Raw genomic sequence first — 54,718 nt, forward strand, 5'->3', positions numbered from 1 at the left:
ATTTAAAAAAATTTCCTTATTTTTAAAACAAAAAACTATTTATAAGAATTTAAAAGGCCATTTGATCATTATTCTTTAAAAATGAAGTAAAATAAAGAACAACTTTTAGAAAATAAATAAGAGTTGCTCTTACCAATTTTTAAAAACAAAAGAAAAATATTAACCCAATTAACCATATGTTTTTTTTTAAAAAAAAAAACTTATTTTTAAAAACTATTTTTTATTTTTAATTTAAAAACAGTTTTTTTAAAATAATTTTATAAAACATGGCCAAATGGACCCTTAAACTATTGTTTTCAAAAATAAAATTTTCCAAAATCCCATAATACTCGTTATGTTAAAGCCAATTATTTCAATCTTCCCATCAAATTTTATTTGGATTTCCTTAGGTTTTTCCTGTACTTTGGCCCTTCATAATAAAAGGAATGATCTATCCAGATTGGGTGATAGTTCTTACGTCAGGGATTATGTCATCAAAATTAGTTTAATTAATTACTTAATCAATAAGAACCTTTACTGACGAGTTAAAAGATAAATAATAATAATAATAATAATAAATTAATTAATTAAAAAAGGGAAAAAAAAAAAACCATAAAGAAAGAGAGAGAGAATCGGAATGCAAGATTGAAGATTATTTTTGGTAATGAGGCAACATCTATAGTAGCAAAATTCCTAAATTCTAGAAATAACCCTCCGTTTTCAAAAACACAAAATATGACATTTTTGTAACAAAATATACTCCAATATTTTATACCTATCTTACATAAAATCATTTTTCATTTTGTTTGAAAAACAAAAGGACTTAAATTATCTCTATAAATTTTTTAAATAGGAATATTTTTTTAAAGAGGAAATTATGATCCCCTATTTGGTACCTGTATTTTAAAACAAGAAAAAAAAAATAGAAAGACACCTTTGATAAATTTATGTTTTCTGATTTTAAAATAAAAAAATATAATGTTTTCAAGTGAATTATTAAAAATAAGTTACTATATAAAAAATTATTTTTAAATATATTTAAAAACATAGAAAATATGTTCTTAAAAAGTATCTTTCAAAACTGTTTCCAAAAACTCTTTTTCCAAACCATTTGAAACCCTTGAAAACTTGTACAAGAAGAAAAGAAAAAAAAAAACAGATTTTTGAAAACTTATTTTAAAATAGGGTATTTTTTATAACATATTTTAAGGTTTTCCAATCAATTTTACATATTTTGTAGGGGTTATTTTAAAATTTTAGTCCTATAAGCATGAAAAATCATTGATAATATGAAATATTACAATAAAAGTTATTTTTTAAAAAAATATTGGGAATATAGAAAACTCATTAAGAATATTTTAAGTTCTCAAAAAGACTTTTATTCCAATTTTAAAACTATTCTTAAAAACTAAATTTTGAGAATTATTTTCAAAAATATTCTTAAACAGACATTAAGTTATTCTTGATTTTTAAACTATGTGGTATTAGACTCTTAATGATTTACACTATTTGATTTCCAAAAAAATTGACATAAAATAGGTGGAAAAGAAAATTGAGAGAAAAATGAAAAAAAAAAAAAGGAAAAAAAGAAGAAGAAGAATATAGAAAAATAACAAATAGATTTACAAGTCATGTGGACAATTAGATTATTAAGTTAATGTTAAATTATTTTTTAAATTATTAATAAAAAATATGAAAAAAATAATTCAATAAAAAATGAAACAAAATTGTTAAACCTTTATTGAAGTATTTATGTTTAAAAATATATTGCAGTATTATGACAACATTTGTTTTGTGATAAAAAATTTAGATATCAAATAAAAAAGAATTAAATTTTTATTAAATTAATTTAATCATATTTAATTTTTTACTATTTAATAAATAAATATATGTTATTATTTCTGGAAGCCTATAATGGTGAATATGTTCTAATTAAATAGGATTTGTTTAATAAGATTTTTTTCCTAAAATGGCAAAAAAAGGTACTAATAAAAAATATTTCCTTAACTTTTAAAAAATTAAAATAATAATCATATTTAAATGATTTCTAACTCTTATAAGAAAAAAAAAATTATACTTCAATAATAATCTTCTATTGAAAACTCTGGGAAACTAGAAGGCTTCAAAACAAGCAAGGAGGGAGGGAAAAGGCAATTGGAAAAGAGAGAACTAGCAGAAGCAGAATGAGTTCTGCATTTATGTTTGTACACACATAGACACAATATCATGCATGTGTGTATTTATCCATCCATGTCTATTTTAATAATTAATTATATTAATAATTATTTACCATGGAACTCTAGTTGAATTCTCTAAAGTTAATTACTAGATTATTTAACAACAAATATTGGACTAATTTTATTTAAAAATTGAAAACTATTACATTAAAGGTCATAAATGGATTTGACATAGGTAGTAGAATAATAAACCATGTTGGTGTGGCTTGAGTTTGGCGATGGTAAGGCAAATTCTGACATCCATCTAACAATCTACACCAACCTTAACCTCCTATGCAGTGAATGGATACATGCTTAAGAAATGCTGAATTCCCAGTATGAAAATAAATCACACAAATCTGTAATAGACTGCGTACCAGTTTCATTCCATCTACTCTGAGCCTGACAACTTCAATCCAGAAGTAATTGATATCAACCTAGTAAATTCTTTCTGCCGTAGAAACTGGGCGCAGGAAGATGACGATGACAGTGATGTTATCTTTGCTACCACGTTCAGCTGCTTCGGTTGCCAATCTCTTGGAGCACATTCCAGGCTCTTTAACAGTGTCCCTGATTATGCTCACAACCTCTGCATTGCTCACAACATCCCAGAGCCCATCGCTTGCCATTACCTGAAAAACAACAGTATAATTACTATCTGTTTTTCCAAGGGAAATGTGATGTTCTCACAATCATCTGTCCTTAAAAGAAGGTAGGAAATCCAACTGCCCATGGAATAGTGCTTTATTCACTCAGAACAAGATTTGGAGGACATTATCATAAGTTTCCCATGCAAGTTCCTCCCTTTTCCCATTGAACTTTCTATTTTCAAAATTTCAGTAAGTATGACCATGAATGTGTAAAAAAAAATAAAAAATGCATGAAGATGTAGATGAATTGCAAAGAAGATGCATCTGGAAATTTATTTTTATAACTTTCTTTCAATATTCTATTCTCCTGTACATTTTTTGTTAACATCATTCTCCCATGATATTATGAAACTTTGCCAAATTGGACGTTGGGTTAGTCATTTCTTTGAGTTATGAAACATGACAAGAATCTGTAACGACATATGCTGCTGGCAGAAGATTGTGCGATATCAAAACATGGATGTACATGGGAAATTGACCATTTCTTTCTGTTTGGAAAAACTTGAGGGCAAATGCTTACATGACTACAGTGAATTTATGTATATCCTGAAAATAATGGTCTTAAATACAGAATAAATGAATGTCTTCAAAGGGGACCTACCACCAGGTATTGCTTTAAAATTGAGGAAAAAAGATTCCTCTTTTAGATACTCTGAAGATTACAATAGAATGCATGGATCATGCCATGGCCTGTTCAGAAAACTATACCAAAATGCCACTTTGTTGAGGCCATTATGATATGATGATTTAGAATCAGTACAGAGAATAGTCAAGCAAGAAAGTCAAATTTTAATTATCTTTTCTTTGGGCCATGTATCTTGTTTTAGTTGGACTTAAAATTGTAGGTTCCAAATTTCTACTGTGAGAACCACTCAAAGCATTTGAAGAACTCCCTTGGTCTGACAACTGGAAAGGCTTCAGGATGGAGTTAGCTGGATATACAGACACATATTTCATCCTAAGTTATCCAGGTGCCTAAAGAAAATAAAAAAATTTCAATCATTATTTTGTTTGAGAGTCTTTGGAAATACAACTCTAAACTGACTAAAGTGATGCATAGTCCAGTTACATGCATATTGGCAAATTTTCCTTAAAATTTTATGCATAAGAAGTTTTTATTCTTTTGATAGGCAAAGAGAGGTATATATAATATATCTTATGCATAATAGACATCTTATTAAAACTTTTGCCATTTTTAATGATCATCTTGCACTCAATAGCAAATTTTCTATAATTTGATTTTGTGAGTTAGATTCCACGATTAACAATAAAACACAAGTTACCATCACTTATCAAAATAATGGTTTACCAGGAATTCATCCTCCACCGACAGAATAGTTTCAGTTATCTCAGGTTCTGCAGTTACAGCAGGCTTCAGATCATCATCACCTATGGAACGTGTAACCTGATAAAAGAAACCAACCAATACAACATTTTAAAAAGAATTTCCAATTCATCATATATTTCAAATAATGTTTTCACATATGTCAAAATATGGGTCCTGAAAAGGTCATACCTCCAGTGTCTAAACCAATGAAGAAGTACATCCCTCTAAAACAAAATGACACAAACTAACCAGAAACCACAAGGATACATCAAATGGGCAGGAAAATTTACAATAAATTATCAGCTTCAGCTATGTGCACATCTTTTATTACAAGTTTGTATTGTATGCATTAAAAGAGCTCTTTTAATCATCCCCTAAAATAGGTAGGAAGATCTTGAACAGTTTAGTGCATTATTTTCTTAGTACTTTTTTTCATACAAGCCCCATATTATTTTTCATGTAAAAGTGCCATGTATTTTCTTGCAGGTTTCTAATTCAGGGGCATCTTTTTGTCAAGCTTCTTGATGTTTGGAGTGAACATGCTTCTAGGAAGATGAACCACGGCATACATACTGGATATTCGAGGAATTATGAGTTTGGAATCCATGGATGATAGCTTTGACATTTTGCTAGCTTGTGGTTTCTTTATATCATTGGCTAAATTCCTTTTCAATTATTCATGTAGACAGCAGCTTGTATTGGCTCACGCTTCACCTTTGTACTTTTCCCTAAGAAAAATTACATGACCTGACCCTGAGGCAGAAGTGGGAGTTACGATGATAGAGGACTCCTCTTTTTCTTCAAGGAAAGCAATCATGTTTGGTAATTCATTCATGGAAATTCTACATTATAATTTTGAAACCAAGACTCCTACTAGACCTTCAATTAACTGTAACACAGATGCTAACATATGAAATCCCAAGAAGAAATTTCTTAGAAGAATAACATTATATCGTCTACATTCTTTCTTTCTCTTTTTCTCTCTCTTCCTTTTTTTAGCAGTGCCAAGTACCCCTAGTTGCTCCTCCTTGCTATGGCTGGCAGCCAATCCAACCAATGGCATTGAATGCCATATGAAGCTTCAACTTTTTAACATTTCCAAAACAAAGCTTAACCACATACCATCAGACCAACAAGTGGATGGTTATTATTACATTCTAACCACAGGCATTTGTTGCAGATAAGAGCATACACTCTATAATTTTATGAGGTTGCATAAAGAAAATGACAAAAGTGAAGAAGAAAACCTGAAGAGCAGCAGGACCAACCCTCCATGTATCAACTTGCCATTTGACTTGTCCCCCTGCATTGGTAACACGTTCTCGCTCCTCAAGACAGCTCGCCACATGGTCCTAATCCATAGTCAATTATTGGAAGAATAATACACCACCTTATAGTTAACTAAGAAAGCCAGACGGAATTTGAAGTCAAATTGTAAGGTCCTTGTGATCTCAGGTACCGTTCAAATATGCATTTAACTGATTAAATCAGTCTAAGCTCACCTTACTTAAAGCAAAAGCACAGCCAGCTCGACATAAGATTGTCCTGCAATCACCAGCATTAGCAACAAAAAGCTTGTTTCTAACTATTAGGGCAGCAACTGCAGTGCAACCAGGATGCCAGTCTTTCTGAATAACTCCCTTAGATTTACGACAGGAATCCAGTTCATTCCTAAATGCAACATCTGTTTTCACAAATGCTTCCAATAGTGCATCAGCAGGACTGCATTGAAAAATGCCAAAAAAAAAAAAAATGAAGACATACATAAGAAGTGGAATGATTGACAAGAAGACAAGAAAAGGAGAAACCTGCTTCTGGAACCCAGAGTTTTCAAATATCCAGGAAGAGCCCGAGCTGAAAACTCAGCCGCTGCTGCACCTGCAGATTTTCTTGTCACATGTAACATGTTATAATGTAACCAAATGCCCAGATATTAGGGTGCATTTGGAACCAATCTAAAGGAGAATGACTTCTGATGCTGCAGTACATCCTTAAGATGCCATTTTGAAGGGAAATAATTTCTTTATTTTAAAGAAAATGGACAACTAAAATTTCTCTTTCGACCTACAAACTGGCACTTGTGAACTTTCCTTGATGAGCTTGATGTTTTCAAGGATTCAGTTTATTTCTCCTCAAATGGTTCCTAATTGCCAATACAATCATTTCTCATGATTTAATTTCACGAATCATCAGTACTTTGCTTTTGCACTTCCTTCAATAACCAAATGGAGTACACCATATTCCTTTGGGAAAAGAAATATGACGATAATTTTATCTAAAACACAATATTCTAATCCGAAATTTCTAGAGTTGAAAATAAAAAGTTCAGCTCAAACTAAATCCCTATTTTCAAAGGTTGTCTTCTTCTAAGAGAAATAATCATGGAGAAAAATGAAAAATAATACTTGGAAAATAATTTCTGCTTTGCTTGCAGTCTCTACAGTTCTCTTTAAAATATCCCAAAAGGGAAGCTATGCCTGTTTCTTTTAGGAATAATTTCAACTGTTATGCCTGAGCCAATTAGATAATAAATTGGTTTAATGATTACTAAAGTATTTGCAGCTCTAAAGCCCATCAGAATGCATTCTTCCTCAAATTTAGTACCAAATAGACCCTTAGGATTGACAGTAAGTTGTGTTTAGGTTCACCTCGATGACCATCAAAGATACCAAAAACATGGATATCTTCCTCATTGAACATATTGGGCATAAGAAAGTGAGTATCCTCCATGGTCTCCCTCCTCCCGCACGTAGCGAAGGATCCCCAAGATAGTATTGGATGGTATGTTAAAGGATCATTTGAAGAATCAAACCACATTTCAACACCAGAATCAGCTACAGAAGAAGCTATCTTGGAAAAATTTTCCCCCTGAGCAAGCCAGTTAATGCTTTCCTGGTATGTTCGAAGATTAGTGGCATCATTTATGTGCTGGTCAGCAGGAAAAATAGAAGGTTCTCCAAGGATATTTTCCTTCTCTTTTACTGTCTTCCTGTGCTCCAATATTGGATCAAGTTCCATTACTATCTCATCAAAAGAAGGCCTATTTTGGGGATTCACGTCCCAACACCTCTGTATCAATGACAGTAACCTTTCTGGTGCAGCTGACTCCAAGCCAGCAAGAACTGGTCGCAATCCTTCAGATGCCACAGCTGCTGTAAGTTGCTGTTCAGTGTAGTTCATTTCGAGCACAGTGTGGGCCTGCCAGAAGTACATGTTATGAACTAATAAAGCACCTCCAAGCAAGTACAAAGCTGGGGAGTCAAACCATATAAGGTTATTTGGTAATGCTTAAGAAGATGATATCTTTGGATGGCCATCACAAACAAAACTACAACTGAACTTTTTCAGTAACATAAGCATGAAGGAGCCCCACCAAATGTCTAGAAGAATATTGATGATGATATTGAATGAATGTTTGTGCTTGACGGATGATTACAAGAAAGAGTATAGCATGTGATGCAAGTTTCAATAGAGTTTATGGAAATCTTGTTTCGCATTGAACAATAGCATAAAGATAAGAGATGATTTGAGGTGAAAGATGGATGATTGAGAACTTTAGATGGCATTTCAAGTTGGTAATATTTAGTTAAATTGAATGCTTCTTCCTGAGCCATCCAAAAGGAAACTTGTTAGCTTCCAGTTTGGTTGCAACAAGGAAAAGAAAAAAAGTTCTAAAATTTTTAAAATCTCACATTTCAAATTATCTGATTTTGGACTCAAAAGACAAACTATGCATACGCCTCATTCCAACTATATGGAGTTGCGAGCACAAATATTCTATAGCCCAGTCATCTCAGCTGCTCTGCATTGTGCCAAACCATTGTCAATAAACAAATGAAAAAATTCCTAAATCAGGACTAGGTGGTTTTGTGTTATTGTTTTCTGTGTAGTTGATTTTTTCTTTTTTCACCCTAATATGGGGCATCTTGTGCCCCTGCTATGTACATAGGATGCATCCCTTTTTTAGTCACTTTTTATTGAATTTTTGTTTGTCTATCAAAGAAAAATGTATGAAGCTTTATTATAATGGATTGAATGCTTACAACATCCAAAGAATGATTTCTAAAAATCATAAGATCCTAATAAGATAAAATCAAATCAAATTTAAATACTGATGAAAATCCTACAACATAATACAAAGATCAATTAATTTTATTTGGTGTACATTATCACAATGCTCCATAACATGATCTTTTCTAGACCAAAACTCAAACAACCATAACACCCATAAACCCCTCTCCCCCATTCCCACCCAACCAAAAAAAAGGGGAAAAAAACAACCTTCCAAAAGTACATTCAACTTTGAAAAATAAAATCTGAAAGTTAGAAGTTTGATCTTGACAAGTGATGTCTCATTTTATTGTTGTATTCCTTATTGTTCGGAGTTGCTTTTGAATCTCAGTTTTTCTGGTGGGTATCAATTGATGAAGGGACTCAGAACAAAGGAGAGCATCAAATGAGAGAAGACCTTACTGTGACAAGGGCAAGGTGGGGCCTTCATGAAACAATAAGCTTGGGGTTTCAATTGAATTCCTCATGCATCTCTCTTTTCTATTCTTCTTCATCCTCCAAATCAGCCACAGGCAATGCATTGAGGATCCATGAACAAGAACTGATGACATATAAGGGACTGGCTTTGAGAAAGGAGATTATTGGGATGAGGGGCTGCCATCCAATTGTTCCAGAAGACCCCTGCAGGATTTTCTCACACCTCTGTATCATGCAAGAAATGAGGAAATGAATGGAGCTGATAGCTGCTTCTGCTTCTCATATCAAATATTCAATTCCCACAAAACACCAGCACTTTTTCATAATTGTCTCACTAAGCTGCCTAAACAAGTAGCTGTGGGTCCTGTAATATACTTGCCTAATCAATATCAACCCATCCCTAAATGCTGGAAGCCTATGTAGAACCTGTGCTTGGAGTGGAGACCTCACGTAGTTGAATGATCCAAAATAAATTGAGAGCATAAAACCAATTTAGGCTGCAAAACAGGGGACAAGATAGCCTTAAAGCATAATTTTGTGCCCCGTGATTGAGATATGAGGCCCAAAATTGCCGGTATCTTGTTCTCTTGCACTGTATACCTCTTTCTATAAAGGTTTATGCTCACTGAGCTTCCTCAGCCCCTCACAAGTTTGTTTATGAATTTTAGGTATATGAAAAAAATTTATTTCCATTCTCTCTTTTCTGTAAAAAAGTAAACCACACAATGAAGATATAAGCACATTGTAGAAACAGGAGAAAGAGTGGACAACAAATACTTAGGATGGACAGGTAGCAAGTTTCTACCAAAGAATTGAAGGTGTTGAAGAAATTCAAGGCAATGCCCAAAATGTTCTATTATCACCAAGAGAAATGGAGTTTAAAGATTTATTTTAAAATGGTTTAGAGGTTTGCGATCACTCTAGGGAGGGTTTCGTAAAAACCACAAGACCATAATAAAACTAAATCAAATTAAATATGAACTGAAGTTCTAACCTTATCGAATCTCTAATTGATATGCTTTTCCCAATCTAAACTATAGTGATGAAGTAATCGCTTTTGATTTGGTGCATCTCACTCACATTATTACAATGCTCTGTGACATGATCTATATATAGAAAAGTAAAATTTAAAGCATGAAAATAATGTGATTGAGATACACCAAATTACTACAGGTATAAAACATCACAGAGAGAAGATATTAGATTAGGATTTATCAGATATTTAATATTTTCATCAACTTGGGAGTAGAAGATTTGTGTATCTTAGGATTTCTACACAATCCCTTCTCATAATTACAGCAAGCATAAGATCATAATCAATAAAACTTTATTTTTTGTGTTTCTTCATAGTATTAGAGTGGGTTGATCAAATCTTACTCAATGCTTCTCATCCGTTGCTTCTGCTTGTCCAACAGCAGACACTCAATTGCACATGCAGCAAAAGGCTTTTCTGCCTTCTCCACTTTCCTCTCTTTAAATCATGGATTGACTTGTCACCTTTGAAGCTCTCCAATGCTATCAGTAAGTTTTTTTTTTTTTTAATGTCATTACTAACATGATTTAGCCACTACTTCTTCCTTGTAGATGAGTTCAATCATCTCCAAGACTTTATAACTCACTTAGAGGAAGAAGAAGAACATTCCCTTAAGTGTTCCGAAGTTTAAGCTTAGCAGTCCACTGATGCCCCATTTGGTCCAAATAGGAACCCCATACCATAGGGATGCCCACTTTTTATGCCATTGGAGGGGCTCATCTAATGGCATAGCTCTTAATTAGTTAGGGAAGAAATCCCCTCTTTGGAAACCAAAACTAAGACTCTGTAAACAACCACAATCTGGAGCCTTCTGGTAGAAAAGAAGTGTTAATGAGCTATTTGAGTCATTAGTTCGGTAGTTTATTACAGTTTTTACTGAGTTTTAGTGCATCAGGGGAATTAGTTTCAGTTGAAGTGACTGCAGATAGTTTCATTATTTTCATGTCCTGCATCTTCATCCTCAATCATATTACTATCTGATTAATCACCACCAATAAAATGTCAATGCAGAAACAACTTTGAACAATACACATAGAGCATTAAGGTGATGCATCCTCCATCAGGGATCAAAATTATAAGGACTTTAATTTCAATTCCAATGAATGAATGAGCATGAGAAAGAGAGAGAAACATTTAAAGAATTGTAATAGTAGGAGCTAAATGCGCCAAGTCACTGTGTATCTCATCATAATATTCTTGACAAGGGCAATGATACAAACAAGGATTTCATGAAAAGTTCAGTTCCTTGATTAAGACATACAAAATTGATTGATGTTCTGATCTTTTAGGTACATGGATTCTACATAAACCTTTAGTTACCATCAAAATCATTATGAAAAAAAGCTCCACTTTTTTTTTTTTTTAACTCCTTTACATAGGTGCATTTTAATCAAAACAAGTAACAAACAGCATGCAAATAAAGAATGCTTACCTGAGCTTCTGCTCGAAGATCAGTATATGGCACAACACCAGTAAGTAGCTCACTGCAATATGTTGGAGCCAGAGATTTACATTTATAGAGGGGAAGACAGATATATACTTTAACTGCAAATAGTTCTAGATTACAATACAGAGATTTACATTTATAGAGGGGAAGACAGATATATACTTCAACTGCAAATAGTTCTAGATTACAATAATCCAAAAAGTGATCAATAAACATGACAAACTATTGTTTTTATCTTTAAAGTATGTACCGTTGTCTCAGAGAATCTAATAATGCATTAATTAGAGAAAAATCAATGGGGAAGTATTTGTTTCCCTTTACTTTGCCACAAGTGCACCGCCAAAGCCTCTATTAAAGACATTATAGTGTTTTTATGGATCATTCATATTTTCATAAAAGAAGTTCCTATTTATTGTTACATCTAGCTCAATCTACTCAAGAATTCAATATTTTAGTTCCAACCCTCAATTAGGCAAAAAAATGATATGGAAATTGTTTTTATTATCCTATTGTAATAAGCATACAAGACCTAACCAAAGTCCGAAGGAGCATAAATGCACGTGCGGTTCCACTTTTAGAAGAAAAAAACCACCATGTGAACTAATCTGTAATAATCTTGAAAATGTATGCCTTTGCAGTCTGAGAAGCAGGGTTTTGAATTGTAGTTTCAGCTAAAAACTTCAAAGGCCTGAAAAGGAAACATTTTGTTCACATTTAAGGAAGTTGAAGGAAACAGCCCATAAGACCCAGAAACTTTATTAGATCTAAGGCCAAGTCTTCGCATGATAATAATAGTCGCTTCATCCAAATCTGGATTATATTTTCCTTTCTATTGAGTTTTCAATCCGTCTGTCAACAAGCACATTTGAACTGGCATTAAAGAGAAAAACTATCGCCTTTCATTGATATGCTTTAGGCCTTCTCCATTGAACTAAGTAGTTATATGGATACCTGGATCCCCATTTCATTTTCTTCTTAAAGTTGGAAGATTCAAAACATAAATTGAAATTTTAGAAAATTACAAAGTAAACATCCTATATTTAATACTCATATTTAACATATCAACATATACAAATAAAATTTGATGTTTGTTTTTAAAGATCTATTATAAAGAAATTATCATTACATAAACCATGTGAACATGTTTGTATCATCAGATAAACATCAAATTTATATGTATCTGATAGTTTTTAATAATTTGAGAGCCTTTTGGATATAAAAACTGAGAACAGAACAGTAGAATGTGATTTTTCCGAAGCAATAACAGCACAAGATACTAGCAAGTAACTGAATTTTAATTTTCCCTTGAGTCAAGATATCGGAAATCATTGAAGTTATATAACACAAATCCTCAACTTGCTCAAGATTCTTACTTAATTGATACTCCAAAACTGTATACATCTGATTTTTCAGTATGTATCTCCTTCCTCAATATTTCAGGTGCCATATAAATTAGTGTCCCAACCATGTTCTTCTTATGGAAGCCACCAGTTGGCTTTCCAGATGATCTCCAATTTTCAGTGGAAACTTGTTTCAGATCTGCCTTGTATTCTGCCAAACCAAAATCTGCCAGGTGTGGGTAAATTTTTTTGTCAAGCTGCATCAGAAGCATTATGTTAGTTGAACAAGCTAACCAAAAAGATCACAAAAGTTTACCTACTCAGAACTATTAACTTGCAAAAAAAAAAAAAAAACACAAATCAACGCCAGCATAAGGCTAAAAATATACTGACTAAAGAAGGTTTTAGGAACATGTGATGGACATTACAAGAACATTTGCTGGTTTCACATCCCTATGTATAATCCCAAGGTTATGTAGATATTGCAGAGCTCTTGCTGTAAAAAGGAAGAAGGAGAAAAGAAAAATTGAAATATTATCATCCAACAGAAACTCTAGTAAACCTTTATCAGAGAGAAGAGATAAAACAAAGAAAAGGTTAGCCAGTCACCCAAAAGAAGTAGCATGAATGGATACACTGCATTCCTAATTAATCATGCAAAGACCAAGACAGGTTTAAGATGATACCAAAACAATCTAGACAACTTAATTCCAACTTACAAAAATAGAACATCTCAATCCACAATTCAATGTATATGATATAATTGATTTTTAGTCACCCTAAATTTTCTTTTCATTTGGAACATATAGATTCTTTTATCTAGTAACTTTTCAATATTGGTTATGAAATCCAATTGAGACCATATATATATATAAAATAAAAAAAGGAGGCAATATTCATAAAGGCAAATTGGTTTTAAATGATAGCTTTGAATACGAAAAGCAAGACTAGTTCATTAAGTTACCACAACAGAAGCTTTGGGGTCTCTCTATTATGTCATGTTTTGAAGTATCAGCTGATAACTATATTTCCATTTACATACTAGAGTTGGCATGGACCTATTCAGATTTAAAAGCTTTTACATGACAAGTTAGCTGTTTATGAAAGACAGGTTTGTCAAGTATCAAAAGAAACTTATATGCATCATAACAGTGATTTTTGACGCATAACTAACACATTTCTTTCATAAAAAACCCTAGCTGAAAAGAATGTATTCCTAACCTCACATGTAACAAAAGTTAGTTGAAAGAATAAATGATGAAACAATTAAATGCAAAAATGGTGTTTATTTTTGTTTTTGTTTTTGTTTTTTAAGTATCTAATATCTACGGACACCTTAGGATAGCTTCAAAAATTAAAAATCCAAAACTGATGATATGCTATCACATCACTGTGTTAGCTCATGTAGTGAAATTTTCATCACATTATATGCTTTGAACTGTGTTCTGCTTGTCTCAAGAGTTCCAATGTATATTTCCCTTCTTTCTATTTTTTCCTTTTTCTTGATTTTTTTTACAATATTTTTGTGTATCACAGCCTATTAGCTGTTATGGGATTGTACTGCAGGGTACTAAGTTGTGTTGGGTCCACAAATACCATGGTTAGTATCAATACTTAAAACCATGATATGCAAATCTTTGAAGCTAAAATATTACCAAATAATATTTTGCAAGCATCATATGTGTGTGCATATACATACACGTACATACATACATAAATACATACATACATACATATATATATATATATACAAAAACATATTTAATGCTTCCCTGAAAAGAGAATCATTCTTTAACAAAATTGGCTATAAGAAAAAATTAGGATTGCCAAGTAAGGGAATTCTGAAGTTTATCTGAATTTTTCAAAATTAATTAGGAAAACAATTCACAAATTAGGCATGTTGCAGTTACAGATAATTGATAAAAGAATTCAGAATCATTATGAAAAAAAGTAGGGCATGAATCTGAAAGAGGGAAAAGCAACCCTTCTCGGAAATGAAGCAGCATAATTCATCATTGTTCATTATGTTCAACAATTTCATAATTTTGAAAATTATTCACCAATTATTTTCAAAATCCACCAGTTTCCTAGGCTATATAAAAAAGAAAGAACATATCCAGAAATTCACATAATAGTAATAAGCACATCTCTGACTTTCTTTTCATCCAGATAGAAAACAGAACATGACTAACAAGATACTCTATTGATAAAAGGACCAACACCAAGCAGAACAACACTTAAAAAGCCGTCAAGAGAGAAAAAAAAAAAAATTATTTACCTAACTGGACGGTGATCATGAGAGCCTGATCGATACCCGGGCTCCATTCTTCCACATGTAGTTTGTCAGCAAGATTGCCAGATTCATAGAATTCAAAGAAGAACATGTAATTTGGAGGCTTTGCGTGTGCCGCAACTAGTTTCGCTATCCCCGGATGATCTAGCTTGCTGCATTATCAATATTGTCATATTTAAAATTCCAAATAAACCCATTAAGATTTTGAATATATATTCACAAAAAAGAAAAGACAGAAGGATAAAAATGTAGACCATAAGAGTTGCAACTCCTTGTGGAATTTATCAATGTCTTGAGAAGTAGACAAGATGGGTTTCTTGACAGCAACTTTCTTCCCATCCAAACAAGCTTCATAAACAACGCTCTCCGCCCCTGCACACTCATCACACCAAACAAAGAAATTATAAAATTCTGAAGAGAAATGTGTAGGTAAATTACTAAAGAAATTGATATTACCTCGGGCGATTGGGGAAAGGAGAGAGTAGAAAGAAGAAGGAAGACAAAGAGGAATTGATTCGCTGCTGCAACAGCCTCTGAAGCAAGTGTTTGGCTGCACAATTTCCACGCCCATCTCTTTCTCTCTCTCTGAATCAATGAAAATAGTAACTGAGAAAATGACTGATGAACCATCCGCTTGTAGGAAGAGGATGATGATATAGCTCCATGATAGGATGGGCCTGAATGATTAGCGGGAGGGCCCATTTTTCCATGTCATTTTCCGTTTTAGAAATGTAAGCCCAATCTCATTCTCAAGGAAATGAGCCTCATAACAGTGGAACGAGATGTTTCTTGGAAGCTTCTTCTAATCGGATTGCGTAAGGCAACGACTGGTTCGGGCGGGTCATCCCATCCCGACCTACCCGATTTTTTTAATCTACTCTTTATCCCATCCAGTCTATAGAAATTCAAATGGGTACGAGAATTTCCTATCATCTTCTCCTTTATTTATTTATTTATTTATTTATTTTTAGGATTTGAGTTATATTATATTTAAATAAATATTGTAAATTTTTATAATTTACTTTTATAAAAATAAATTTAGATTTTATATTTTTAATTTTTTTTGAAAATATTAACTTTTTATTTAATTATTATAAATGGGGAGATATCAAATATAAAAAAACTTATATTTGATTTATTTATTTATTTTTATTCTAAACTTATCTTATTAGGAGTGAAGTGATCCAATACTAAAACCAATGTTGGTTTTCATTTCATTTTATTGCGATGAAGATTCAAACCAAAGCCCCCTTGATAATTAAACTCAACAGACATGCAAAACGATCCGGTCTTGTTTGTGTCGTTTTGGTTGGACTTTGAATTGGGTTTGGGCCTGGGCTTGGATGCTAGCAAGAAGGAAGAATGGAAAGCGGTCCACTCCAGAATATCGGGTCAAATCCGACCCGTTTCAGATCTTGACAGCGAAGCCTTTGGTATTGCTTATAAACGAAGCAAGGCAACTCCAGAGACCGGAGAAGAAGTGCGTTGTCTTTAGGGGAGAAAAGCGAAAGGATATTTATGGAGCTCAATAGGTTGGTTATCTTGTCGCTGAGTTTTGTGCTGGTCTCTCAGATAGGGTTTTGCAGAGAGGACAGTTTCATAAGGATGCCGAAGACGATGAACCTTCTCGGTGGTGTTCGGGATTGTGGAGGAATCCAAAACAGCGCTGAGATAGAGAGCATCGCTCGATTCGCGGTGCAAGAGCATAACAAGAATCAGGTTTTTCTTTGCTTTATTTATTTTTTAAATCTATATTGGTCTGTCGTCTGTTTGGTTGTCGAGAAAATTCAAGAAGGAAACAGAAATATTTTTTATTTTTTATTTTTTTTTAATTGCTTACATGTGGTGTTAGGTTTAGGGTATTGTGTGTGTGTGTGTTCAGATATGAGATTTTGAGTACTGTTTAATAATTTATTATTTATTCTTCCCATCAACCCGGTTTAGGTTTTCTAGTATGAGATGCTCTTCTGTTTCTCTTACTTCGGCTGAGGGAATTTAGGGGGCCTAAAACAGAATTCGGAACATGTTACTAGATTCCCTGTTTTCTATCCTTTTACGATGTTTCAGCGATGGAACAGATATTTATGTTGCCTATTAGAAATTTAGGTTTGAGATTTTACTCCCTGTCTAGGATACTAATCCTTTCCGTTTGTTTGCCGGGAACATGTGGGAAAAGAAAATAAAACTTGGAATTTTGTAACATGTTCGCTTACGATCGACTGTTTCAAGATTCTGGGTGGTTTTTTTTACAGGACGCCTTTTAAATGAACTTGCTTCGATATGGCTGACATTTCTGACTTCTCTTCTGTGTTTTAAGTCAGAATAAAATTTTCGGAGATAATACAGCAAAATTGATTTATTTGGGTTTGTATTTTAATTGAAGCAATGTACTGTTGGCAAATTAGACTTGATGCCTAAAGGAAGATTTGGTTCCGGAACTTAGAAAAGTTTGCATGCTTATAAACAACTGAATATCAAAAAATAGTGGGTTTGTATTTTAATTGATAAAAACGATGAAATACCAGAACATTTAGCTTATATAAAAAAATAAAAATAAATAAATAAAAGAAATACTAGAACACCTATTTTATTTTTCTTTTTCAAAATTCTTGCAAATTCCAGAAACTATTTTCCATTCTTTAAATCTCTAAATTTTAATTATTGGAAGGTGCTAGTGTCAAATTTCTGCAGGGCGCTTTTTTTTTTTTCATGAGTGGCATGTAATTTCAAGGTTGGTCTGATTATAAAAGAGGATAAAATGATAATAAACTAATCCATCCAAGGATAAAATTCATTTCTGATTTCATGTACATATTCCTCTCTCCTAAACTTTTCTTTTGTATTGATCCTTTCATTCTAAATGGTTTGGTGGATTGCCTTTTTACACTTCTGTTTCTGTTGGATTTTTCATACAGAATGCCCTTCTTGAGTTTGCGAAGGTGTTGAAGGCCAAAGAACAGGTGGTTGCTAGCAAGATATACTATCTAACCCTGGAAGCCATTGATGCTGGTAAGAAGAAGATATATGAAGCAAAAGTTTGGGTGAAGCCATGGATGAATTTCAAGGAGTTGCAAGAATTTAAGCATGCTCAAGAGACCAAGTCATTTACCTCTTCAGACCTTGGTGTTAAACAAGGTAATGGACTATTCTAGGTATACTTGCATTACAAAGTTGTAATGGTGGTTTTGATTAATATCTACTGAACTATGGGCTGTTGTAGTTGATTTATTTCTTCTTGTACCACACTGCTCTTGCATGGAAAGTTACCTAATTGTTGATGTGTTTCTATGCTACATGTAAACTTGAAAATGCATGAGCCTGTGTCTAACCCAGCATGACTGCATGGCATGGTGAATAATATGGCTGTTCTGGAAACTTCGCCTTTCTGCACTAGGAGGAGAGAGATATAGCTCTAGTTATCTATATTTTCTCGTTGCTGCTGGCATAATTAGCTTTTTTTCCCCCGAAAAAAAATGGCAACAGGATCATAAATTTATATCTGATTTGATGTTTATTTTGAGTTTAATCTTTATCTTCACCATCTCTGGCATGCTATATTATGTGCAAACTATATTTGGTTCTGAAGCATAGAGCCAGATGATACTTAAATAACTCAACTGTGGTACACAACTCGGATATTCCACAGTATACGAACCGGAATAGAAGAAATAATCATCCCTGGGTTGCAATGCAGCCGAGCTGAGTTGAACATTTCATGGTCACACCCATGTTATCAATGCATGTCCGTTTGGCAAATATTGAAGCATTTCATCTGCCCATGATCATGTAACTCCCTGTGTACAGTTATAAGGATATATATGAATATGAAAGAAAAGGAGAAAAAGAATGAACATTCTCATCTTCCCAATGTTCTGACTCTTAGAAACCACATTCAGCCCTATCCCAGTGTTAGGAGCTTGGATGAATCTAACACCTCACACCTAGTCATTACCCTGTTTCTTTATGTTTCATTTTTTTTTTTTTTTTGTATGAATGTCTATGTATATTAGTTGAATATGATACTTTGATACACAGCAGGGTTGTTTAAGTCTTCTGGAAATCACAAATATTAAAAAGAAAAAAAAATTATAAAATCACAAATGTCATTTTTAAGTCTTTTAGAAGTCACAAATGTCCAATAACCCACTTCTAGAAATCATGCTTCACTACATGGTTATTTTAAAATATGTGATTTTATTCAAAAGAAATTTTGAAGGGAAGTAACTTTGAAATGTAATAAAGGTGTCCTTTATCTTAACACTTGCTTTTGGTTGCCTGCAGATTACTAATTTTGTTGAAATTAAGTAGTGTTGTGCCAAGTAACTGAACACTTGGTTTCCATGTGTAGCATGTGCCTATCTGACATTGTATATATGTGTTGGCTACAGAGATAATTAAAATGCCTGCTGATTCATGTGCCTTAGAATAGGAATGTCTCATGCTCCTTCCAAATCCTGAGTTATCCCCAGGAATCACATGACTGTTGAAATCATAGCCTAATCTTGCTTTTTACCGCAAAAAGCTAGTAATGTGTCTAAACCTTGACCTGATGCTAGCACGGCCTTTATTTGAAGTCCTTTTTTTAATCCTTTTTAAGAGGATATTCTGTAACTGATGGTTAACTGGGCCCATTCTGCAAAATCAGATGGCCATGGGTCAGAATGGCAAGTAGTGCCAACTAATGATCCTGAGGTCCAGGATGCTGCAAATCATGTTGTTAAAAGCATCCAGATGAGGTCCAACTCGATTTTCCGATATGAACTTTTAGAGATTCTTCTAGCTAAGGCCAAGGTTGGCATTTTATACTCTCCTTTCAAGTTCCAATCTTAAAATGTTCTTACAATCACATATTGGTTCCTTGTTCAAATGTAGGTCATTGAAGGTTCAGCCAAATTTGATTTGCTTCTGAAGTTGAAATGGGGAAGTAAGGATGTGAAGTTCAAGGCTGAAGTAAATAAGAATATTGAAGGAAAGTTCTGTTCAACCCAGTGGAAAGAAGATCATCTCTGAATCTGGTAATCATCGTCATTTGTTCGATATGTGTAAATCGATCAAACCTAGTACACAATGCTTGATTATACTGATGTTACTTTTGTTGGTGCGAGTTGGATAAGAAAACACCAAGTTCCATAATAGCAAACTTATATGTAAATATGTTTTGTGATTTATGTCAGATTGCTTATACCTATTATCATTGCTTAAACTTATTGCGCATTCAAATGTTTCTTTCCTTTATTTGATGGCACTTTCTTTAGAGTCGCAAGTTTGGGAAACTGTCATATGACAGGACAATGTTTCATTTAGAGTGGAATAGCTAATGAACCCTAAAATTTAGATCCCTGCATAGTGCTTGGAAGGAAAACTTATCAAGTGGGGGGAAGAAGTTTTAATGAACTTTACCCATGGTGAAGCATGTATTAATTCTTGACTAAAATAAAAATAATCATATTAAAATAACTTCTCTTTTAAATTTGCTTTTTGAAATTGTACGTAAAGCAAGCAAACGTGTTTGGAGCCTTCTAGCTTTCAGACATACCCAAGAATCCTTTTGCGTTATCACATAAGGACCACCAAAAATAAAGTTGTTTGGATGATAGAGAAATGATTTATTTAATAAAACTTTTTTGTATAATATATGGTGTGTGTGAATAATGATTCTTGATGTTATCGTTTGAAGTTCGGTGACATGTCATTTTAAATTTTTGCAAAACCTAAAACATTAATGCGATATTTAATTTGGATAATGATATTTAAAAAAAAATCTAATATTAATATTAACAATTAGAATATGACGAAGAAGATTTTAACTAATAGGTAAATACCCCACCATTGACCCTTCTGCCGACTTGGGTCAAATACTGCTAGTGCCCTTTCTTGAAAACCTCGAATGATCAAACTCATAGAACACAGTGTCTTTTTTATTTGATCCCTATTTTCCCATTAGGGTCATCGAACATTTTACAATCTCATTCAAAGTAATCCAAAAGCTTAAAAGGAGAATCCAACATCTTAAAAATTAAATATCCACAGCCATCCTTTTGTATAAGCTTGCAGGTAACCTTGAAGTAGGAATAGCCTGTAGCGGAGTCCTCATGTAACTGACCAATCCAGGGTTCTCCGACATGTCCAGATCCTCTGGGTTAACCCCCTCGGGTGGAGCCCAGTTAAAATGGTGCAGTAGGTGACCCAACATTGACGTAACCAAATTGATACCAAGTTGTGCACCTGGGCACACACGTCTCCCAGCACCAAAAGGCAGTAGCCTAAAATCATGACCCTTCATATCAACATCCTCCTCCAGGAACCGTTCGGGTCGGAACTCTTCTGGATCTTTCCACACCGCTGGATCACGTGCCACAGCCCATACATTTACATGAACATTGGATCCCTTTGGAATGTCATAGCCACCGATCTTAACATTGGCATTGGCCCGATGGGGGAGCATCAATGGGGTTGGAGGGTGCAGCCTCAGTGCCTCCTTGGCTACAGATTGTAGGTAAGGGAGGTTGGAGAAGTCAGATTCGCTCATGACGCGGTCCAGCCCAATTACATGGTCTAACTCTGCTTGAACCTTTTGTTGGACCCTAGGGTTCTTGATCAGCTCGGCCATGGCCCATTCAACTGAAATAGCGGTTGTGTCCATGCCGGCAGTAATCATATCCTACATTAAACAATAAAATCACAATCCCCAAAAAGTATTTTTCTTGCTTTTAAACATAACAATAAATATTTATAAATCTACTCACCCAAAGCAGCCCAATAATGGTGTCCTCACTTAGATCATATTTATCTTGGAGAGTGAGCAAAGCATCCACAAAATGCTGCTTGGCACCACCGCTCTTCTCGCGGGCAAGGGTGTGCTCCTCCATGATGGCTCTAGTGAGTCGGTCGCGACGCGCACCGTGTTTGGCAAACGCTTCTTCCTCAAGGGGAAACATCCAGCGAAGCCATGGGATGTGCTCGGCCATGGCTAATGATGCACCGAGCTTTAGCCCATTGGCCACAATGGCCTTGAATTCCAAACCCTGCTCGTCGATCACACCCTCCGAATTCATAAACCTTTTCCCAAATGCCAGTCTTGTAATGTTATTGAACGCCACTGCTCCCAAATACTTCTTCAACAATATGCTCTTCCCAAGATTTTCTGCACATACACTAATTAAACCATTCAGCCATCATCGGATAGACTCCGCCTTAATAAATAATTTTGGCATCAAATTAATTAACCACTTGCGGGTGTAACAATTGTATTGAATAGCAAAAACATCCATCTTCATAGCAGAAAACATCTATCAGCGAGTAAGAACAAAAATCAATACTTTGAAAACGATGGACACCCAATAATTAGGTATACCCCACTGAAAGTAAAATGCAATCACCAATTCAACCCAACAAGGCAGAAACTTTTTTAATATATCCACCTTCCTATCACATGAAACCCATTATACCTGACTTTAAACACCAGCTGAGGATTTATCTTATATTAAAATAACAATTATAATAATTTATAAAAATGGACCAACATACTCCTTGCAAGTAACCATTTATTTCAAAGAGGTGGGAGGGAGGAGATTGTCATGTATTTCAAGTTTTCACCCACTTCAACTGCCAAAATAATAATTAATTGATCAATTAAAATCCGAAAATGACAACATCATCATGAATAGAGCATAGCACGTCGCGCCCGATTTCCAACCATTTACCAAACTTATCTTCTTAGATCTTACCCCGCCTGCAATACTCTTCATAAATGGACAAGAATTTTTAATTTTTTAATTTTTTAATAATTATTACGAAAAACAAAATGTTCAACTTTACAACAAACCCCACCACCGAATCCAATCTTAAGATGAAAGTATTTTTGTTTCTTCATATTAATATTAATATAAGACTTATTCTCAGACTATCACTACAGCTCTACACGTTTCGTAGCAGAAAGCGTGTTTTTTCTTACATTAGCTTTAACCTCTTTGTTGACTTTTGAGTGGACCTTTCCAGTTTTTTTTCTTTTACTGATTGACTATTCAACTCGGAAGTACTAAATATGATCTTTAATAAATAGTCACAGTAATTATTTGGTTTTTTCAAACAATTATCAAAATTTTCTAACTAGATTGTGACATTAAGGTACCCATGATTTAATGAAACATCTTATGGAACAGAGGTACCCATGATTCACGATTCAATGATTTATTACCCAAACAGGATAAAGTGACTAGTAAGTAGTAACCATAAATTACCCAAATAAATCGTCTGAATCTGATACAGAAAAATGAAGCTTTTTATGTAATTACTTACTTATCTATATTAATTAAATAAACGAATGTTCGTTCCCCACAGATAGAATCGGACCCTGATCCTTGAAAAGATAAAATGATGGCACTGAAAATTCAATGGAAGGCACACAAGAACACGTACCAGGATTGGTGACATCTTTGAAAATGGATTCAACCATGGCTGTCACTTCATCTTCTCTGATGGGTCTGAGAGCTTCAAGCCTCTTGGGAGAGAAGAGCTCAAGGGTGCACACCTTTCGGACCTTGACGTAGTGAGGTCCATAGTCGGCCCATATCAGGTCCTTCCCGTCTCTGCTGAATTTAGCAGCGGATCTGCTCCTGTGCCTATCAGCCAGTTGCTGATCTTTCTCCTTCAGAACCTCCTTTGCCAGCTCTGAATTTGAAACTATGACGTTCAGGGTTGACCCGAACCACACCGATATGATGGGGCCATAGGCCTGTGACCACTCAGCAAAGCACCGGAACCTCACCGGCTTGATGTCGTAGAGGTTTCCGACGATGGGCCAGGGGTGTGGGCCCGGGGGGAGCTTGAATCTGAGGCGCTGGTAGAGCTTGTAAGCGAGGAAGATGGCTGTGATTGAGATAAGAACCAGAAGGAGAGCCATTGGAGGGAGGGGTGGAGGGAGTGGTAAGTTGGTAACTTTTCTACAAAACAGAGGGTCGGAGGGAGGTTGATATAGAGTCCTGATGAGGGAGTTGGTGGATGGACCCTTCTACGTGATCTAGCATGAGACATGGTGGGGCCTGCGCCCATAGAGTGGTGGCGCGTGGGAGGAGATGAGAGGGTTTGGGGGTTGGTGAGGTGAGTCGAGAGAACTTTTTTTTTTCTAAGTTTTCCCGGACAGCACTTAATTTTTATTATTACCAATTTATTGCCATAATATAGGTTCATAATCATGTACCCATGCCCAATTTGATGTACTTTTTCCTTTCACTATATACGTAACTATCTTTACTCTTATATAAGACTGTATTTTTAGATTAATTATAAATAAAATAGTTCAAAAATGAATTATTTTCTTAACTATTACCCCATGGCAAAATTCCAGAAACGTCTAGTACCCTTGGAGAGGTGGGGCCGCTTTAAATTGGAACTAGCCAGTGTGAATCTACCAAAATAACCTTTACCAACCAATAGCGACAAAATAATTTACAGACAAAGGTGGATCGTACAAAAAAATTGTTGAAATTTCAGCCTTAATAAAGCCTGCCATGGGAAAATATAGTACCAGTGCTATGTGTATGTATAGCCCCATGGGCATGATGTAATTTTTTTTCTTCATTAAAAAAAGAGGAAATCATTTTTTAACAAAGCGGCAAGGGGATGCAGTTTTCAAGAAACATGAAAATGGATTTTTTTTTTTCCTTTTTTTCTAGACCGCAAATATTCGAAGTAGGAGCGGTCAATGCTGTCCCACATTTATGTTCTGACTCCTTTTTCTTTTCTTTTCTTTTTTTTTTCTTTCCTGTTTGGATCCAATGGATAGAAGAAGGGGTTGTTAGACTCTCACCATAGCATACCAACTATGTTTGCTTGCCCTCCAATCATTATTTAGTTCATTTTAAAATTCACCTTTTTTTTTTTGAAACCCTTTTCAGGGATAATAACACAATTAAATGGACAGATTATTTTTATTTTTATTTTTAAAACTAAAATTATATTTGTATTGAAAATGAGGTGGAGGATTGGGAATTGGGCGGTGGTGGTGTGGTGTTGGAGGAGGATTGAGTGAAGCGGGTGGTGGTGGTGGGTAGGTAGTAGGTGTGGTGGAGAGTCGAAGACGATATATGTACAGTGGGGCCCTTGATGTTGGGTGGGGGTTGGTAAGACTTGATAAATGGGTTTCGTGGGGGGTTCATTGGGCCAGGGCCGCTTAGCCTAGATTACCAACCTCACCATTCTCTTGTGTGACGACAAGCTGACTAAATCAATGCCCTAACATCGTTGTTACATTCGCTGGAGGGGTTACCTACACGCCCAACTTCTCATGTGCCACGAGTTCTATCGTGTTTTCATCTTTCAAAATTAATAAGTGCGTATAAGATATTGGACAGTTAGAACAATTAACTTCATATACATTTTTTGGGGTCAATCCTATGCGCCAGTCTTCTTATGCGCTAGTCTTCTCATGATTCAAATTGTTGGATACTTCACACTTTTTACCTTTTAAAATCCATTAAATGTGTATGGAATATTACACTTACGTGATAACAAAGTATTTTATTGTAAAAATTTTTGGGAGCAATCCGACACAAGTATAGGAAATGGAAAGTAAACATGGGCAGTTCTCCTGACGACAACATGGAGGCGGCCGAGGCATGTGCATCCCACTGCAGGTGACGTAGTAGCATCAAAAGATCAACCATTTTCTGCATCTTCTTAGTAGGCTGTCATTCTCTCTTTGAAGTTTGGGCTTACCAGCAGTACACTACTCTGGTGCGCATGCCAAAAAATGCATTAATTAAAGGGCTCACACAGCAAAGCGAAACTAACCCCCTTTCATGGCAGCTTGGCTATTTGTCTCTCATTCTGTCTTAGATACCCAAATACCGTATACATGTTCCACACACATACATCTAATAATCTCTTGAAATGTGTGTTGATGATTTTAATGAATAAGGTGAACCGTCTGATATGTATTGAGAAGAACTGAGCCTTCAGTCTTGAATTTGTTCCGATCGGTAGGCTGTCAAAGAAATTGTCCAGATGGTTGAGATGATTAGATTACTAACTCCATGTTTCTAACCCATCCTCGAAAGCATGGTGCTGAAAATCTGAGTCTGGTGTCTAATGTACTCCTTCTGTTTTACTTGCAGCTCCTTGTACACAAGTTTCACATCTCTACATATTCAAAAAAAAGTTTTTTTTATCTCAGCAAGGACTTGAATATTGGGAAACAAATAATGGTGGAAGAAACTAAATCATGTGGGACACGTACCTGTTACTTGGATCAATGGTCAGAGCTCTCCTAATGTCAGCCTCTGCCTTTTCCAACTCGGATATTCTTAGATATGATTGGGATCGTCTGTATAGAGCCTTGATATTAGATGGATCAAGTTCTAGGACCTGTCATGCACGAAAGTATAAAATAAATGTATGAATATTTTTCTGAGACTCAGGGAAAGCATGACTAATTACTGGGTTGAAGCAAAATTTTATTGGGCAAAAGAAACTTTTAGTTTAGGGTGGGTGGAGGGTTGGAGTAAATGGAGGGGGGCCACTGGGGTGACTGGTTGTGTTTTAATGTTCTTCACATGTAGATAAGTTTGCTGTATGTGATTTCATGGAGGATTGGGCCTCATCTTTTGGGAAAAGCAGGCCCATTTTTTGTTGTCCTTCTAAAAGTCCAGCTGATATACATATCATTATCATTTCCCAAATACTCTTTGTGCCATGATCAGAATCTGTCCTGTACCAAATGTTATCATCTATTCCACAAACAAGTGTTCATATCAACAGTAATGATGCATGGATCAACCAGATTTTAGTTAAAAGATCCATCTGCTTAAGTTAGTCTTTTGGGGGTAGGAAGACTTCCCCTTTTGGGCGAAGGCATCATATCCCCTGAATCAGTCCAGCCGCCCAAGTCTTCTTGCTTAAATCAGCATAGCAGGTATGGCATTTTTGGGCTTGGGTCCACATTGCAAGCACAACATACCTAATTCAACAGCTTTGATGCTCAAATCAAGCCAAGTTTTGTCATGCAGAATTGTAGAAGGGCGAGCTGCCTAGAACTAAAAGGCGGGCCACAAACACAACAACACACATGGCCAACCTTGTCTAGATGGCATCAAGCATATGATATATAAATGTATACTCATACTGAGAGAGAGGCACCTTTGTGCATTGTTTTGAAGCTTCAAGATACTCGCCCAGTTTAAGTTTGCAGGCTGCATTGTTCAAATTACAAGATATCCGCAAGGCATTTGCCTGGACCTTCTCTTCATCAGTGAAAGAGTGATCAAACTCAATATACTTCTCAGCCTGCAAACAGTAGTTAAAACAACTTATTCAGTTTAGAATGTCCAAGTTTTCTCATAGCATTATGAACCCCTTGTTAAAAAAATTACTCATTCTAGGTAAATTGCCTTCTCATATTTCTTGGAGGCATGCCAAAATTTCCCAGCCTTGAACAGCATATTCCCATCATGCTTCTTCCTCTCACAAGCTTCTAGTTTCTCATGATTTTCCATCTTCCAAAAGGGTCTCTCCTGTAGAGTGGAAAGAACTATCATAACAAGCAAACTGAACAGAATAAATTTATGTCATGCCAATTTTTATAGTCCATATTTTTCGAAAATTGACGATCTGATGACTCCAAATAAAGTACTTGGTGTGCAAAAGGAATATGCATGAACCAAGATTCCCAACATTGTGACAACTCCATTTTTGGAGAGTAACTGAAAAGATTTGAGAACAGAAAACCTTAGTGAAGTCTATCAACTCGACTTCATAATGATGCAGTGAATTTGCGGACACCATTCCTGAAACTTCATGGCCATCTGCTTGGATGGTAACGAGTGCCTGCTCTCCTTTTCGCATTGTCATGATTGCTCTGTCTAAACCTTCATTGATTTGTTCTAAAACAAAACATTTCAAGGTGACACAAGTTGGAAAAATGGTCCCTGATCACAAAAAGAAGATAATGAAGAAACATAAAATACCTTCAAAACATAATAACTCCAAAGGTTCTTCTCTGGACCCCTTCCTCTCAAAAACAGTTCCATTTTCAAGTTTACCAATGTATGCCACTGAAGACAGAAATACACTTCAGGCTTCAAGAAACTTCAGGTTGACAATAATTTTGATAAGAAATCTGGAAAAACAACTAAAACTTTTAAACCTCAAATATAGAATATTGCAATTATAAAATGTTATTGAGAAGTTACCCTTTGCAAGGGATCCTTCACTAGGACGGTCAAAGCCTTCACCAGCTTTCATGATCTTCTTAAGCACCTTCTTGTCTCCCATGATATCAATAACACTTTTCCATGATATCAGTTCAAGACAAATGATTAAATTTGAATTGGGTGGAATAGCACCATCTGTTCTAGTAACTTCATTTCCAATTTGTTTGAAACCATCTGCCAAGAGCAAGTTTGATTATAAGGGCCTAAGGGGTCTCAGTAAAGTGGGAAAAATCATAAAGAAAGAAGAAGGTTTAAATGAAATAGTGTTGCTTAGTTGCTGATTTGGAGGTAGTGAGTAATTCCTACTACTTACAAGAGAACCTCACTGATAGCTCTGCTTTCTCACCCCTCCTCATTGTCTTCACTGCTTTGCTTATAGCCGGACAAGGCAAATCTGATCATTGAGAACATCTAAAAATGTTAAAACTTTCTAAAACTCTTTTATAAGCAATACTAAATTCTTTGATGTAATCCAATTCAACAGGATATTATAAGCAAGTTTAACTTACCATCTCCTAAATGAAACTCCGAACCCTCATCACACTTGGAGACTTCTGTTCCATTCTCGAGCCTTACCTCATACTTAACTACAAAGAAAGAAAAGTTTCCCATTATAAAATAAGCAATTCAAAATTTTCAACACATGGCAAAAATCTGAGCCACTCCAAAAGGCTTTTCCAGTCAATTTGACCATCCTAAATATTTTTAAATTTGCACACATTGGCTAGTTAAGTTTGGTTCAGGAGCCTAGTTGGCCACAAATCTAACCTATTGACAACATCAAAATCCAATCAGAACAGAAATTTTCCTAGATGGTTGGTTGACCAATCAAGGGAGTGACAAAATCTGACTAGTAAAATGTAATTTTCTATAGCACCAAAACACAGATCATTTTCAAATGTTCAGAGCTACCAAGTGTTATACCCAAAGCTTGATTTGTGCATGAGAGATCCCATAATAGGTGTTTGCTTCATGTGGTACTGCATCATACATTGACTGAAAAGTGTTCATTCACAAAAATCTAACTTCAAAGAATTGTTTTTCCCTGTTTCACTTTTAATTTTACATCTTGACAGTAACAAAATAATACTGAATCATTTGGACTTTCTTCAATGTTAAACCGGTTTTAGGATGCTAACCTATTGTCCATGTAAGTGTGTTTTAAAGCCATGAGGGCCTATTGAGCGTAGAACCGATGATCTCTACATGGGAAAAAGCGAGTTGTTACATAGACACTAAGATAATGATTAAATGAATTGATTGCATTTCAATCGCGGGAGTAACTGGCACCATCTAAAATGCAAGCTATATGACAGTTAACATGCTTTATACGAAGAAATGGATTGATTGCATGGGCCACCTAAATGCTTAGAGATCACTCTGTTACCTAAAACTTCATCTCCATCCTTAGGAGTGGCCCATCCCTCACCCTCCGTCATTATCTTCTTCAATATTCCTCCATCACCAGTTAAGTCTCTGATGGTATTCCAAGACAGCATTTCAATATCATAAATGAGTGTTGAATTGGGAGGAATAAGAGGTGGTAAACCAGTCTCTCCATAGGCCAAATCTGGTGGTATTGTAAAAATTGCCCTCTCACCCTTCTTCATCGTGGCAACCCCCTCTTCCCATCCTTTGATAACTTCACCTGAAATCCCAATTCAAAATGACATCAGAACCTCAGGGGCACATTGGCAAAACCTGGAATAACAAATATGCAATGTAACAAGTAGAGAACTATCCAAACATCACAACAAGTCATTCCTGAAGCCAAGTTTTATATAATTGGGGAAATTTTGAGATGGGAAATGGAAGATAATTCAAGAAAATGTTGAAAACCATTTGGCAAAAAGTAACCACACATTTGAAAATGTGGTGGGTAGTTGGATGTCATACATTGGCCTGATTTGAAGCAGAATGGAGCTCCTCTATCGCGGCTGGAATCAAAATATGCCCCACCCTCAACGCGCCCACTGTAATGAACTGAGATATGAAAATTGCATTAGAACTAAGGTGCTTGCAGATTGGTTGCTGAGAAAATACAAGAAAGAAAAAGCAATTCAAAAGTTGAGTCCCTTTTTGTTAATTTTTCGAGAAGGAAAAGAACTCAGCATAACTATTATCTAATACAATTACTCGGTATGAGTTGAATTTCCATTTTTAAGGAACAAAGACAACAGAAAACATGAAATTCTACTCCTTTTTTCTCGCCATCCAAACAGAGGGTTATCGAAAAAGAATGGGAGTAAAAATCCTGCCTTGGACTTCGTCACCAGGGAATGGAGTTAGCCATGAATGTCCCATCTGGAGAATCCGTTTTCTTAATCCCTGGGACCCGATATCCTTATCGGGTCGAGCTTCAGACTCCATGGAAGACTTGTGGGAGAGAGATGGAAAGAAGGATATTCAGTCGAGGATAAGCCGTTTATTTCCCTCCTTTTGATGTTTTTCGGTTGAGATATTATTGCTTCGGGTTATTTGATGAGGGACACGAATGCAAATTCGTAGGAAAGAATCAACTACATTTTTTGAAAATATGAATTATAATGTCTTTTTAAAAAAATTACAACAATTTTTAAAATTTAGGCTATGTTTGATTATCCGAAAAAGAAAAATACGAGAAAAATAAAATAAAGAGGAAAAATTAAGTTAAAAAAATAAAAAATAAATTTAAAATCAATAAATTATGTGATATAAAAAAATGACAATAATTATGTCAGGATTTCAAATATGCTTCACATAAAAATTGTGGTAAAGTTTCCTAAAATACTAGACAAATGGTGTACCAAAAGATTAAGGGGGTGTTTGGTATATAAAAATGATACTAATAAAGTCAAAATTGATTTTCTTGATATTAATAATAAAATCAGAAATTTATTGCACCAGTTGATTCTACAAAGTTGATACTAACTAAATAAGAATTTTAGTTCATATGTTGATTTTTGTAAATTGATGTTAATAAAATCAGAAATTTATTTTACAAATTAATTTTTTAAAGTTACAATAATTGAGTTAAAAATCTAATTCATGCACTGATTTTTTGTATTGAGAATGAAACTGATATTAATAAAATCATGATTTTAATTTCACTTGTATGAGATTAATGTTAATAAAGTAAAAATTTTACACTATAAATTTACTTGTATAAAATTAAAAATTAAAAATAGGATTGTATCTTATAATAAAATTGATAATAAAGAAATCAGAACTTTGTCCTATAAATTGATTACTTGTAAAATTTGAAGTTTGTTTTTTGGTTAGATATCATTTATACAAATTAAATTATCCAATTCATGAATTTTTTCACCTTTTTTTTTTTGGGTAATCCAGCGTGATTATTTGATGTACATATATTGTAATATATTTTTATTCATTTGATACATTGATTAATTAAATGTTGAAATTTTGTTGTCCACTGCACCTATAAAAATGTTAACTCAATTTAGAGGAAAGTTTGAAATGAAAGACATTGGAATTGAGAAGAAAATATTGGGTATGTATATTCATAGAGATCGAGAAGTAAGGAAATTGTGCTTATCACATAAAAAGTGTATTGAGAAAGTATTGGAACATTTTGAAATGCAAGGTTGAAAATCAGTGAGTACTCCATTACCAACTCACTTCAAACTTTTGAGTGTTTTATATCATAAACCCAAGAAGAAGGGGAGCACATGTTACATGTTCCTTATGCTAGTGCAGTTGGAAATATTATGTATACTATGGCCTGCACTAGGTTAGATATTTCAAATGCAGATATTATGGTGAGTAGATATATAGATCCCCTTAGAAAAATTTATTGGTAAGCAGTGAAATGGATACTATGTTGGCTTAATATATGATAAAAGTAATAACATCTCTAAGACAATTATTTGTTATGTTGATTATCACTTTGCTAGAGATCTGGATAGAAGAAAGTCATTAATAGGATATGTATTTGCTTTCTGTGATAGTGTTATTAGTTGGAAAATAACTTTGCAATTTCCAATTGTGTTGTCAATAACTGAAGCAAAATACATGACGACCAAAGTAGTGAAAAAAGCATTTGACTTAAAAGTTTGGTTGATGATTTAGGCTTACAATAAGAGTTGATTGTTGTACATTTTGATAGCTAAAGTATCATAAATTTGACTAAAAATCATATATTATATGAGAAGACTAAACATATTGATGTTAGAATGTATTTTATTAGCGATATGATTGCACAAGGTGTTGTTGTAGTGAAAAAAATCCCAATAGGATAATCCAGTGTATATGATGACTAATTATATTCCTATAGTATTCTTCATATTTTTAATTATTTTTAAAATGCTCTACAAAAAACATCTTAATGAAGCTCAAATTTGCTTTAGAAAATAATTTTCTTTTAGAATAATGTTAGTAAATAAATTCTTGGATCGGGTTGATTGGTTGATGAGCCCAATAACTCATTGCTCAATGACCACATTGTTGGGAAACCCCGTATTACTCCATTCCTGTATTAGGGTTCATGTAATCCTATCCCAGGCTCTCCAAATCTATCATATAATGGAATCAATGACATTCAAAAATTAAAAACATACTAAAAATCTAGAGAATACTCACATACTTGTGATCCAAATGTTCTCAGATCGATTCTTGTCAATGTGTAAAGCTCCATAGGTGTACAAGATCTCGTAAACTCAGTCATCTTCCACTTGATGACTCCTTCTTAAGTCTAGGCATTGAGATGGTGGAGATCTCAATGTTGGAGACTAGGGTTCTTTCTTTCAACTAAAGGGAGAGATAACAAGATTGAAACTATAGGAGTATTCATAGGTCTCCTACCGGGCTTAAGTGATGTAAGTCTAATATAGGCTTGTGTCATTTAATTTAACCCAAAAGGTTGCTAATTAATTAATTAGCCTAATAGGACTCCAATTAATTAATTGGTTCAATCCAGAGATATTGTTCACTTACCCCTGTCCAACTTGCGTAATTATCAAAATATCCTTATGTACATAAGTGAACTAAAAACTTAGTCAATCCTCATAAATCATGTCATCAAGGAATATGAAATTAAGCAGGGCAATTGAGACTCATATGAAAGTATTAGACCCCTTAGAATCCAATTCTGAAGTTGACTCAACATCTCACTATAGAGAGTTAATTGCACCTCAATACCTTATAAGTATTACAATAAAACACCAAGTGATCAAGTCTGTGACTTACTATCCACTGTATAGAGTCTCCCTATGAATTAGTTGTTCGTAGTCTAACAAAGTGAAAACTATTAACCTTTCAAGACTACCTCTATCATCCTTGAGTTACAAATTCTCCTATTATGTGATCAAATGTCATACTCTAACTCACTAAGAGCATGTCAAATTCCACTAAAGAAATTACTATGGACACATAGATTTCATGATCACACATCTTTAGGATCACCCAAAATGATATACTATGTCAAAGTTCATGAGATATCCGGGTCTCAATTGAGAATACCTATTGTTAGTGGTTTCCATCAACAATGACCCAATTTATATGAAATATATGATTACTTTAAGATCTCACCCATAAGTCAAAGTCATTGCTAACTTTGACACAAGTTTAATATTCTCTCAAGGTTGAGAGATAATAAAATATAGCAGTTTGGGGAAATCATAACTACCTAATAGCATTATGTTATAACTCACTATAGGTCTTGTCAAATGTGTAACTATACACACTAGTACACTCACCATGAGATCTATCTTGATAACCAAGACCAGTTATCATTTTACTTAGGAGGTGGTGTACTACAACCTCTAATGAATTATCTAAGCCCACAAATTGGTTGTAAATAAATCATCTACTTGCAAAAAACCCATGAATTGGATATTCCGTGCAACTTCTAATGCACTCAATTCATGTATAATGCAAGAAATGTTATGTCATAATACTCATAAAGTATAATACATGAAATAAGGATAGATAAAAATGACATTGGAATAATATTAAATTAATAATGAATTCTAAATTTGTTACATCATACTATATTTTTAAGGGTTTTATCCTAACATAAATGAATTATTTATCTTCCTTGAGGCAAACTTTGGAAAACAAGGGTAGTTGTGCGATTTCAATTATGAGGCTTGTTTACCATATTTATTAAGAAGGAAAATAGCATGTGGGATACATGGGATATTGTTGTTTAGAAGTGAAGTGTTTGAAGCTGATCAAGAGTTAAATTAACAGCATGAGAAATGACACGGGTGATGATGGAATTATGGTTTTAGCTTTGATGATGGATGATGGGAGGGCTAGAGGGCCTGCAAAATTGTCGGTTGGGTTTAAAGCGGGGGTTGGCCCTGGAGGAGCCTAGGCCCAGACCACCCTTGGTTGTCAAGGTAGGCTCTAAGAGCCTTGTGTCCTTAAAAATCGTTGGGCCTTTGGAGTTCCCTCTCGGGCCATTAGGTTAAGACAGGCCCAGCCTAAAATGCTTGGGGCTAGGAAGGGCTCGGGGCAGGGCTACAGGCTGACAAGGAAGGGCCTTTTATATGTCCCCAAGTGAGGTAAAAGCTTGGGCTCTTGGGAGCGCAAAAGCATAAAATAAAGAATAAGAGGGCCAATTGGAAACCATTATTGAAAAATAGTTTGACAAACCCTTTCCTGAAAACAAAATTATTTTGAAAAATTATTATATTTTAAAACAAATTTAAGATGCCTTTTGGTCGCAATGTTCTGCTCATGATGCTACGAAATAGAAAACAGGTGAATGATTTTGCGTGTAAATGTCTGCATTCTTCATTAAATTCAGCATTATGGTTATGTACTTGAGTAACCTAAACTCCCACAAAGCCAGATTTTTGTGTCTTTAATTGCATACACTTGCAGATTGCAGCAGGCTGCAAGTACAAAGACATCTGAACACGTTGTCTTACTCCGCCTGAATTAATTTCCACGACCGACATCTGATTGCACAATCCTACACCAATGACTCCAGCCGACGCCACCCCACCCACCGGAACCTTAGAATCTTGTCAAATGGCGCAAGTGGGCACACGGGAATCGCACTGGAACCTGCATGTCGGACATAATATGTGTACTACCCCCATGGTTTTCAGTCTCAGCAGGCCGGTCCACGTCAATCCTGTCGGAAAATGCGGTCAGCCTGAGCATGCATGTTCAACAGCCACCGGAGTTTCACATGGAAAACAAGGCTTTCCACACTCCACATCAGTCCCTCAGGAACATGTCTTGTGGATTGTCCAACCCTATTTTTCCATGTCCCTCAAGTGCATGAAAAGATATTGTTGTCCACCCCCATAGGGGATTTTTATGTCCCGTCGATGCAAAGCTTGATATTGTGGCTACTCCACTAGCTAGCTACCCAGACCATTTCCTCCCCCTTTTTTTCCCTTTCATTCCGCATATATTCCATTATTAGCCTTTCCCCCCATCTGTGAAATCATTGAAATGAGATTTTTCTGGAGTCATTAATTCCATTTGGAACCCTGTTGGCCATTTCCATTGTGTTCAAATCTTGCTAGCCCTAATGTGCGGGTATACCGTAGTTGTGAGGACAAATAATAATAATAATAATAATAAAGTAAGCCTACATGAATGCTTAAATATGATATTGCTGAGGTAAGTCAAACATAGTGTAGGGAGCATTTTAGGAACCATCCAGAAAATGAGATGGATATTTTTATCATTGCATTTGAATGAATTTTTGTCTGCCTTTTGTACAGAATAGATAATTCAAAGTTTCCTATTTGTCATAATCAATTTTATGAGGTTTAGATTTTTCTTACAACCATGATCATGATGGTTGATGTTCATGCTTTTCTCTCTCTCTCTCTCTCTCTCTCTCTCTCTCTCTCTCTCTCTCTCTCTCTATATATATATATATATATATATATATATATATATATATCCAATCTAAAACAAAATTGAAATGTCAGCTTCGTACATGTTCTTCAAACACTCATTTAGTGAATAGTCAAAATCCGTATCCTCATTTCATTACTGAATAGACAAGGTTTTTCAATCAATTAATGAGTATCAACTTTTGCATTCTTCCCTTTGTGGAGATCTTGTTTATGGGCATATTCTCAGCCTAGCTATAAGTCAAAGACTAACCATGTTTAATTAAACCTCTTTGTCATTCATCTAGGTTTTCAGTATACATGTATATATTTTTGTTTGAGGCACAATTGAGAGAGAGCCAAGAAATATTGAGTTCAAAAATAAAAAGAGAAGTAGGGAAATGGCATCATAAGATGTTCAATCATGGGATGAATGGATTGCAAAATTGACCAAACACCTTGTGTGAATTAGAGGGCAATAGTAGTCATTATCACACAAAATAAAAGCCTACCTAACATGATAAAAGCCACATGTTTTGCAGAGGGATCTCACATCATGGCTTAATAGTGAACTAATTATGAGAATATCAATCTCCACTTGACGGGGATAACTCATGTGCCCAATGCCCCATAATAACTTGCATGGTCAGAGCTAGGTTGTTGGGATATTTGGACAGAAAATTTTTCTTCAGCTTACAGATTGGAAATGGCAAAAAAGTACATAAAGGTTAGTCCTGATTTCTGGATAGATGAGTCCCCAGTAATTACCAAGGTTTTGACGGTAAGCATGTAAATGATCAAATTGCATGTATTCGAGCTTGATAGGATTGACACCATTGTATGTCTATGGGGTTAGTACAAGAGTTTGATCGGCTCATCAACATAGCATAGTACTTCCACCGACAACACATGGACACCATGCTACAAAGGATAAAAATAAATAAAAAATTATTATTTTTATCATTTTTTTAATCATTTATTTTGATTTTATACATTGATTAATTAAGGAAGAAAAAAGGATTTCTAATGTCATATTTGTTGTGATTTTTTCTTGATTGTATAAACATGTTTTAAAACCATAAACATCCGTTGAATTTAAGATGGATAATATCAATACAAAAGGAAACATGATTCTTGAAAAAGGAAGTTATTCGGAAGTCTTCCGCACATGGTTTGGAAGTTGTCTTGTGATTTCCACAAAGACATTTTCCTTTTGAAATGTTATAAACATCACGTTATTTCTGCATTAATTTCCTTATCCTTCTGTAGTCATAATCGAACCATCAACTCCATTACTCCATGAGCTTTACTTGTTCATGCACACACGGAAAATATGTAAATTAATGGAGCCACATACTTAACTTCTCCAAACCCCTAATGATGAAATGAATTAGTATAATTAATGGAGAAAGGAGTTTGAATATTGTAAATGGAGGTCGAGTTAGTGTGCTAGGTCATAGCCATGATCCAAATGTTGGATTGGGTAGTCGAGAGTTTCCCTTTTTGCATTATTATGTTTTCAAAGGCTATTGCAAATCCAACGCATTTTCGCATCTATAAAATTCTCCCAACACTTTATGCCCTGTAATTAAAGAAATATTCAACTATATATGCACGTGATGTAATGTATTTGAATGTGATCTTAATAAACATTGACAAACATTTGAGGTTGTTGCCTACTGTTCAGGTGATTCAGCTTCGATCTAAGAATAATGATAAGACCCCATGATTTTGTCTCTCTGTTGACATCATACCATATGATATATGGATAATATTATGCCAAGGCTAGCTTTTCTTTGAGCATTATGAAAATGGGATTCTGCTTTTTAACTACTATTAATCAACTTTTTCTCTCTCCAATCTTAGAGATGGAGGGGCAGTCCCATCTGCGTCGAATCTCGATATCTTAAAACAAATCTTATTATTTTATGAGGGAGAAAACAAAATGAATGAGAGAAAGAGAGAGAGATGTGTGAAAATTTATTTGACATATTATAGATTTTTATGACCTAACTCCACACTTTAGCCCAATGTGTCACCATGTTTTTTGGTGGAGCAATTGATTTAATCCAAGTCATGCCAAACCTTCTTTTGGGATTTAATTTTAAAAGCGTTAGGCGAGGATACGATGCCGTTCTGTTCTCCATTTTGTGATAATTTCTAAAGGTTGCTTTATTTAATTTGAGGATTATTTGTGTGCCATGAAAAATAGGCCAAGCACAAAGAAGTCACATTACACTGCCTACCCACTGCATGATAATGATGGGAAACAAGAATAAAGTATTAAGGTAGTGGGGGAGGGTGAAAGGTGAAGCTAATATTGATTCTGGGCCTGGTTGAGTGTCTCCTAGCAATAGGACAAAGGCTCTCAAAGAGTGCTTAGAAACAAAGTAGGAGAACAGATATTGGGTTATTTTGAAGTTATGTGGAGAATCGATGTTGCATATATAATCATAGTCATATTCTAGTGATTTCCATGCAGATTAACCATGTTTCAAGTGGCATCTCTGCTGTAGTCATTATCCATTCCCACAGATGCATGCTTTTCCTTGCAATGGAGGACATAGAATTTAAGCACCACTGAGGATCCAAAAGCGATACGTAAGTAAACCAATGGCTTGTTTCAAGAATAATGCACCAACTACTGGTGATCTCTTGGGTCCTAGAGTTGGATCCTACAAAAATGGTTTTCTTCTAGGGTTCACACATGTAATGATATATCCATTTGATGAAGTTGAGTTGCACTATCCACTAGTGTTCTCCCACTTTCATATCTCTCTTGAACCAAATCAGGGTTTCTTTAATTGGTCCTTTTTTCTTTTTTTTTGGTTATTCAATGATTAGGTTGAAATAATATTGGGGTTTGGTTATGAGTCTTATGACTTCATTTTTTTGATCTTTTTCATAGACAAATAAAGTGACACCAGACATTAATGCAAGTTGTGTGGTGGTTGCTTCATTTTTAAAACCCTAGAAGTAGACTGTATATCTGAGGGAGTAACGCCATATGGACCAAGTATACTGAGAAAAGCAAGTTGAATATGTACTAGTTTTCAAGGAAGAAAGTGACTACATTATGATATTACAATTTGTAGTGGGTGCTGGGGCACCCATGTATAGTAAGTGTTCCAAGTAGTGGGCCTCAGATTTCAACAATCCAATACGATATTCCAAACATTCATCTGGTACAAACTTTCCTTCATGTTATTCTGATTTTGACAATGCCGCATTTTTTTCCTTGTCTCTGTTGGATTCATATCAGTAAAGTACTTAACAAAGAACCCCCCCAAAAAAAAAGCTTAGTAATTAAAATGATTAATATTCATGTTAGAATTTAGCTAAAGAACATCATACACTGTGTTTATAAATTAGAAGCATTAATTTTCGGATATATCTCAAGTTTATCCCTTTATTTTGTTCTTTTCTTTATGTATTTTAAGCCCTAGGGCCTGTATGGTTTTGAAATTTGTAAAAAGAAGACACAAAAGAGAGAGAGAGGGTGCCTTTTTAGGTATTGGGTCACTAGATCTCTAGCTAGGGTTGTCTGGTTTGTCGTTTATGTTTAATTTTGTTGACCCATGAAAATGGACGCTTCTCCAGCGATTAGATCCATTAACAACATCTACAAGACTTCATCAACAAGTATCAACTTGGACACAATCTGTCAGCCACCTAATCCCACCATCAACAGCATAAAATCACCTATATACAATTATCAAAATCGACAATAGAAAATTGAGGCGAATTTGACTTTAAGTTCTAAGTGTTCGTAGACAAAACGTCTTCTAAATAAATTGTTTTCTAATTTAGACAAAAGCATAGACTTAACTGCAGAAATTGATTAAATGATCCAGTGGCATGGTATCAGTACATTAAAGTATCGCATGGAGCCATCACAAGGAATAGTAGAGCACAATCAAGTCTAGCTTGAAAGAAAATCCTCCATCAAATCCCCTTTTTTTGAAAGAGAAAAAAAAATGTTTTAATATTTTTATACGATTCGAGAACCCTATGATGATATGATCTCATATAAGTACGTCCACTTGTACAGGTAGGAACTAATATTCTTACCATCTCTTTTCTCTTTCAATAGTGGATGTTGGCATATATTATCAAAAATTCATATTTGAAAGAGACTTGGGCATGGGGCTTCCCCATTTCATCCGCATCTAGATTAACCTAGAAATGTTCTGTGCCTAATCTATGATAATTGTTACCAAATGTTGCTAATTAACCAACTTTTGTGATTCCGTGATGCAACAAATTCATTTGTTTGCTTTCTGACATTCTCATGCATCTCTTTGTTCCCTGAGACATTTGGAAGGGAAAAGGAATTTTACACTTTCTGCCTGCTAATTATTCTTCGAAGTTCAATGGAAAATGGAAAAACTAAGATTCCTATCTTTCTTTTCCTTCGTTTTCTCGGTAGGCAAACGGATACATGCCTCCCTTTCTTTAATTGTGAAAGTCTTCTCATGCATGGAACTTCGACTACATTTAATTAAGGAAAGAAGCTGGGTATCTCATTCCGTTTAACTGATTTTGTTGTAAACCCGGTAAGAAGAATTAAAATGCTTGGGTATAAGATTCCAGGCAAGAATTCCTGATATTATTCTTGAAGCCCTTGGAAATCCAAGAAGACATGAACCTCGGATATGGGAATCAACTACAGCATTCCTGGATTAATGGTACGATGGTGACAGCACGGGAACATAATTGAAGATGATGTGAGACAAACAAGTATGAAGCGAGGAATTAAAGGGAGGAGGAAGCCACCATAACAACTACACACATCAACTTGGCCACTCATCGGTGTTGGAAATGGAACGACCGAATCAGGCTTTTGCAGTCACAAAATGGAATTAAAATAGATGTCATATATCCTCTCTATTAGAAATCAGATCAAATAAATAGATTCCGTGTGTCTCTCAAATCCCTTAGGTTACATCACAGTTTCGATATTCACTTAAATTCAGTAAGAACAGAGGAGCTGGACGGTAAGTTCGCCTTGGAATCGTGCAGAATCCATCTATTTGAATTTATCCGGAGATTACATTGATTATTATTAAATCATATTAAATTTTTTTATACATTTTTATTTATTTAAACTATTAAAACATTCTCCTTTTCACACCTTTACAGTTTGTACTACGTATCATGGTCACCTCCACTACTTCAAGTATCGAGTTCATGTTGTGCAAGGAAGCTTATTTAAGATACCATACTCAACATGGATCATACATTATAACTTAATTATGGTTTTTGTTGTCAGTTTGATGGTTTAGAAAAATCCTGACCGTTGTTGGTGGGTCTCCATGATGCCCTGATGATCTCCCAGTTAGCCACGTGGTTTTAAAGGGACGCTTAAAATTCAGGAGAGGAAAAAGAGGTGTAAAAGCTTTAATAAGTTCTGGTTAAGAGATTCCATGTCTACACCCACATGAGCCGTACCCACTAGTGTTTTAGAAAATGGAAAGGTCAACCTCCATACGTGTTAGTGGAATCTGCATCAGACGTCAGCAGTGCTGCCACATGTGCAAAGTAAACCAAAGGAATTATTCAGTAGAATACGGCACACACTAATAGTTCTAAGACAAAAAGAGATTCTGCATTCTCCTCATTTCTTTTCATTAAAATTTTCAAAATATCGGCTTACATGAAGATAACAACCACAATTTAAAACTTACAAGAAAAAAAAAAAAAAAAAAAAAAGAGGGAGGAAGCAGTGAGTTGGAAAGTACAAAAATGCCTTGCTTTCCCTCCCTATTCAGTTGATCACGGCCAACTTGCACTATTATTACTTTCTCTCTTTTTCTCTCTTTTCTTTCTCTCTTGGTTCCTTGTCTATGCTTAGGACTTTGGTGCCTCCACAGATTGCACGGCTACAGCTGGTGTAGACAGCTTATTAGCTTGGCTTTTCTGCATTTCAATGTCGTTGTCTTCTTCAGTCTCTTCCATTACAGTCTTCATTCCACCATTTTCTCCTGCACCCTTTATAGCTTCTGGGATGGTTTCGGCCTCCTTCTCTTTGAATTCCTTGTACTTGCCCCATAGAACAGAGTAAAGTCCGGCCACTATGAGTACTGCGCCGATGACACTGATACAAGTAGGGGAAGATCAGTTAATTAATTAATGGTGGATGAAAGTGATATAAAGTAGGGAGGTTTCTTCATTTGGGGTTCCAATTGCTTCTTTTGTTTGGTTGTTTGCTGGCATCAGCATACTCTTCTGACAGTGATACGTCATGAGAAAAATACCATACTGTCAATGTTAAGAGTGAAAGTGGAAAATTGTTTCTTTAGATAAAGTGGGGTGATTATGATGAAGCTAAAAATAGTTCGGAAATTTGAAGCCATAAAAGGATAGAAAAAAGCCAGTACTGAGTAAATTTTTTTTAAAAATAAATTGGACTAAGATAATGTTTTCAGTGATGCGGAAATTACCCTCCAAGAAAGATCTTTTCAGCAAGGATGAAAGAGCCCATGATGGCCACAATGATCATCATAAGAGGGCTAAAAGCAGTCACAAAGACGGGTCCTCTTTTCTGCATGACCAATCCTTGGACATAGTATGCAATGCTTGAAGAAACTATACCCTGTACATGAAAAAACCAACTATTATATAAATTTTTTTGATTGAGTTGAGAGAGACAGGGGAAAGAGATCAAGAAAGGGAAGGACTCACAGCGTAGGCAGCAGCAAGAAGGTTCATATCCCAGCCAATGGTCCAAACAGAGGGTCTGTGCTCCATCACAAATGTAACAGCAATGGATTGTAGTGTGCCCAGAAAGCATACAATCGATGTGAGTGAGAGGTGAGCTTGGTATCTCCTCATTGTTATTGCCTGGCAATAAAAGTTACAAGAAATTCAATTGATACTTGCATTTCTCGATAATCAGCAAAACCTGAATTAAATACAAAAGTGGTTATTTTTCTTTGGTTTTTTTTGGTTCTTCCCTTACCTGTAGGATGAAGAAAGATGCCCAGGCAAAAGTAGCAATGATCAGGAGAATTGAACCCTTAACCCAGTCCTTGTCACTGCTTCCACTGTTTTCAGCTGCGTTGGTATTGTGAGGGTGGACGTACTTGGACCACACCATCTCCACAATAGGACCCTTATATAATGTCATCAACATGGCCCCTGCCACAGTCACCACGGTTCCCACCACCTTTGCTTGGCATCTAAACTTCTTCATGTCTAACTTCTCCATCCTATATATATTCATCACCCCATGTTACATCACCGTGCTAGCTAGTTCAAAACACAAGAGAGAGGGAGAGCGAGAGATTAATGTAGACCCATACCTGCAAAGAACCGCCATGACAAATGTCATAGCTGGGAGCATGTTGCTCATGGCACAGGAGAAAGTGGGTGATGTGAATTTAAGACCGGCGTAGTAAAAGTTTTGATCAATCACAGGCCTGTGAAATCCGAAAACAAACAAGCATTTAGAATTTTCATCTTAAAGAATGCGATCTTCAATGATATAATGCTTGTTGAACGAGAATCAAACACTAACCCGAGGAGACCCAAGACAAAAAGTTGCAGGAAAATTGGAAGGGTAATCTTTGGCCTAACTTTCCTGTGGGGAAGCAAACATGAATGAATTAGAATTCGCTACTAAGCTCTCTGAAACTAGCTCCATCTATCTCCCTTCCAATAATAATAATCATAAATACCTTTCGAGGACAAGAGCAAAGGGAGCTATAACTGCAGTAGCAAAAGCATGCCTATAGACAACTAACACATAGTGACTCATTCCACGGTTGAGGGAAACTTTGGTGATGATGTTCATGCCGGCATAGCCGAACTGCAGAGAGATCATTGCTATGTAAGGCTTGCACCTCTGAAAAAAATTGCCAAGGCATCCTTTTCCCTCCATTTTTTTCTAGCTTAATGGGTTGTCTAAGAAAAAGAAAAAGGTTGAAAACTCAAGGTAAGAGGAGTGAAGAGGAGAATAGAGGAAGAACACTTCAAGAGGCTCTTGTGTTTCTCCTAAGCAATAAGGTGGCACCATGTCTCGTATTTATAAGCGCTTGGAGGGCCACTGTCCAGATACATTTCCATTATAGTATAGAACGTGCGAGAATCTCTTGGCCACACGTATGTGGCTATTAGTGCACTTAGCCCGGATCAAATTGAATATTCTGATGAGCCATGTATACATCCATGGAGGGGTGATTGGGATCCGCGTGGCTTCAATAGGGGAAGGTTTTTGTGTGGTGGGTTCCCACTTGGTTTACCTCAGTGCCAAGGATATGAGGAGCAGTCGAAACAGAGTCGAGATTGGTGCAATGCTGATGCCATGGATGGGGCTAATTCGATATGGTGGTGGGGGTGGTGGCCCATGGCACCAGTGGGCTCCACCTCCGACCACTCCTCGACGCGGCATTCCGATGCGATGCATATATCCCATTCACCGGAACAGTAGAGCTACCTGTAATTCAAATATATTTTACTATTTGTGCACTACTTTAAGGTGAAGGAATTGGCATGGTGCAGTCTGATGTGTGCCATAATCAGTTCAATTTGGAGTGTGACCAAATCTTACAATGATGTGATTAAAAAACCTATTTCCATGTAAATCCATCCTTCAATAACTGTTTTCCTAGGTTTGTTACTATTAAGTTTATCTGTTTGTATTTATAGGCTGAACCATCTCTGGGAGCCGAGTCACCCAAGTAGCAGTGAAACAACAGAAACAGTACTGTATCATTCAGTACAACTAGTGATCTTTGCTCTGTTTTCTGGTAAATTTCTCTTGTCCCAAGTGCATAGTATAGTCATATTCAATGAATTCAAATTGACTATTGTACTTATTCAACTTTATATTCCTTTTTCATTAGAAAGAATGGAAGAACAAGAATTCCTTTTTTCTAGTTTGATACTAGTTGCAGTTTCCAGAAAGAAAATGTTCGTTACAGATGCAAAAGTATGACAGATTTGCGTCCTTTAGTGGAATCTTAGCTACTGTACATACTGGGAGTGATTTGAAGAACAGAGTGACAAACCAACAATAATGATTTCTTCAATAGCTAGCCACCAAGATCCAATTCAAAAGGAAAAGATGAACCTAGTTATCAGGTAAAGATTTAATATTTCCGGTACAAGTTAAATGAACTAGTTAAAGATTTTATACTCAGATGGAGAATCACTTAAAAGGGTACCAGATTCCTTGGCACCCGGCACTTGGGAGAGCCCATGTTTCTTCTCCATTTGAAATTTGTTTAACGACTTGTAGGATTACGATAGGGAGGAATTTCAGCAGGGAGATTCCATGGACGACATTCCTGAATATCAAAGAGCATATATAACTTTAGCACTATGAGTTCATTTTTTTGGGGGGAGTAATTTCATGTTGAATCAGCTGTCTCTGTACTGGAATTTGGTGTGATCACTTTATCCACTGGGTAGAGATACCATATTGGTCGCTGTATATGGTTAGATATGTAGCATAGATATGCTGAATTTTGCACTGTAGGACTTTGATACGCTCTAGCCACCTCTTTTTAGCCCTTTCTTTTCTGGGGTATCGGAAATTCTGTTGGTTTTAATCAAGAATTAGAAAAAGATGATATGCAGGCCACACCATGATATAAAGGGGCACTCTGCTATATACAAAAGGGAAGAACATTTGAAATTTCTCCATGAAAACTTTTTAACTTTTTCTTTGAATGATGTATGCCACAGTGAACTTCACCATGCAGCTGCATTGAGGAATTTTTTACCAATGTCATATTCATATTTGAAGACACATTCTTCACTTCTAACCTTTTCCTTTTGTTCTTTCTTAAAAAAGGGATGAATTTCAGATCATAACAACATTTGCCTTAATTAAAGAATACTGTAAATGCACAGGCATCATCAAAGGGAGGTATTGAACATTGATCTTAAATATCTAGGCAGGTGTATTTATCGACAACCAGAGGAATTTCCCTAATTGGATTGATTTGAGTGAGCACTAGGAATTGTCTTGACAAATTCTCTACAAGATCACAGCATGTGTAAATATCTTGGTGCTGCAAAAGCAAGAATGGATAAGATAGGCGAGAAAACGTCTGTTTGCTGCTATCTTCAGCGATCAGGAGGTGCCGTATGAATTGCGTGAAGTCTAAGTTTCAGTCTCAAAAGGAAGTGATTAACAACAAAAATTCCTCATGAAAGGGCTGTCACCTCATCATCATAACCAAAAAAGCTATAGACCTTCCTGATGGGGTCTCCTTTTGGGATTGTTTTCTAGTAAATGTTTTAAGCAAACTGTGGAGGGCCGAATGCAGGTTCTAATGCAGACATTTCTTCTCCAAATGTTTTGGCATTCCATGCTGGTGAATAAGCAGACAAATGCTTAAACTAAATGTATTAAAAGAAAGAAGAAAAAATAGCGCAGATTGGAGGGAGGGATCATGGTAATTGTCCTATGAGGACATGGCCTTGGAATTACTAATAACAAGGTTGAAGAAAAGGACAATTGAATGTGGCCTGCCTTGTTGCTAGCCATTCCTGGATGTTGTAATTGGCAATGCAAGTTTATGCTTAGTGTTTCTTATCCATACCTACCTGAAGCCTAATCCACACCCTGAGGACCACAAATTCATTAAGCGTATCGTTGCACTCTTCCAGACCATGAAAACAAGGGTTCCACACCATAGGAACCAAGTATATGAATTTCATGTGGCTAAAATGCCATTGACTGAAATAATATTTGATGACGCATTACATATGTGAAATGACCAAGATGTCCTTTCATGCGCTAGACAAGGAATCCATACAGTGACGAAAGTTCAAGGGATGTGGCTGAGTGGAGCACCAGGAGCCAAATGGGCATCTAATCATCCCCAATCATCTCGACACTGAGTCACATCTTGCAACACAGGAGCGACAATTGGCTGAGCAAATGTGGTGACCAACTAAGGGCGGTCTGATCATATTTGTCACCGGGAAATGATTGGAGCTTCTGGGGGCCTAAGGAAATGAATGGGCAATTATAGCCGTAGGGAAGGATGAGGGGGACATGATGAGTTGGGTGCCCTCCCAAAGGGGTGGGTGGGGGTCTTACATTGTGAAATGAAGTAGGACCAGGCGTAGAGTGGAGAACTGCAGGGGCCTCTCGGGGTGGTAAGTGTTGGAATTTCTGAGGCAGTGCCAAGAGGTAGGAACCAGTGATCATCTTTCGTCTTTAACTTTTCATCTCTCTGTTTTCATAACTCGGGGGGTGTGTGAGATTCCACTACAAATTAACGATAGGCCTTCAACCTGGTGACCGTGGTGGTGATGGGGCCCAGCTTTCTAAAAGGCACCTCAATTTTCCCAATTGCTTCCATCTACCCCTTATACCTCCTTTGTCCGCTTCTCAGGTGAAGTTGGTGGAGAGATGTAGAGGTGTTCAACATGCCTAACCAGTGACCACCATCGATGGGAAAAGACACTAGGGCCTGGCATGAATGCGCTACCTTACCCTGTCTCCCATGAATGAATGAAGACAAAGCTTCAAATTATTGTTTCATTCCCTAAGAAAACAAAAGAAAAATCATCTTCTTAGCACGTTCCAAAACCAAAAGGCAAAGTTATTGGGAAGTCGGAAATGTATTAGCACCTTTTAATTTCTACTCAGATTGTGTCTGAGACTTGAACAGTACTCTGCATGTTTGATATTAAATCCCAGGAAATATGCTTAGTAAAAATACGATCTACAAATTCATGTAAGAATTAATGTGGTCACCTTCTTCATGGTTGGCCCCACTGCTCCTGTGCTCAATGCTTCTTCCCTTTCACAACTTTTAGTTAAGCTTATGCATCCGTTAATTTTGGTTCGTTCATGAGGGTGAAGCAAGCAGGAGACACTGTCTTTTCTCATCTTTTGGGGACCTTTACATCGATGAAGACTCCAATACTATCAACAAATCTTAAATAATCCTAACTCATCTTTGCAACCGTTTGTTTTCTGCAAAGATAATCGAAGGACAAAAGTTTCCCCTTTATATTCCACATTCATTTCCACTCACTAAGTCTTTTGGGTCATTGACTAAATGTCTGAATTCGTAAGGGAAAAAGTGACCAGACAAAGTACTCCTTAGTGGCCCTTAAGCATATAGCGGTTCTTTACACAAACATTTTAGGTTGGCCTTTTTAACTTGGAAATGATCCTATCTTCTCCTTTGATGAAAAGGCAGGCCTCTATTATTGAATCCAAGTGAAATCATCATCAAAAAGCTCTGGTCAAAGGTTCATCCCAGACACCATAATATGAATCTTTATGTTCAATAATTTAAAAGTTTTTTGCTTTCCAGCTTTTTCCTTTGGCTTATCAACAAATTAATAATTCTGCATTACTCAAAGTTGTATAAAATAAATTGCTTCACTTTTCTTTGAAAGCTTAGTTCTCCAATAAACAAATAAAGGCCCCAATCAATCCATGCATGTCACACGAATCCCACAAGAAACTCATTGAGATCCCTTACATTAACAAGTGCATTTTTCTTTTTTAATCTTTTGGGGTCAGGAACAACTGGCCAGTGTAGACGGCGACTAACCATATTATGAGGAAAGCCATGCAACAATGTAGCCACGATGATATGATCGGCTCCATGATATTTGTTTAAGCCAACTTTGTCGAAGTGCCTGTCAGTTAACTAGAATCAAGGGACAGTGGTGCTATTGAAGATGAGAATCATGTCTCTTTCCTTTTCTATTTTTGCGCTTTTTTTTTTGGCGTGCACGAATGCCCTTTCTTTATGGGAAAATCCAAGGATGGAGGAACTTTTACAAGTTGGACTGAAATAGCGTCAGGGTTCTTGAAGAAAAAGTCACATCAAAGTTGGCCCTAGCTGATTTCTCAACATCCATGAAACATTGTTACCTTTTGTAATACGTACCAACTTGGTGATTGAATGCTTGCAAGCTTTTAAGTGATGATCTCTTTCTACTTCGAAGCTTATCCCGAGACTAGTGCTTTTTTAAGTGGGAGTGTACTTGAAAACTAGACAGATCATCTCCAAAATCCGACTGTATTAATTAAACATAAAGTTTAATTACTAATACTGTAGCCGTATATAAAAAACATTTACAATTTAGCTTGAAAGTTGGATGAATGGGCTGAGCCATCTGAAATGTTAAAAGGAGATGGATTTTGTTAATGGGCAATGATACAGGCTATGGCCTAGAGGGCCTAGAGGGCCTAGACCAAAGTACTCTAAACTGATATCGCCATACAAAAGCTGGATTCCGCATTTTGATTGTCTTCCATGACTTGTGGCAAACGGGGTATAGGCCTAGCTAGGCTGGTAAAGTGGTAAACAAACACATGAAAATGTTGGGGGTGAAGCAGTTTGCCAAGTCGTAATCAATCTCAACGTATCGCAAAAGATGGGATCGGCTTTCTTGTGTTGCTTCACTTCACTTTTACTTTACTGAGTTGGTGGAGATTGGACATAATTTGAATTGGACTTGCTTCAAAGTTTGGTCCATCTAACTCAAAACTTGAATGGCTTGGAACGGGCTCGAGCTTTTTTTTAGCTATAAATTTGAGTTTGGGCTACACAGCACGGCCCAGCTTTGAGATCCATAAAATTCTGTGTTAATTGTTTGCTAATAAATGTAACGCAATCAATTATTCCAATGATATTTTCCTGTAAATAATCCCATGTCTCTTAAGAATTTTCATCTTCGTTGATTTGAATGGCCAAGACAATTTCAAAAACCTGCTGACTCTCTCTTGGTATGCAAATCTTTGCATGAACAATGATGATAAATACGTATTATTCCTCTTTAGATGACCTCTAGAATTCGCCCACCTACAAATCTACACAGAGTAGTAGTCCTTTTGTGACTATTTCAAGAGAGCTATATCAGCAATTTTCTTTGATTATGCATGGGTATACACTTTGATTAATTAGTGTGCATTATACTAGTAATGATCATTCATTACATTGATTTCTCGTTATATCCTTCATTGAAAGTGCATTTGTTAAAGAGTCTAATTGTATTGTCACACATTACTTTTTTTTTTTTTTTTTATGTAATATCTTATCAAAGTAATGATAATAACGATCAGCTCATATTTATTGTGTTAATGATGATGAAAGTTCTATTTGGGAGACACGGCAAGCTCATTGCGATAACCATTTATATTCTTTGATAGGGAGATCCTCATCCATAGGTTCTTCATTTGAATCATTAAGAGGTGGCTAATCACACGTCTTATCAAAGTATAAATAATAGTGGTTAGGAATGGCAACGGGGCGGGTTCGAGACGGGTCGCCCCCATCCTAACCCCGCCCCGTTTAGTAAAACCAATTCCCATCCTCGTCCCGTTTAAAAAATTAAACGAGACAGGACGGGGCGAGGCGGAATTACTTTAAAAAATTTTAATTACATTAAAATAAATATATTTTATAAATAATAAAATTATTATATTTTTTATAACTTATTTTATTAAAAAAAATTATTATTATCTATATATTAAAAATAGTAAAATTAAATTTTAAATTAAATTAATTTTAAAATTAAAATTTAAAATTAATTTTATATGTAAACGGGGCGGGGCGGGTAGGATGGGGCAATACCCGAACCTGTCTCGGGTTTAAAAAAAAATCTCATACCCGTCCCAAACCCGTTTAATAAATTTTAACCCTGTCCCATTAAGGGCGGGACGGGGCGGGACGGGTACCCGAAAAAACCCGTCCCGTTGCCATTTCTAATAATGGTTAACTCACATTTATTGTGTCGTGATCATTGGAGGAGTCGCCATGGGGCGACACATGTCCCCCTTAATTTTTTTTTTTTCATCCATAGGTCGTATATTATAATCATTAAAAGATAGTTATATGTTACTTTGTTTATATGTGTGATATCTCTTCAAAGTAACGATCATAGCAATCAGGTCGTATTTATTATGTTATAATTACTAATAGGGCAAGTAGGGTCCATGTAAGGGGCACATGCCCCCCTCATAAAAAATAAAAAATATTCGTCCATAGCTCCTATATTAGAATCATGAAGAGGCAATTATATATTACTTTTGTTTTCACGTGTGATTTCTTATCAAAGTAATGATCATAGCAATTAACTCATATTTATTGTGTTATGAGTATTGACAGGATGAGTAGGGGCCACGTAGATGACACATGTCCCCCTCCAAAAAAAAAATTAAAAAAATATCATCTATTACTCCAATATTAGAATCATTAAGAGACAATTATATGTTATTTTATTTTAGTGTGTGATTTCTTATCAAAGTAATGATCATAACAATCAACTCGTATTTATTGTGTTATGATTTTTGGCAAGACGAGTAGGGGCCACGTTGGGGACACATGTCCCCTCTCAAATTTTATATATATATAGATATATAATTAAAGGATTTCAAATAATAAAAAATAAAAATAAAAGCTTTGTACTCCAAAAATAAATTTAATTTAATTTTTATCATGCATACAACTTCTTATTTATTTTTCCTTCTTTCATCCTATTTTAATTTTAATTTTATTATAATTTTTCTAATAATATTAATTTATTAAATAATTATTTTAAATTGTATGTTCTCCTTAATTTTGAGTTTGAATTTTTTTTAAAAAAATTTTGAGGCTTAGTTAAATAATGTCTAATTTAAAAATAAGTTAAACAATTATATTAAATTGTGTGTTATTTAATTATTTACGGAAATTTATATTTAGCTTTAAAGTTTTATTTTACTAACAGTGTCATTCTAATATTATCATATCATATAAAATTTTAAGGAAAAAAAAATCTATTTACTTTTGGTTGATTTTATACTTAGATCTTATTTGGTAATAATTTTTCATCCTTTAGAACATAAAAATAGAAAAATATATTTAACAGCTAAAAAATAATTTGGCATGTTTGGAAATTGGTTTTTAAAACAGTTTTTTTTAAATAAAAAAAAAAACATAAAACATAAAATATTTTTTTCTTAAAAATAAAAAATAAAATGGTTTTAAATAACATTTTTTTAGTTATTTTCAATCCTCTATAATTCTTTGGTTGGTGGTTATATGTCACGTTATTTAATTTCTTATCAAAATAATTTGATAAAAGTCAACTCTCATTTATTGTATTATGATGACCAGGGATTTACTTTTACTTAAAAGAGAGAGATGGCCAGTGATGGTGCAAAGCCTAATGCAATCTTCAGATTAGTATGTATATTTAGTGGATTATTATGCCCCCCATCTTCTATTATTATTATAAATTAGCTACAATAAATCTCTTAAGACTTTGAAACTTTCTTCAATCTCAAACACCGCTAGAAATTAGTCTCCCCATCATATACGAGTTACAACATGGGAGTTGTTCATATCCTCAGCAATATTGCAAGTTCGAGGTCAATCAATCATACTGAATACTTGGTCACATTGTTCTTATAACTTGTTTTTAATTGAAGTATATAAATATCTTGGATGTAAAAATAATTGAAAGGAGTATCATTTTCATAGACCAAAAAGCCTTAATTTCATTCATCTACTACTTAATTTTTAGGTTTATGGACCATTTAAATATCAATTTTTACTTCACTCTTGGTACATGGGTCATATTTGATTATGGAAACTCATTTCTTCAAAATGGAAAATGAGTTCCCTCGATATTTTCTAAAAAAACTAATTTCATTTTCTTGCAATTTTTTTAATATGATGAATGACGAGTTTGTCCGTATTATATATTTAATCTTGTTATGATTTAGGGTTTTTTTAGAGAGTATAGTTACAATTGAGATGAAAGTAAGTGTTTCATCAATGTACTCATCTTTTTTTCTTTGATTAGTCAATCTTTTAGGGTTGGTGCACTCCATAGATATAAAAATCATATCTATCGTTGAACTACGTTAAAAATCTCGTATCTTCTTTATTTTTTTGCTTGTGTGTATGCATAGTTTGGTTAAGAGTAATTGGTGGATTAGTTATATATATTACTCTTCAAAGAGCCTTCCTTCCTAGGGATGGCAACGGGGCGGGTTTTTTCGGGTACCCGCCCCGCCCCTAATGGGACGGGGTTTAAATTTAATAAATGAGTTTTAAACGGGTATGGGAGGGACGAGGTTTAAATTTAATAAATGGGTTTTAAACGAGTATGAGATTTTTTTTTAAACCCAGGACGGGTTCGGGTATTGTCCTATCCCGCCCCGTTTACATATAAAATTAAATTTAATTTAAATTTTAAAATTAATTTAATTTAAAATTTAATTTTACTATTTTTAATATATAGATAATAAAAAAAATTTAATAAAATAAGTTATAAAAATATAATAATTTTATTATTTATAAAATATATTTATTTTAATGTAATTAAAAATTTTAAAAGTAATTTTAAAAAAAATTAAAAAAAAAAAAAAAAAAAAAACTAAACGGGACGAGGTTGAGAATTATTTTTAATAAACGGGGCGGGGTTGGGATGAGGGCGACCTGTCCTGAACCCGTTCCGTTGTCATTCCTATTCCTTCCATCTTTCACAAAGATAAACCATTTTCATCTTAAAATCCCCAACCCCAAGGTAAATCCAATGTCCAAATCTAAAAATTGAAGGGACGAGACAAGACAATACCAAACTCATCTTAAAACCGAACTTAAATTATTGTTATCCCTATTTGCATACGAATTTGGCAAATGACACCTTAGCCCAACCCAGGTGACACAATATGGGCCTAGTAGTTGGATGGAGGCCTAACTCAGCTCATTGATACACCTTACATAAACAGCAGAGAGAACCAATAGAAATAATTATAATATTATTAATCAAATAAAATTAATTTCAGAACTCAATATCACAAAATTTCCCACAATCAATTTCATAACATATTTTGCCATTTTTATCCTCCAAATGTTTTTTACCTTCATTGATACTCTTACAAGCTCAGAAGCAATACTCAAGGGCGTTGAGAGAATTCAACACCCAACGATTTTGCAAAATTCAATCATCCCATCACATAATAGTATAATACCATACAACAATTAATGCCATTTCGTCAAGACCAAAAAACGACTCCCTTTTCAAATCAAATTTATAGCGTTTCAAATTTTTTAAAACTAGAAATAATGAAAGTTTTTTTTACTTAATTTCACGAGTGGACTGTTATTAAACCTTAAGTCAATATCCAGTTGATTTAGCAAACGTCCGGAGATTCCGAAATTGAACGTTGAAAATTTGATTTAAAATATAAATATGTGAAGGTGAATAAAAGATGGGATAGAGCTGGTAAGTGCGATAGGCTTTAGACCCAATTTTTATGGATAGTACCAATCAGAGAAAAAAGGAATGTGACGAGCGACAGCTGATGGGGACTGGCCCACCTCGTGTGGAATCATTTTTTAACGGCACCGGCTGGAGGATACAAATGCGTAGGGTTACTGACTACTGAGTAGTGGATAGGATTATGAAATTAATTTATTTAATGAATAAAGTTTGGTAGGGAGTTACGAGGAGGGATCTCGTGGGCACAAAAGCATATGAAAAAACAAATCATATCTCCGTCGACCTTAACCTATTAAGTATTAGCTACCAACCCAGTAATTTTCTCTTCGTTCTTTCTTTTCCTTTACTTTCGTGGAAAGTTCTGCTTGCCAACCCTGTTCCGGTAAACTTAGCTATCAAGTATGGTTTTTGTAGGTTATTTTATTTTATTTTTCAATAGAAATATATTTTTTTAAGTATGCTTTGTATATATTTCTTTATTTTTTTTAAATAGTAGATTATTCACTTTTAAAAACAAAAAATAAAAAATAATTTTTTTTAATATTTTTTATAAATTAATTAAAATATTGAAATATTAAAAACAGTTTACTATTAATTTTTAAAAATAATTATTAATTAGTACAATTTCTATTTCCACATTGAACTTTGTATTTCTTTTCTTGCCTTGTCCTTTGTTGTCCATTTTCTATGGGGCAAACATTGCGTTGCATTTGGGGTCTTTCCGACCCTTC

General features: G+C 35.1%; 5 protein-coding genes and 1 long non-coding RNA gene across 7 annotated transcripts; 2 read left to right on the plus strand and 4 right to left on the minus strand.

The window, feature by feature from the left end:
* Positions 1–2,326: 2,326 nt before the first annotated feature.
* LOC117920472 (protein kinase and PP2C-like domain-containing protein) lies at positions 2,327–15,415 on the minus strand. 2 transcript variants are annotated; one of them, XM_034838026.1, is made up of 12 exons: positions 15,230–15,409; positions 15,028–15,145; positions 14,759–14,925; positions 12,909–12,976; positions 12,514–12,737; positions 11,126–11,177; positions 6,821–7,370; positions 5,981–6,050; positions 5,675–5,894; positions 5,420–5,524; positions 4,155–4,250; positions 2,327–2,827 (listed from the first exon to the last, which is right to left on the minus strand). In XM_034838026.1, exons 1-12 carry the CDS (start codon positions 15,342–15,344, stop codon positions 2,633–2,635), a joined length of 1,980 nt encoding a protein of 659 aa, XP_034693917.1. In that variant the 5' UTR covers positions 15,345–15,409; the 3' UTR covers positions 2,327–2,632. The 2 variants fall into 2 exon arrangements, with proteins under 2 accessions (XP_034693917.1, XP_034693918.1); XM_034838027.1 differs by lacking the exons at positions 2,327–2,827; positions 4,155–4,250 and having other exon boundaries at positions 5,423–5,573; positions 15,230–15,415.
* Positions 15,416–16,242: 827 nt separating this feature from the next.
* On the plus strand, positions 16,243–19,984 carry LOC117921125 (cysteine proteinase inhibitor 12-like). The gene is made up of 4 exons (XM_034838918.1): positions 16,243–16,492; positions 17,689–17,908; positions 19,419–19,564; positions 19,646–19,984. Exons 1-4 carry the CDS (start codon positions 16,292–16,294, stop codon positions 19,781–19,783), a joined length of 705 nt encoding a protein of 234 aa, XP_034694809.1. The 5' UTR covers positions 16,243–16,291; the 3' UTR covers positions 19,784–19,984.
* Positions 19,985–20,560: 576 nt separating this feature from the next.
* LOC117920828 (cytochrome P450 98A2) lies at positions 20,561–23,719 on the minus strand. Its single transcript, XM_034838476.1, has 3 exons — positions 23,192–23,719; positions 21,520–21,917; positions 20,561–21,434 (listed from the first exon to the last, which is right to left on the minus strand). Exons 1-3 carry the CDS (start codon positions 23,673–23,675, stop codon positions 20,790–20,792), a joined length of 1,527 nt encoding a protein of 508 aa, XP_034694367.1. The 5' UTR covers positions 23,676–23,719; the 3' UTR covers positions 20,561–20,789.
* Positions 23,720–25,271: 1,552 nt separating this feature from the next.
* LOC117919792 (70 kDa peptidyl-prolyl isomerase-like) lies at positions 25,272–30,402 on the minus strand. The gene is made up of 12 exons (XM_034837046.1): positions 30,240–30,402; positions 29,878–29,964; positions 29,369–29,629; positions 28,491–28,568; positions 28,295–28,375; positions 27,961–28,155; positions 27,736–27,822; positions 27,497–27,651; positions 27,160–27,282; positions 26,909–27,055; positions 26,010–26,137; positions 25,272–25,912 (listed from the first exon to the last, which is right to left on the minus strand). Exons 1-12 carry the CDS (start codon positions 30,349–30,351, stop codon positions 25,813–25,815), a joined length of 1,554 nt encoding a protein of 517 aa, XP_034692937.1. The 5' UTR covers positions 30,352–30,402; the 3' UTR covers positions 25,272–25,812.
* Positions 30,403–41,372: 10,970 nt separating this feature from the next.
* LOC117919781 (WAT1-related protein At5g07050-like) lies at positions 41,373–43,771 on the minus strand. The gene is made up of 7 exons (XM_034837030.1): positions 43,466–43,771; positions 43,306–43,368; positions 43,091–43,207; positions 42,748–42,997; positions 42,471–42,629; positions 42,230–42,381; positions 41,373–41,883 (listed from the first exon to the last, which is right to left on the minus strand). The coding sequence occupies exons 1-7, from the start codon at positions 43,666–43,668 to the stop codon at positions 41,637–41,639; spliced, it is 1,191 nt and encodes a 396-aa protein (XP_034692921.1). The 5' UTR covers positions 43,669–43,771; the 3' UTR covers positions 41,373–41,636.
* A 704-nt stretch (positions 43,772–44,475) lies between these two features.
* Positions 44,476–46,244, plus strand: LOC117921340. The gene is made up of 3 exons (XR_004652317.1): positions 44,476–44,536; positions 44,633–44,870; positions 45,689–46,244. It is a non-coding gene; the product is annotated as an uncharacterized LOC117921340 (long non-coding RNA).
* Positions 46,245–54,718: the final 8,474 nt, after the last annotated feature.

Source organism: Vitis riparia, chromosome 8, assembly GCF_004353265.1.
Source record: "Vitis riparia cultivar Riparia Gloire de Montpellier isolate 1030 chromosome 8, EGFV_Vit.rip_1.0, whole genome shotgun sequence".
Taxonomy (NCBI): domain Eukaryota; kingdom Viridiplantae; phylum Streptophyta; class Magnoliopsida; order Vitales; family Vitaceae; genus Vitis; species Vitis riparia.

Bases quoted from the DNA above. Each gene is read 5' to 3' on its own strand.
- LOC117920472 (XM_034838026.1), bottom strand. From the start codon at position 15,344: ATGGGCGTGGAAATTGTGCAGCCAAACACTTGCTTCAGAGGCTGTTGC. The intron at 15,146-15,229 runs GTAATATCAATT...ATGAGTGTGCAG, and splicing joins CCTTTCCCCAATCGCCCGAG to GGGCGGAGAGCGTTGTTTAT. The intron at 12,977-14,758 runs GTAAATAATTTT...TCCTTTTTACAG, and splicing joins CATGATCACCGTCCAGTTAG to CAAGAGCTCTGCAATATCTA.
- LOC117921125 (XM_034838918.1), top strand. From the start codon at position 16,292: ATGGAGCTCAATAGGTTGGTTATCTTGTCGCTGAGTTTTGTGCTGGTC. The intron at 16,493-17,688 runs GTTTTTCTTTGC...TTTTTCATACAG, and splicing joins AAGAGCATAACAAGAATCAG to AATGCCCTTCTTGAGTTTGC. The intron at 19,565-19,645 runs GTTGGCATTTTA...GTTCAAATGTAG, and splicing joins TTCTTCTAGCTAAGGCCAAG to GTCATTGAAGGTTCAGCCAA.
- LOC117920828 (XM_034838476.1), bottom strand. From the start codon at position 23,675: ATGGCTCTCCTTCTGGTTCTTATCTCAATCACAGCCATCTTCCTCGCT. The intron at 21,918-23,191 runs GTACGTGTTCTT...GTGTATGTGCAG, and splicing joins CAAAGATGTCACCAATCCTG to AAAATCTTGGGAAGAGCATA. The intron at 21,435-21,519 runs GTGAGTAGATTT...TGTTTAATGTAG, and splicing joins CCATTATTGGGCTGCTTTGG to GATATGATTACTGCCGGCAT.
- LOC117919792 (XM_034837046.1), bottom strand. From the start codon at position 30,351: ATGGAGTCTGAAGCTCGACCCGATAAGGATATCGGGTCCCAGGGATTA. The intron at 28,569-29,368 runs GTAACAGAGTGA...CTTTCTTTGTAG, and splicing joins GGATGGAGATGAAGTTTTAG to TTAAGTATGAGGTAAGGCTC. The intron at 27,652-27,735 runs GTATTTTATGTT...GTTTTGTTTTAG, and splicing joins GGAGTTATTATGTTTTGAAG to AACAAATCAATGAAGGTTTA.
- LOC117919781 (XM_034837030.1), bottom strand. From the start codon at position 43,668: ATGGAGGGAAAAGGATGCCTTGGCAATTTTTTTCAGAGGTGCAAGCCT. The intron at 42,998-43,090 runs GTATGGGTCTAC...GAATATATATAG, and splicing joins GTCATGGCGGTTCTTTGCAG to GATGGAGAAGTTAGACATGA. The intron at 42,630-42,747 runs GTAAGGGAAGAA...TTTTATTGCCAG, and splicing joins CATCTTTCTTCATCCTACAG to GCAATAACAATGAGGAGATA.